Raw genomic sequence first — 71,819 nt, 5'->3', positions numbered from 1 at the left:
TTCGAGATATCTTAAATCCAGCACTAGCAATTGCATCAACTCTCAAGGATGCTTCAACAGTTTTGGATGTTTTAGTCCTATAGTTGGATAATGAAAATTCTCAAGTTGTATTAGGTCCCAAAAGATGAGATCGAAAGCCACAGTGAGAAAAACAGAACTGATAAAACAACGCAATTATCCCGAACCTTGAAGGCTCATACTCCAAAGCAAGCAACGGTATAGGTGTGCAAGTCACAGTCACATTACCAACCTAAACAAGCAAAGCTGTTTAGTGCCAAATTTCATTGGCTACAGTTTGGAATGACACTAAAAAAAGAAGCTTGATGGTAGCTTGAGATTTGAACTTGAATCTCATTAATAAGGGCAATATCGCTGAAATAACTTCACCAAAGATCTTTAACGACAAACTATGAAAACTATAAAATGAGATTTCAATGTATATAGGCTATAGACAGGAGATACGATTAAGAATGATATACCCAAGAAAAGGAAGTTTTCACCTTATCCATGGATGACACAACAAACTCAGTAAGTTCTGGAACAATAAGGACTTGGGCCCCTTTTTCACCCTGTATAATATAACAAAGCATATCAACCTCTTAGATTTGTTTTTTTTCCTTGGAATAATCGAACTTTCAAATATACAACCACCTAAAAATTGTAAAAGCGAAGTCATACACATTGACATTGTACCTGCACTAGAATATCTCCAACTTTCTCTCTAGCAATCCCTGTGCCAAGAATTGCACCAAGAAAGTCACCATGAGAGCAACCATCAAAATTGAAGTTCCCCGTGATGCTGGAGAATTTTTTTTTTTCAGCAAACATAAAATAGAGGATAAAAGCAACAAGAGAACATAGGTTAAAAAAACCTCAAGGCAGAGACAACATCTGGGTCAGTTTGCATGACATCTGGATGTCCAACTGAGAGGCGGCAACGTTCAGCCTAAATGAATCAAAAACAAAGTTTCAGATGAAATAGTAATTCTCTTCAGAATGTTTGAGCATCTTAAGTAGCTTACCTCAGGATAACCACCCTGAGCTACAGCTTTCACATCAGCCAGCTTCTCCAGTGCAAGAAGAGACTCCCTTAGAACGGGTGGAGTGAGAAAGTCTGTATGGATAACCTCTCTTCTTGTCAAGGAACGTCTTGCCTAGCCACCAAAATGATCAATTTCATCAAATGTATTGATTCCAAGAAGAACCGAGATTACAATTCTAATGCTAGGTGACCGTAACCCCATGATGCAAGTAGTAATTGGGGCCCGACATATGGCCCACTGAGCCCTATTGCCCACATAAATATAAGGGCACCTTTTCAACATCGCATCACTGATCTTGGCCCAAAGTGACATCAACCTTAAGACAAACAACAAGCTAATTGACATCACAACATGGACACATGGTAGCACCCAAAGGTGTGAATGCAAATCCCAAGGACCACAGGCGGAGCCAAATTAACAGCTACCCAGGCTATAGCCCGGGGGTCCAACGGCGGTGAGAAGGAGAATTAAGGTGGGAAAAAGTAAAAAAAGAGAGGGAAAGGGAGGTAGTACGGGGTGATGACATCGGTGTCAGCGTTCGTGGTCTATACAGCCTGAGTAGATGACCCGGGCTGGCTCTGCCATTGCCAAGGACTATAAATATGGCCCTAGAAGATAAAGCAAGGACCTTTTTCTTCTCTGTGTCAACAACAGTAGAGAGAAATTAAGATTAGCTCTCTAAAGTTGGACAGAAGACTAGCGAGTAACTGAAAGATATCCAAATTGTGAATCGAAGACAAGCAAAGAAAAGGGGTGAGGAAGGAATTTTTAGGCGAGAGGCCTAAATCAGGACGATGCCTATGACCAACTAACATTGACCAGACAACCAAAGCCATGAACGCTAAGCCCTGAGGATAGCAGTCAAAATGGAATTAGCCAACAAAGACCCATAAGCAACTCACCACCGAGAACCCATGCTAAAAGCATGCAACTCATGACATAGCCGACAAATAGCACTTGACAAATGTGGGGCTCAATAGTTCAAAACACGTAACAATGAATCAAAGAAAGGTAAAATATAAAAATTTGAACAATGAAGTAGCCATACTTCTTCTAGAACTCAAGAAATTTAGCCTTCTTCGTGGTGCGAGGTCTGAGATGCCATCAAAACGAATACTGGCCTTCAACTTATCACGACAAGTTAAAGGGATCACCTTTGTAAGCCCCTTGACTCCACGGATTTCGTGGCCTCAACCTTGATCACCTTAGTCTCGACAAGCAAAGGAGTGACAACTTTGTCTGCTTAGATAGGGAACGATGAAAAGACGTCGGGCCTAGAGGATCGTGATACTCACAAGAATTGCAACCACAAGCAAGTTAGTAGTCGCTAAAGGACCCAAGGCACTTGAGGTGACATTGATAATTGAGAGGTTGGCACTGCTCATGCAGTGCCTAGATCTGCACACCAAGGGCATGTCTTCCTCAATCTTCTCGGAGAGTGAGGCTTCAAAGATAGGTGTTGAAGATTGTACAACAACCTGTTCGTAAAAAAAGGCATCACCTAAGAACTAAGAGAATCCATACCTATAAAATAAGGAATTAACATGTCAACCACCTCATGTTTACAATAAAAAGGGAGGGCAGACCACATACCTATGGGGCCTTGAAAGACTAATTCCACTAGAGCCTCCTCAAACAAGTCCCTAAGAAGTTTGGATTTAATGATGGAGCGTTGAACTGTTTGTCTTTGCACTCTTAACAATGAGCTTTTCCAAGCTCATATCGTGAAACTTAACACCTAGCCTAGGATAAATGCCTCCATTAAATATTGACAAGAGAACCTAGAGCTCTTTGAGATCCAACTTTTACCTATTAAGTTTCATCAAACTTTAAGGGTTGTCTTAGTTAGAGGGGAAACCAACTTTTCATGTCTCAAAAGATGGGTTACTTGCAAACTCTGCATAGCTCATCAATTAAACTAGGGGCAAAGGGATCTCGTCCTTAGAATAGATCTACCAACAACGAGACCTCAGGAATCACCATGATGATGTTTTTCCCCTTTTTCAGTCGAGGGCAAGTCACATGACAAGGCTTGACAACTCAGGCCTCTTCAAACCTCTTGACTACTTGGATCTTGTGGCCTAAACCTCAAGCACCTTAGTCTCGACATGCAAAGGAGCACTAGCTTCGCCTGCCTAGCTAGGGACCAAGGAAGAGATGTCAGGCACCTAGGGGCTCACAAGGACCACTACTACAGGCAAGTCAATCATTCAAAAGGACCTAAGGCCCTTAAGGTGTCACTAACAACTAAGAGGCTAACATTGCTCATGAAATGCCTTGATTTGCACACTGGAGGCACACCTTCCTTGCTCCTCAAGGGAAGTGAGACTTTGAAGTTAAGAATTGAAGGCTGTGTCACTACGTGTTCACTAAAGAAGAAACCACCTAGGAAGTCCAAAAAATTGATACTTGTAAAATAAAGAATTACTATGTCAACTACCTCACCTTTACCATAAAAAGGTTAAACACACCTATGGGGCCTCAAAAGACAATACCACTAGAGCCTTCTTAGACAAATCTCTAAGAAGCTCAGATTCAATGATAGCAATTTGCAAATCAATGCCTCTTTCATCTTGCCTCTTTCGTCCTAACAAAAGGTGAATAGGGCCGGAGGGTTGGAACAAGTGACCTAGGGTAGGACACAAAAATGAATCCTCGCTTCTACCCTTTGTGACAAAGTCAGGCTTCCACCCAAATCAAGAAGACATGTAGTAGCTCACTTGGTCAAAGCACACCCGATTGGCCTCTTGAAAAAGTCACTCAATAGGTTCAATCCTTACCCAACGTGATTCAATTAGGAACATGGTCACATGCCTTCGTGATTTCAAAAAGAATTGCCCTTCATACAAATGAAGGGAATTTAGGTGTTAGATGAAGGGGGAATTTAAGAGTTAGATGAAGAAGGAGTTTAGGAGTAGGTAGCAAAGGCAAAAAATGGAAAATGAAGCTTGACTAGGAATTAATTAGTAGACAAGGTAAACATCCCATTCAGAGTTTCATCCCACTAGGAGGTCGAAATGTTCAGTCAAATTTCTGCAAAACCAAACAATAAAGTCGTTGGGCACGCCATAAGACCATTTGAGCTCAACAAGCTTAGTGGAGGGTAGCAAATGAGCATCCTCTCATTCACACCTATATTCCTTAGTCAAGGTACCATGCTCTAATGGGATGTCAATCGGGGTTGGCTAAGCAGAAAGAGGGTGGTGAGACATCAGGTGAAGAGTAAGGACAAGTCAAAATAGTGAGAAATTGGAAGCAATACTAGAATGGAGCAGAACTTGACAAAGGTCCTCAAGGAACGAATGACAGTCTCGAGAGAGAAAGTCTAGCAGCTAGAGAACTTACTGCCTTTTCAGCATGGCCACATTACTGATTAATGCCGCAAAATGGCATCAAACCTAAGACAAGCAACAACCTAGCAAGCTTCATAGTTTGCACATGCCCAAGGCCTATAAATATACAGGCCCTAGGAGGTGGAAAAATGGTCTTCAGCTTCTCTGTGAACAGTGGCAGTAGAGAGAAGCTCCAAGGTTGGCACACCCACCTTGACAATTCACCTCGGCCAATCTCCCATCTCAGCCCAACAACTATCCATCACAGCTTGCTTTGATCTTGGGCTTGCCTCTGGACAGAATTCCTACAATTTAACACTAAAAAATACTTGCTCTTGGAACTTGGAAGGTCTGAACTATCTGTTAACCCCGACCTTAATAGATTCTATAACAAATTTAGCGAAAGGCGAATTCTCAACGCAAAATGGATAGCTTTCACCATAAAAAACCTATTTTTCCAAATTAAGAGAACGCAAACAGTTGGGTACCTCTCATCAAGGCTAAAAGAGTGAAGGGATACCATTTCGAGAATGTTCTTAACGGCCTCAGCCGCATTCCTGTCGCCGATCCCTTTGAGGCCCGATTCCGCCCCCGCCGCCGGCTTCACGGCGAGCGCAACTTGGCACAGCCCTGCGTTTCGTTCAACTAATGTGTTAGCCAAATCGAGAAGACATCTGTCGGAGTTAAGCACAAGTGAAGGAGAAAGAGACCTCTGCGTGGGGATTGGAATTGAACGAGGGGAGGGAAGGGCGGGATGGGGAGGAGAGAACGAGAGCCTGAGAGTAGTCTCCGGAAAGCTGATGACGCAGAAAGACCAAGCTTCATGATGGGCGCAGATGCGGTCGAGAAACGCGCCGCCGACATATCCGTCGCCGGGTGGTGGCGAGACAGTGTGCTCGACGAATCGAGGGCAAGGCGAGCCCACGTCGGGTCGGATTGACGGATACGAATGTAACAGCTACAAATGTTAAAATCCACGACCGGACCGGGCCGGGCCGGTTCGGTCCGAGAGCACGGCCTGCTCCGGATCGTGTTGGATATGACATGTGACTTTAGACCGGGACATGACCCGTGACTCCGGTTCATCTACGCTCCAACCAACTCAAAACCCACTTTTTTTTTCTTTAAAAAAATAAAAATTAAAAACATTTTTTAATGTTTCTATATTTTATTATTTTAATATTTATGATTTCTTTAATGCTTTGATATTGTTTTTAATTTATATATTTAATTTTATGATTCATCCTGAAAATGATCATATGATTCAGTAAAAAATTCTTATCGATGTCACAAATGAATCTCAATGGATAGATGATTTAACATCATAAAATTTTCAAATTTCTGTATGCAATATGCTCTTTTGAGTAATATCATTGAGATGATGTGTATTATACCTAGTGACTTATAGGTAAGGATAGAGTCATTTTGGATGGATTAGTAGTTCGCACATGAAATATTGTCATAATGAAGTCTGAGATTTAAATCGAGGTAAAATTGAGGTAAATACCTACCTTATGTACTAGTCGCTATTCCAAAGGTTGGTAGTCGTCCGTGATTTACCTCTTCCATGTTGACTCTGAGATGGATTAACGGAGACGCTAGGATGAACGTATTCATTTTATTGCCACAATGGTAAGTAAGGAGGGAGGTATATATATATTATGTGTAATTTGTTTTGGATTTTCTTTAATTTTTTAGCTTTATATAATAATTCAAATTATAAATCCTAGATTATAAATCCCAACTCTTTCTCTCACACACACACACGTAAAAATCATACATAAAACATTTTAAACAAATTATTAAACTAGTATATTAAGTATATATAATCAACATATAGCATACCCTCACAGCATATATATAATCAACATATAACATACCCTCACAACATTCCTCATTAATACACACAAACAAGAGAGAAGGCCCCACGCATCTGAAACTACACGTGGCTCTTAACCGATGAACTGTAGCCGGTGAGATCGTCGTAGTACTTGGACCACAACATAATTCCTCCGTACTTCTTGGAGCCCTTAATCTCCGGCAACACCTGCGAAGTCAGATCGCCCGCCGGAATGAAGCCACTTCCGGCGGCCTCAGGGGCGGCCGGGAGGCCCAGGAAAACCTTGGTCGCTGGGATCGATACCCACTGCTTCCATGCGCCGGCGAGGTTGTTGGAGTCGCCGGGGCTGTATTGGCAAGGTGGATTATTGTAGAATTGAACCCACACATAGTCGAAGAGGCCGGTTTTGAGGGCGCCGCCGAGCCAGGAGTCGGGGAATGGACACTGAGGGGCGGCGCTCAGGTAGACTCGCTTCCCCTGCTTGCTATAGTTCTTGAGATATCTGCGATTTCGTTCGGAAACACGAATCAAGATTGGAATTTGATGTTGAAAATCGATCAAAGATTGAATTTTTATGAGAGATTTGATTTGGTACTTGGCGAGAAGACCCCAGTACTGGCTGCCGCCGCCCTCGATGTCGAAGTCGATGCCGTCCAGTGCCGCGTCTCCGAGCGGCCGGGAGGAGGAGGAGCCGCCCAGGAAGTTATCCCAGATGTAGGCGGCGACTTCCCTGGCGTCGTCGGCGGAGGAGAGGCCGTAGCTCCCAGCGCCGCCGCCGATGGAGAGGAGCACCTTGATCCCGAGGCGCTGGCACTTTCGGACGTCGGCGCTGAGGCCGGTGCAGCCGTCGGAAGCGGGGTCGCAGTGGCCGGCGAGGTTGAGGACGGGCGTCTGCCCGTTGCCGAAGGAGGAGAGGAACGCGAGGTTGACGAAGCGGTAGTTGCCGGAGGCGCAGGCGGCGGCGAGGGTGCCCTCGTTGCCGTTCTGGCCCCAGTAGACGGCGATGCTGCCGGCGTGCGACCCCGAGAGGGAGGCGAGGAAGAGGAAGAAGCAGAGGAATAAGAGGTGCGCTGCCATGGCTGTAATTGTTGTTGATCGAATTGAAGAAGGTGCATATATATAGAGATTCGGAGTGGCTGATGCCTTGCCGTGGAGAATAAATCGCATGACAAATTTGGTTAAACGGCGACGCCGTCGTAAACAAATTAACTTGATTTTGAGGAGCTAATGATAATCGCCAAGCATTCTCAAGGAGAAGAAATTCAGTAACATTTGGAATTAATAATTTAACAGTTCTATAGTTTAGGATTTAGAATTGATGATTCGATCGTTCAAAAAATTTTAATCCTTAATTACGAAAATCTATTATGATTCACAGTTTGAAACAGTAGTTATCCTTCCGTTGGCAATGGAGGGGCCCAAGAGAAAAGGATTAGAAAAGTCAAGGTCATATGGCGGTCAAAAGTCAAGAGGATGTGGCAGTCAATAGTCAAGACAACTTGGCGGTCAAATAGTCAAGCTGACGGGGCAGTCAGAGTTGAGCATAGGGGGTAGCCAAGGGCCAGACAGACTTGTTGATCGAAGGGGCAGAGCTGTAGGAGAACGAAGAGAGATGACAGGCGGAACACCAGGCACAGGTCAGGATCGACAGAGCTGTATAGAGGCAGCTCGGTCTGCAGGTCCACCATTCAAAGGCCCGGGAGTGCAAGTCACAAATCACAGGTCGGACGCGGCAGAGCTGTGTAGAGACGGTTCGGTCTGCAGGTCCACCATTCAAAGGCCCGGAAGTGCAAGTCACAAATCACAGGTCGAACGCGGCAGAGCTGTGTAGAGACGGCTTGGTCGGCAGGTCTGCGATTCAAAGGCCCGGGAGTGCAAGTCACAAATCACAGGTCGGACGCGGCAGAGCTGTGTAGAGACGGCTTGGTCGGCAGGTCTGCGATTCGAAGGATCGGAAGTGCAAGTCACGAATGGTCTGCAGGCCTGCGATTCAAAGGACTGGAAGTACAGGTCACGGGTCAGAAGCGGCAGAACTGATCAGAAATTGCTCGAGCTACAGACCTGCGGTTGAAGGCCAGGAAATACAAAGCGCAGAGGCAGGTCAGGCAGGTCGGGATCGGCAGAACCGGGCAGAGGCAGGTCGGGATCGGCAGAGCCAGTCAGAGTCAGCCCGTCTGTCAGGTGACACTTAGAGGCTAGAGCTGATCGGAAGAGGCGAGGCCGGTACAGGTCACAATGGATCGGATGAGCTAAGTAGTGCGGGTGCGGAGAATCTCAACGGTCCGTCGAGGATAATCATTACATACCAACGATGCGGGCGAAGGCGGTGGTTCCTAGAACGAAAAGATGCCTTCATTAACCAGTAGTAGCCTGCCAGCTGTCCCTCACTACAAGACAAAACCCATGTGCGAAGGCGGAGGTTCCTAAACAGAAAGATGCCTTCACGACAAATAGCAGCACGACAGGTATCCGGGACTAGACGACAAAGCCCAGCGTCTAACGTTTTCTGACAGGATGGCAAGTTCTAGGAAGGGACGACGCATAAAAGGGGAGAAATCCCTCGTACGCAGGTACGCGCACACACTCCCTCGTCACTTTTTCCACAACTGTTTCGTTAGCAGTCGTTTCTTCTTCTTCTCTCTGTTTTTTCTGGGGAAAAAGGACCTGACTTGAGCGTCGGAGGGCCTGATCCGGGGACTTTTTCCCTGGGTTCTGGTCTCTAACGTGAGGGGAGGGATTGTCTGAGTGTGCGCAGGGTCCTACAGCACTGTCAGCCACCCGTGGGAGCCGAATCACCTACGACTTCCCGTCAACGACCAGGCCACCGTGACCAGCCTCCGTCCGACTTAGCCTTCGGACGGGATCACTTCCAATTACAATTATGATTAAACTTTTATATTTTAATTTTTTTGAAAAAATATTTAAATGCAATTACACTATCAAACCTTTGCATTTCAGTCCCAAACCTTTGCAACTCTAAATGTATCCATCATTTGTAAGTTAAATTAAATGGTCAATATTGAATATATATATATATATATATATATATATATATATATATAGAGAGAGAGAGAGAGAAAATTGTTATGCTATGGATTTTATCCTACGGATTATTACATACCAACTGCCACGTCATATTATTTTATTTTTTTAATACAACATTTCCTCTTTTTTATTTTTTTTATTCTACTTCTTCGTTCTCGCCGCTCTCTACATACTCCCGAGTGACTTTCACGACTCCGGACACTCAGGGGTACTTGGAGTTATAAGAGTCGTCCAAAAATATACATCGAATAGGTGTGCAGGCTAACATTCTCCTCTCTCACTCTTTGATGACCCTCATTGTTGGGATCCTTCGTACTCGGCTAGAGAGGGGGGTGTGAATAGCCGCCCCAAATCGATCGCGTTTCTTCCTACAATTCGTTAGCGCAGCGGAAAAACAAACAAGGAAACGAAAACAAGAAGATCAAACCTCAACGCGTCGATGTAACGAGGTTCGGAGATGATACTCCTACTCCTCGGCGTGTCCGTAAGGTGGACGAAGCCTCTCAATCCGTCGGTGGATGAGTCCCCGGAGAACCGGCTAATAATATACTCCTTGTGGGTGGAGAAACCTCACCACAATCTTTTGCAACAGCAAACAAAGGAGTACAACAATAGAGACAACAAACAAGAACAATAGAAATTGTAAAACACTTGCTTGCCTCTTGTTGTCGACTGGAACCTTGATGAAGCGACTTCTCGGATCCAGCCTAGAACACCGGCAGAAACTCACGCGAGCTTGATGAGAGCTCAGAAAGCTCAAGAGCACACCGGCTCGGATGGTCAAGAGCGAAGCTCAAGAAGAAAGGAAGTCACCAGAAGCCCTCCCTTTATACTGCGAAGGAGAAATGAAGGAACTAGCGTTGCGTAGCAGCTAGAACTCCGATCGGTCACGGACCGATCGGGACTACGTCTGATCGGTCCCACCGATCGATCAGTGAGCATATAGTTCGATCGGTCGTGGACCGATCGGGAGGATCCTGATCGGTCTTTCTCAGCGACATCGTCTCTGATCGGTCCCCGCATCGATCAGACATCTGATCGGTGCGTGGACCGATCACCGCCTTCTTTCGCCTCTGTTGGCCGATCGGTCACCGATCGATACAACGAGAGCTTGACCGATATCCGATCGGTCATCGGACCGTCGAGAAAACAAGTATCATGGATCGGTCGGTGATCGATCCGAGCTTAATTTTGCCCAAACCAATTCCCAAGACTTCCAACCAATATCCGGTCAACCTTGACCTATTTGTACTTCATCCCTAGCATCCGGTCACTCCCTTGACTGCTAGAACTCCTGCCAAGTATCCGTCAATCCCTTTGACCTACTTGGACTTTCCAACACCAGTCCGATCATCCCCGATCCATCTGGATTTTCCTGGCCGACTTCACTCACCGGACTTTCACCGGCTTCACTCACCAGATTTCCACACCGCCTAACATCCGATTAGGACTTTCTCACCGCCTGGCTTCACTCACCAGGCACTGCCCGGCTTCACTCACGGGACTTTCCACCTGCCTAACATCCCGTTAGGACTTTCCCATTCACCTAGCTTCACTCACTAGGATTTTCACAGCTTACTCACCAGGATTTTCGAATGCTGGCTTCACTCACTGTGACTTTCACCTTCACCTAGCTTCACTCACTAGGATTTTCACCGGGATTCACTCACCAGGATTTGCCCGGCTTCACTCACGGGACTTTTCCCGTGCCAAACTCCTGTTTGGACTTTCCCGTGCCAAGTCTCCATACTTGGACTTTTCACGTGAAGCTCCCTTGGACTTTTCCAGCCAAGTCTCCATACTTGGACTTTTCCAAGCTCCCTGCTTGACTTTTCCGTGCCAAGTCTTCATACTTGGACTTTTCCCGATCAGTCAACCAGGTCAACCTTGACCTACGGTTGCACCAATAATCTCCTAAACATCTATTCTTGTCCCACATCAAGAATAGAACTCTCTCACGAGTGTCAAACATCAACATGCAACACAACTAGGTCAACCTTGACCTAAGGTTGCACCGACAATCTTCCCAAGTCAAACATCAAAATACAACTCGAGTCACGTCAACTCGAGTCGGGTCAACCAGGTCAACCTTGACCTAAGGTTGCACCAACAATCTCCCCCTTTTTGATGTTTGACAAAACCATAATCAAGTTAGGTTAACCCGATAACCTAACTTAGGTTTTCAATCATCTTTCAATGTCCAATGTTCTTTCCTTGAACATTCTCTGGACATTCTCCCCTTAGGTTAACCCGATAACCTAACTTGGGTTCTCCAATAATTCTCCCCCTTTTTGACATACATCAAAAAGAATTCCAATGTTCTTCCTCGAACATTCCTTGACATTCTTCCCCTAGCTTAGGTTAACCCGATAACCTAACTTGGGTTCTCCAATAATTCTCCAATGAACACTCTCCCCTTTTTGACACACATCAAAAAGAAAAAGGAGAGTATCAAGGTCAAGAATTTCTTCCTAATGAAAGTCCCATACCTTTCATTGAAACTCTTAATTTCCCCCTTGATACTAAACTCAACAATCAATTTAGTGATAATCCCATATCACTAATCCTCAAAAGTCTTAAGGAGTACAAACTCCCCCTAAAAGTCAACTCCTCTTGACAATTAGGTAAAACTCCCCCTAAAGGTCAACTCCCCCTTGACCATTGCACCAACAATGTCTTTGTGAGTTCCAAACCTTTAGAAATTCATAAAACCCAACTTCTAGCTGAACTTTCAGACAACAGATGAAATCAGGCAGTTGGCACGCCCTGATCGGTCACCGGACCGATCGGGACTCCTGGATCGGTCCAGTGACCGATCCAGCATCCCCTGGATCGATCCACAACCTCTGATTTCTGTTTCGAATTTCCTTCCGAAATTCAGAAACCTCTAGAAAATCACAGAAAATTTGAAAAATTGTGAAATTTTGAGGATACATTCCTCATAACATATACTATCATGGAAAAATAGTTTTCTATGAGAATAACTTCCATTTTCAAATCTTGATACAAAATTCAAAAACTTTGAAATAGTTCAAAGTTAACTCAACTTTGTATCACAATGTTCAATGATGAATGCTATCACTAGAAAAGCTTCATCAAGGTTTTTCAAATAAATTTTAAAACGCTTTTAAAACCATTTGAATTTAGGACCATAATCTTAGGGCTAGATGTACATGACTTGTACACAAGCTTTCCCTATGATCCTTAATTTCTTGAATTAGGGTCATCTAGGTACAAGAACTATGCACCTTGATCCTAACTCATGATCCTAATATCTCACACACATTTAAAGTGTATCAACACACATCCAAGTCAATTTTGATGTGAGATATGAGTTTAGGTATCTTAGACTAAGGTCTCATGCATTTTCTAAACACAAATTTGATCTCAATATCAAAGTGTGTTTTCCATCCTTAAATCAATTCAATTGATTACTAGTGCAAGAGATGATGACATGGCATAAAATGGTATCATCAATGAAAACATGTGCCAATGTCATGATGTCATGGCATAAAGTTTGAAACGAAACTAACACATGACATATAGATAACCTAAGCATTATCATGACATTTCAAATGATAATAAAATAAATATGATGTCATGGCATGGCATATGGCAACCAATCATGGCAAGTTAGCACAAATAAAATACCTAAATCCCTATCTAAGTATCCTTAGCCTTAGCTAACTTAAAATCTAACCCTAGATTGCCCATATATCCCTAAGAGAAAACCAAAATCCCAATTATGGTATTTCTCTAGGTTTTCCTCAAATTGTGCCACTTAAGATTAAAAATGATATTTCCACCATTAGGCACATTTAGCTATTCAAAGGAGTAAATGATAATTCCATTTCATTTTCAAAAGTTCTCAAAACCTTGAAAATGCTCCTTGAGTGTCAATTTCCTCAAAGTTGGGTTAACTACCCTTCTTATTGGAGTTGACACTCTCTAACCCATTTATGGGGTAGAGAAGATGCTCCTAGGAACCCAATACCTATTAGAGCTCATTGGGTTCACTAAATATTCACTAGGGATAACTTCCCTAGCAACCCTCCTAATGACCCTCTTAGGCTTTGAAGCCTTGGTCATTTGGGTCTCATCAAGGTCAACTATAGGGGTCCCCTTGTAACCTTGGTAATGGTCTTCCTAGCCCTAGGTTTTGTTCCATAATCAAATGGAACATTGTGGTAAGTGGGCTTGACCATTTGGGACTTAGGTTTGTGACCCAAACCTTTCTTGTCCTTGGACTTGGGTTTTTGACTCTTAAACCCTAGAGATGACTTCTCCAAGTTCTTAAGAGACTTTTCCAAAGTATCAAGTCTTGACCTCAAGACTTGATTCTCCTTCTCTAATACCTCAATTTTTGATTTGTCATTTTTCTTTGAGGCATTCCTAGGCATGTGTCTAGTTGATTTGGGATTCCTACCTAGGTTCTCCTTAACCTTAGATGAGGTAATTCTAGGGTTGGCTTTCCTAGTGTTATCCTTATCTAGGCTCACATGTTTGGCACCTAAGCATGTGTATCGATTTCTAATGTTATCATGCTTATCATTATTGACTAGTGCAATAAAATTTCTAGCATGCATCTTACTAGTATTGCACGAATGAGACTTAAATGATACCTTAGGGTTTGCCTTAGCTCCCCCTATCGATGTGCCCGGTCTCTTGCCCTTGTGAGGTTGCCTCCCCCTCGGACAATGACTCCTATAGTGTCCCCTTTGCTTGCATTGGAAGCACACGATGTGCTCCTTGCCCTTGCGTTTCGGGACTCCGGCTTCCTTGACCTTTGGCGCCGGTGGAGTCTTTCTTACCCTCTTTGGACACTTACTCTTGTAATGTCCAAATTCCCTACACTCGAAGCACATTATGTGTAATTTGCTAGAAATTAAAATGCTTGAGTTACCTAGGGTTGAGGATGGATGAACGCTCTCATCTTCATCCCTTCCGGAGGTAGAAGCTTCTTCTTCTTGCTCCGATCTTGAAGAGGAACTCTCCTCCTCTTCTTCTTTAGATGTTGAGTGGCCCTCAACTTCTAAATCTTCTCCTCCATGATGTGAGCTACTTGGCTCACTTAGCTCCTCTTCATGGCTTGAATTTGAGCTTCCCTCATGGAACTTGGCCAAGTTATCCCATAATTCCTTGGCATTGTTGTAACCTATCTTACACAAGATGTTAGTAGACAATGAAAATTCAATTATTCTCATTACCTCTTCGTTGATTTTGGATTTGTGAATTTGTTCTCTTGTCCACTCCTTCTTCTCAAGTGGTTTTCCTTCCTTATCCACCGGAGGAGTAAAACCTTCTTGTACACAAAACCAATTCATTATGTTAGTCATAAGAAAGTACTTCATCCTTACCTTCCAATACGAAGTCGCCGCATTCGTAGAAGGGTGGAATGGTGATGTCTTCTCCATAGAGATCCATTCTCTAGCTTTGCTCCCACGGTGTTGATCCGATGAAGAGCGACCGGCTCGATACCACTTGTTGGGATCCTTCATACTTGGCTAGAGAGGGGTGAATAGCCGCCCCAAATCGATCGTGTTTCTTCCTACAATTCGTTAGCGTGGAAAAACAAACAAGGAAACGAAAACAAGAAGATCAAACCTCAACGTCGATGTAACGAGGTTCGAGATGATACTCCTACTCCTCGGCGTGTCCGTAAGGTGAACGTCTCAATCCGTCGGTGGATGAGTCCCCGAGAACCGGCTAATAATATACTCCTTGTGGGTGGAGAAACCTCACCACAATCTTTGCAACAACAAACAAAGGAGTACAACAATAGAGACAACAAACAAGAACAATAGAAATTGTAAAACACTTGCTTGCCTCTTGTTGTCGACTGAACCTTGATGAAGCAGCAGCTTCTCGGATCCGAGCCTAGAACCAGCAGGAAACTCACGCAGAGCTTCGATGAGCTCAACAGAACTCAGCACAACTCAGTAGTCGAAGAGCGAAGCTCAAGAAGAAAGGAAGTCACCAGAAGCCCTCCCCTTTATACTGCGAAGGAGAACAATGAAGGAACTAGCCGCGTTGCGTCGAACGGCTAGAACTCGATCGGTCCACGGACCGATCAGACTGGCCGATCGGTCCCCGATCGATCTGCCTCATGCGTACTCGATCGGCGTGGACCGATCAGAACCGATCCTAACTCGGGCCGTGCTTCCGACATCGTCTCTGATCGGTCCCCGATCGACATCTTTGATCGATGCCGTGGACCGATCACCGCCTTTTCGCCTCTGTTAGCTGGCGATCGGTCACCGATCGACAGAATCGAAGAGCTTGATGTCGATCGGTCATCGACCGATCGAGAAAACAGGTATCACCGATCGGTCGGTGATCGATCCGAGCTTGGTTTTGCCCAAACCAATTCCCAAGACTTCAAACCAATATCCGGTCAACCTTGACCTATTGGTACTTCATCCCTAGCATCCGGTCACTCCCTCGACTGCTAGACTCCTCGCCAAGTATCCGGTCAATCCTTTGACCTACTTGGACTTTCCAACACCAAGTCCGATCATCCCCGATCCATCTGGATTTCCTTGCCCGGCTTCACTCACGGGACTTTCACCGCTTCACTCACGATTTCCATCCGCCTAACATCCCATTAGGACTTTCTCCTCGCTTCACTCACGGGACTTTCCCTGCCTGCTTCACTCACCGGACTTTCCACACCGCCTAACATCCCAGTTTAGGACTTTCCCATTCACCTAGCTTCACTCACTAGGATTTTCACCGGCTTCACTCACCAGATTTTCCAATGCCCGCTTCACTCACCGGGACTTTCACCTTCACCTAGCTTCACTCACTAGGATTTTCACCGATTCACTCACAGGATTTCCCCCGCCTGGCTTCACTCACGGGACTTTTCCCGTGCCAAACTCCCTGTTTGGACTTTCCCCGTGCCAAGTCTCCATACTTGGACTTTTCACGTGCCAAGCTCCCTGCTTGGACTTTTCCAGTGCCAAGTCTCCATACTTGGACTTTTCCAGTGCCAAGCTCCCTGCTTGGACTTTTCCGTGCCAAGTCTTCATACTTGGACTTTTCCCGAATCAGGTCAACCAGGTCAACCTTGACCTACGGTTGCACCAATAATCTCCCAAACATCTATTCTTGTCCCACATCAAGAATAGAACTCTCTCACGAGTGTCAAACATCAACATGCAACACAACTAGGTCAACCTTGACCTAAGGTTGCACCGACAATCTTCCCAAGTCAAACATCAAAATACAACTCGAGTCACGTCAACTCGAGTCGGGTCAACCAGGTCAACCTTGACCTAAGGTTGCACCAACACTCATAACTCCGGCGCTCGAGATGCCTGGAGTTGTAAGAGTCATATCCCGGAGTGTACACCGAACGGATGTGCAAATTAACATTCCTCTCTCTCTCTCTCTCTCTCTCTCTCTCTCTCTCTCTCTCTATATATATATATATATATATATATACGCACTCGGCGGATAGGATGGGATCCTCACCGAGAGTATCAAATCCCGAGATATATGGCGGTCAGACTCCCGAGAGATGTGGCAGTCAAATTCCCAAGGTGGTTAACAATTGAGCGGTCGAGTGCGATTCTTAGGAGCCTGTCCGAGCACTTGTAAGAAGCCACTCGGAGACCGCCGGGTTGGTTCTCCTAAGAGATTTCGAACGGACATTTCCCATGTATAGTTCTAAATGAACTGGCTTCGTTGGTTGGCTCAGGGGTTTGATATACTTGGCATCCCTCTTCAAGGTTCAACCAGACTTCATAATCAAGAAGATGGATTGAAGCAGCAAAGGTTAACCACCCAAATACTCAGCGCCCCTATGTATATCCGACCGGACCTACTCAGGGCGAAGGTCTAGTCGGATATCATTAAGACCGTCATACAGACACCACTAGGGTCCATCAAGGACTATAAACCCTGAAAGACCTATCATTATTGAATAATAAGCAATAACCTATGAACCTGATAATTCTTTTAACGCCATGTGTAACCATTATCAGGGAATTACTAGGAAAGACTCTGTGCAACCCGTACAGTAGAGGTTTGAATCCTCCAAGTGCAGAATCAATTGGTATAATTAGAAAAAAATGACAAACTATCAGTATAGTTGGTCTTATTTTAGTAACTTGTTTCATTAATTGTTATTCGTGCTAAAGGAACACAATACTACATATATTTGAGGTCTCCCACACTGGTAAACTCTTCCATCTCTCTCCACTATTTTTCATCATTGTGTTGGATCATAAGAGTATGAGAGAGGAGAGAGAAAGAGGGGGGGTGAATCTCATAGCTTTAAAAATTTTTCATTTCTTTCATAAAACTAGAAGATGCAGCGGAATAAATCAAAGAAAGAAAAATAAAGGACACGTCTCTTTTTTACTTTGTAAGGAGCACAACCGATTTCTACTCCGACACTCGTAATCTTTTCTCACTTTCATTGGATAATCCACTAAATGATGATTAGTATTACAATGGGTACAATATGCAAGTGAAATAAAGTATATCGACAATAAATGAAAACAAGATGAAGCGTAGGTTGTTGGAAGCCTCCTGACATCATAGTAGTCACAGCTTATAGAAACACTGAACGAACGTAGTAAAAAATTAGAAGACGAAAGTTCCATCTAGATGGTCGATTCTCTGTTCCTTCCTTGTTTGTCGTGATTCAATTAGTTCGATCATGAAAATCTCATTGTTCCGTCGATGTAACATAGTCTTTCCTTCAAATGAACTTTGCTTTTCCCTGTTTGCTCAAATCTAATATGCCCAATCCCTGAGATCACGTTGTTTCGTCGATTGATCAGACTTTATTTGTTGACTGAATAACTTTTTCCTTTTGTGCTCTGATTCGAATTTCACTGTTATGATATTTATCGATCTGTCGACTGAACATATTTGTTTCGTTGATGAAACCTCATTTTCTACAAAATAGTGTTAGTAATATAAACAATAATTACCCTGTAAAATAGAGTTAGAATATAAACACGCAGAGCAAGGTTAATGCAAATATGGTATGCATGAATGAGCAAGTAATAATTGCCTTAATATCAACTTAGAAATCCCATTTAGTCTCTTCAGTTGGATCAGTACTTAAGGATTGTCCCTACAGGGATATGACTGCACTTCCTCCAGGAGCCTACTTTACTCACCTGTCAAATATTTGGTCCTCCAAATCGGTTTGAACTTTTTCTACTCAATATCAGGTAGACTGATCCATTAAAATTTTTTCTGCAATACTAAGTTAGTACAACAAAAAATAATAGTAATGCAAAATAGTGTTAGTAAAACTATACATAAGTTTACTAAAATTTGCTGGTCTGGTTGACCATGCGTTCAGTCACATATGTTTAGAACCCATTCCTCCAAGGCTTCTCATTACCTAAGGTTACCTTTGTCTAAGATTTTCTATTGTTTGAATTCACTCACCGGGACTTTCATCACCTACCTTCACTCACTAGGACCTAGTTTCATTTACTAAGACTTTTACTTTGAGTTCACTCCTCAAAGACTTCTCATTACCTAGGGTTACCTCCCCCTAGGTACCTAGGGCTATCTCCCCTTAGATACCTAGGATTATCTTTCCTTAAGATTTTCTCTTGCAAATATCATGTCGCCTTGACCTGCTTGGACTTGCTAGTCATCATTCTGTAGACTACTCACCACTTGTCAGTCATCTAGTCAACATTAACCTACTAGACTTCACACTTGACTAGGTCAATCTTTACCAAGCTCCATTAAACATATTATCAAAAAAATATCAAAATCCTATAGGTCAATTACACTAGTACACTGTCTTGTATCATCACTGTTGAGCCTCCTTATTTGACTTGAGCGTCAAAGTGACTACGCTGGGGATCCCTACCTGGCTTTGTCTACTGACATTTTTCTCTTCCCTTGTCCTTGTTGGCGTGACAGGTTTGTTCACTGCTTCGAACTTCCTCCCGAGGTCTTCTTGCAATCTACAACAAGCCACCTCATTGATGATCAATCTTCACCGACCGCAGATAGGAACATATATATATTCAACTTATTGTCCTTATGTAACGAGTTGCTGTCCAGAGCAAAATACTCCTCTTGATTTACATACTTGTATTTTATCATGGAGCTAATATACTGGACCGTTTAAGGCGAGCGATATCATCTTTTGCTCCAATGTATTCAATTTATTAATGTTCATGAATAAAGATTGTGACATTGACACAATTGATATTTGTATGAATGGTTGCTCCAATAAACATTGGGGTCAATTTTCAACAGATGCAAAATATCTCACTGAGTGTATGACCTCTCCTATTTGTACTAGAGCAAATGCCCCTCGTGATATCCAATTCCAGAAAGTGTGAGGCCGCCCTGGAGGGACCGCTAGGGTGACGACTTTACCTTTGCTTCAATGAATAATGAATAAAGATTGTGAATTATTTGTGCATAATATTCATGAATAAAATTTGTGAATCCTATTCATCAATAAATATTGTTTTAAATCAACAAATAAACTTGTACTATCAAGCTCAATTGTTAATCAAATAAACTTAAAAATATAATTGTTTTAGTAATACAGGCATCTAACTTTTTAAACCAACTAATCCTAGAGGTAACTGGTTTGACCCCACAAAATTTTTCTACCGGCCATCAGAAAAAATCAAGAAGTGCTCGCAGTTCAACATCCAATAACCAATGTTCTTAGGTATGTCATCCAACTGTAGGAAAATCATTCCTGCAGTACGCCGTATTTGAGAATCAAACTTTAGATGTCTGGTTAGCCGTTGGAATGCCTTATAGCTACATCGTAATCCCAAGGGCAAAAATGTAAAAATTTTAAATAATCAAATAAAATTTAATTGAGAGGCTGATATAATCTAAATAAATCACATTTCAAGACAAACTTCAACTAAGTTTAAGTTCATAAAAAAATAAATTAAACTTAAATAACTATTTCAATAATTTAGTTCATTTTAAATTTAACTTACTTTGGTTTGATTATCTTATTAAATAAATTTGAACATCATAAAATTTAACCCGACTTGACACATTTGCAATCCTATTTGATTTCATGAATATTAATATTTGATGAATTAAATTAGTAAGCATTAAATATTTTCAAAGATTTTATTTTTTCTAATAATATAATCAACTTTTAGTTTACTATGAAATTTATTAGATTTTTTTTTAGTTTTAAATGATTATATATACACACACGATAAAGACTCGTAATCTTGTTGCAAAGAATCGCCCATTACAAGCTTAACCAACCCTGAAGGAAATTCACCATTCATCCACACAAAGGATGAAGGAGAAGAAAAAAATAAAACGTATCAAGTTATGAGTTACTGTATTAGCCAAGCTACACACATGAATAAACTCTAAAATAATAGGTGCCTGAATGCGCTTTTTGATTTTTACTGCGCATAATCCAATGTAGCCAAGATCCGCTTGCTTGGTTGTGACTACCTGCACTACTAACAAAGAATTCGATGTCACTTGCATATCTTGAAGACTTTTCTCATACAGAAGCTTGATCTCTCTCTGGATCACCAGAAGCTCACCATGCATTACCAAGATAGGTTGATTGATTTGTTTTCCAAATGTTAGCAATAAACAAACTTGAGAGTCTCAAACAACCCCACCAATGCTATATTGATGTTGGTCCTCAAACACAACTGCATCTATATTGAGCTTGAAGGCGCATGAACCTGGCGGCTTCCACATCTTCTCCAAATTGTCCTTCTTAGCCTAAGAAACAATTTTCTCTTTTATCTAGGCCTTTTTAAAATCATCAAGCATCGTAGAGCTCCAAAACATATTTTCTACCATCAATTTCCTCCTATCCCCATAGAGAAAGTTTTGTTTTTCTTTCTAGACGGCCCACATGTGGATTGCAAGACACTCAAACTCTTCTTTGGATATTTGTTCTTTCAGCTACATGCAAACCTCTAAAGTGCTAGTCTGTTTGACCCTCTTAAAAATATGTGCAAAAAAAGTGTTCTTCCATAGTTGTTTTATTGTAACACAGAAGAAAATAACATGCTAGGTTGAATCCATAGGATAACTATATAGATATCACGATTCACTAATCGGGACATGGTGTTGAAAAAGATTTTGATTAGTGGGGATACAATCATTAGAAATACTCCACCAGAATAATCGGACCTTAGGTGGAACAGAAAGACTCTATTTAAATGACCACTAAAATTTGATAGGATGTTTCGATTGGTGCTCATAAGGGAAAACAACCCACATTGGAGACGACATCCATCACACACCATATACTTACTCTTGGTTTGGAACCTCTAGAAAAGCGAATCACACACTCTTGCTTCTGAGATTCGAACCTTCAGGATTTCGCCAGCGATATATAGGTTAAAACTGGTTGAGATCAAATCTGCATCCCACGCTCCTTCCTTTATTAATGCACTCATAGTATCCTCATTTTCCCAAGGAACCATCAGCCTATCGATTTTTGATTGGAGGGTAGGAATCCAGTTGTCCTCAAATATTTTAATAGATTTTCCATCCCCAACTCGCCATAACAACCCACACACCAAGATTTCTTACTCCAAATGATTGATCTCCATATATAAGAAGGATTACTCTCCAATCCAACATCCAAGATTGACCCGTGTTTGAAGTATTTTCCTTTGAGCACTCAGGCAGTTAATGAATCTAGGAAGTAGATGAGGCACTATAACTGTTTGGTTAACAAGGCTCGATTGAATTCAGTCAATTTTTTTAAACCCAAGCTGCCTTGATCCTTTGGCTGACATAGAAAATCCCAAGATCTCTCATTCATTTTTTGCTTATCCTTATTTGGTTCTCACAAGAAGTTCATACATTCTTTTTCAATATCCACACACACTAGGGTAGGTAGTTTGAAGCATGACATTGCAAATATGGGGATTGCTTGTACGACTAACTTGATCAACACCTCTTTTTCTCCTATTGATAACCACTTATAACTCCATCCCTAGATTTGTTCACCATTCTTTAAACTAGATATTTAAACTAAAGTTTTTTTACTTCCCAATGACACCATAGGTAAGTACATCATGCTGATGTACTACATGAATAGTCAAGACAGTCTTAATCGTGTCCATAAGAGTTGGGCTAGAATTATAACTGAGTTCCTCGGATACCCTCTCATATAGTGAGAGACATTCCTTGACCTATGCTCCTTCCTCCATAAGCTCCTTGAAAAACACCAGTCTATCATTTGCAAAGAATAGGTGAGACACTGATGAACACGAAGTCACAATCTTAGCACCCCTAAATAATCCCCTTGCTTCATACGCCTCTAAAATAGTAGAAATGTCACGTGCATGGAGTATGAATAAATATAGAGAAAACGAATCCCCTTTGCGCACCCTCTACTGGGTTTAATAGGGTTAACCACATCCTGATTGATTCTAAAAGAGTACGAAATCGAAGACCGAAGTAACACATTTCATCACCCTTGTAAGTTAACAACTATCAAAATCCAATCATCCTATCATCTGCTTTAGGAAATCTCATTCAGCCCAATCATACGCTTACTCATATCCAATTTTAGGGCAGCATAACCATTGCGACCAGACTTTTTGCTCCTCATCCAGTGTAAAATCTTGAATCCCATGATGATGTTATAAATAATTAGATATCCCGGGATAAAAGCATTCTGGGAATTTTCAATAAGTCTTGAGAGAATATGCCTAAGCCGATTGGTGAGAGATCAAGAAACAATTTTATAGTAGATATTGTGTGTTAGGACCAAAAGTAGCTAGAGGGGGGGTGAATAGCTCGTCGCGTTCGCTCGTTGCTTCGGCGTTGCTTGTTCCTTCAAAGATGTGCAGCGGAAAATACAGAAACAAACACACAACGCTAACACGGTTGGTTTTACTTGGTATCCACCTCACAAGAGGTGACTAATCCAAGGATCCACACCAACACACACACCCTCCACTAAATAAAACTCTCCTTTATGATAACTACCAAGGGCGGAGAAGCCCTACAAGACTCAATACAAGAAGAGAGGGAAAGGATACAAGAAATACAAGCTTACAAGCTTACAATGAGTATAAACCCTAACCCTAGCTTCTCTTCTTGGCTTTGATCCGCCTCTTGACTTGGAAAACTTCCAAGATCCTAAAGAACTGGCGATCTGAGCTTTGTGAGTGCTGTGGAGGAGCTGGTGAGAAATCTGGAGTGAATCGGAGAAGCGATACCGCAGCCATCGAACGCCTGCAGCTATAAGCGATGTCAACGGTCGGATCCCGATCGATTCGAATATTCCCAATCGATCGGGGAGGCTTTGGATCGATCCACGGATCGATCCAGAGCGCCTCTGTGCTCTGGAAAAACGCCTGGATCGATCCACGGATCGATCCAGCGCTTATCGCGCTAAGCAGCCGCGTCCCAATCGATCCACTGATCGATCCAGCGCTTATCGCGCGAAGCAGCCGCGTCCCAATCGATCCACTGATCGATTGGGACCTCTGGATCGATCAACGGATCGATCCAGAGGCTCTCTGTTCGCTGGGGCAGGTCTGGATCGATCCACTGATCGATCCAGCACTTGATTTTTGTCCAAAACCAAGTCCCAAACCTCCCAAACCAACATCCGGTCAACCTTGACCTGTTGGTATGTCATGCCTAGCATCTAGTCACTCCCTTGACCTGCTAGGACTCCCTTACCAAGTGTCCGGTCAATCCCTTTGACCCACTTGGACTTTTCTCTGTGCCAAGTATCCGGTCAATCCCTTTGACCTACTTGGACTTTTCTTTCATGCCAAGTATCCAGTCAATCCTTTGACCTACTTGGACTTCCCAGCACCAGATGTCCGATCATCCTTGATCCATCTGGATTTTCCCTTGCCTGGCTTCACTCACCAGGACTTTCACCTAGCTTCACTCACTAGGATTTTCCATCTGCCTAGCTTCACTCACTAGGACTTTCACCTGGCTTCACTCACCAGGATTTCCATCTGCCTAGCTTCACTCACTAGGACTTCCATCTGCCTAGCTTCACTCACTAGGACTTTCATACTGCCTAGCTTCACTCACTAGGTCTTTCATTTTGCCTAACATCCCAGTTAGGACTTCCCAGTCAAGTATCCAGTCAACCTTGACCTACTTGACTCTTCTTCAATCAATATCTTATTGTCAAACATCTAAACCCAAACCAAGACTCAGCTTGGTTACCCAGGTCAACCTTGACCTGAGGGATATTGCACCAACAATCTCCCCTTTTTTGATGTTTGACAATATCACAATAACACTTACAATCCCATATGTAAGTTAGGCTAATTCCATAGCCTCCTTCTTCATATCACTAGGTAATGAAAGCATAAATTAAGCTCTTCATTCTCCCCCTAAGAGGGCAAACTCCCTCTAGGTAATGAAAGCCTAACTTACTCCCTTTCATGAGTCCTTTCATTCTCCCCCTATGACCTTCCCATAGGTAATGAAGGACTAAACTTAACCATACATTCTCCCCCTATTGGCACACATCAACCCATCGTTGGACACACATCAACCTATGCTCCAATTCTGGGCACACTTCAACAAATCCATTTGTTGAAGACTCTCCCCCTGAAGAGTTGCTCATCGTTGTTCACAACATCACTCGTTGTGATCAACACGATAATGAAGGTCCCATACCCTTCATTTATCCTTAACTTCTCCCTCAATGTAGACAACTACCCAACCTTGAGCATTATCTACCACTTGAGTGTCTACTTGAAATAATGAGGATATCCACTCCCCATTTCTCCCCATTTCAAGTTTAAATGCTCAACCTTGAGCAAGTTCACAACAGAAGGTTAACCACCTTCCAAGGTTCATGAAAAATAATTTTCATGTCTTTAAAGAGTCCCTCCCCCTAAAGACATGGTGGTAACTTCTGTCATTGCACCAACAATGACTTGGAATCCCTAAAACATTTGGAAACCCAAATTTAGAAGTTTTGAGGTTCAAATATTCAAAATTTGAAACAACCTCAACCTAAACTTCTACTTAGTCTTCGTTAACCAATCCATCCTTGTTTTCAACATGAAAACACCCTTTGTATGTATACAAATATATTTAAGGGGTTTGGAATGGTTACCTAGACTCAAAGAGGTTCAAAGATGCTGAAATCAGGCCTTCCCAGCCAAAACCAGATCCAATCGATTGAAGTTGGGTTCAATCGATTGAATCTCCGAATCGATCCACCGATCGATTCGGACTACCGGATCGATCGGCTGATCGATCCAGCGAGCTCGCTGGAATTGCCGTTTGAATCGATCCATGGATCGATTCAGAACTCAATCGATCCATGGATCGATCGAAGCTCGATAGTTGCTGAAATTCTATTTCAGAAACCCCTAGAAAATTCTACAAAAATCCAAAAATTATGAAATTTCGTGTAGACATTATTTAGGGCGTTTACTATCACGGAAAAATAGTTTTCTATGAAAATACTTCATATTTTCAAAGATTGACACAAACTTGAAAACTTGTAAAAACTTTAGTGTTTTCTTCAAGTTTGTGTCTAACTATTCAATGGTGATTACTATCAAAAGATAGCCTTCACCAAGGTTTTCCAAAAACATTTTAAAAACATTTTCAAAACTAATATCCCATCACATTCCTTGGGCTTAATGCACATGACTTGTACATTAGCTTTCCCAATGATGGGAAAACACATAACTATGTGTTTTGATGAACCTAAAACTCAAAAGAATGCACTACATCAACATCTTGAGTTTTGTTCATCTTCCTAACATCTCACTTGTATCTATTGTGGACAAAACACATAGAAGTCATCTTAGAGGTCTTTGTGAGATGTAAAATTTGGTTTTGCCCTATGCTAGGGATCATGCATATCTATCTAGGCATTTTAGAGATATTAGACATCCACCCAGGATGTCACTTGTCAATAAGTGTCGTTAAATGCCATTCGTCCTTAGTTACAAGGAATTAAACTTAATGCATGATTATGTTATGGCATACATCAAAATAAAATAACTTTCAAAAGAAAGATTCCTATAATTACATGATGTATGAATGTCATGACATGGTATTTTTGGATTTTTCATAATAAAACATGAATGCAAAAATAGACATGATGTCATGGCATATTATGGGCAAACAATCATGGCAAGATTTAGCATAAATAAAATATACCTAGATTAACTATCTAAGTATCCTTAAAATCTTAGCTAAACTTACAACTTAAACCTAGATTGCCCTAAAGTGCTACAAGAGAATGCCAAAGCCTAAATTTGGCATTTCTAATTTCCTTGATTTAATGTATGCCAATTGAAAATAAACATGTCCTCAAATGTTGGCATATTCCATTTTTCCTTAAGAGTAGCACTTTCAAATTTAAGGTCCGGATTGCCTTAAATTGCCTAAGAACATACCAAAATCCCAAACTGATAGTTCTTATAAATTTCCCAATATGTGCCATTTAAGATTAAAATCAATTCTTCCACCATTAGGCACATTTTACTCTTTCAAGGAGTAAATAATAATTCCATTTCATTTTCAAAGGTTAACAAAAACCTTGAAAATGCTCCTTGAGTGTCAATTTCCTCAAAGTTGGGTTAACTACCCTTCTAATCGGAGTTGACACTCTCTAACCCATCTATGGGGTAGAGAAGATGCTCCTAGGAACCCAACACCTATTGGTGCTCCTTGGATGCTCTAGGTACTCACTAGGGATAACTTCCCTAGATACCTTCCTAGTGACCTTGTTGGGCTTCTTAGAAGCCTTGGTCACATTTTCTAGGTCAATTCTAGGGATAGCCTCCCTTGTAACCTTGTTCGTGACTTTCTTAGACTTCTTAGAAGTCTTAGTCACTTTGGTTGCAAAGATACTTCTAGGGATATCTTCCCTTGTATCCTTGACTTGACTTCTAGACTTAGGGTTCGTTCCATAACTATATGGAACCCTATGATAACTAGGCACATCCTTCTTAGCTTTTGGTTTGTATCCCAAACCTTTATGGCCATTGGATGGCTTTGATTTTCCTAAACCTAAGTTATGCTCATTTTGCCCTAATAGGATATTTTCCATCCTTTTTAGGGTCTTTTCCATTTTATCAAGTCTTGACCTCAAGACTTGATTTTCTATCACTAGGTCCTTAGTATTTGATCCATGAGCATTTTTGTTTCTAGGCTTGTATCTTAAATCCTTAGAGTTATCGCCTAGGTTTTTACCTACATTCCTAGCCTTAGGGATTGTAGTTTTGGCATGTAGGGCCACATGCTTTTCCTTAAAGCCCTCATGTTTCCTATTCTTATGGTAAATCGCATTAAAATGATAAAAATTTGACCTAGCATGCTTTTTACCATTTTGCAAGGGAATAGGCTCAATGAAAGTTACCTTCATTTTTACCTTGGAGGCTCCCCCTTGACTAGTGCCTCCTTGAGCCTTGACCATCTTCTTCCCCTTGGGGCATTGACTTCGGTAATACCCTTTTTGTTGACACAAGAAGCACACAATGTGCTCCTTGCTCTTCTTTGTCTTGGAGGTGGTCTTCTTGAGCTTCTCCTTGCCCTTTTGTGCCATTTGACCCTTTTTCTTGGCCAATTTAGGGCACTTGCTCTTGTAGTGCCCATGTTCCCTACATTCAAAGCATATAATATGATTTTTATTATTAATTGAAATATTCATACCTTTGCTTGTAGGGGTGGCATCTTTTTCTTTGGATCCAGAGGTAGAAACTTCCTTTTGATAGGACCTTGATTCTCCTCCATTTGATTTTTCTTGACTTGTGGAGGTAGAAGCTTCTTCCTCCTCTTCTTCTCTTGACCCGGATGTAGAAGCTTCTCCTTCTTCTTGATCTGGTGTCACCAAGGATTGCTCCCCCTCAATCCTAGAGGTGGAGGCTTCATCATCTTGAACATGAAACAAGGAGTATGCTCCCTCCTTGTTCCCTTCGTTGCATTCCCTTGAGGATGAAGCTTCTTGGATTTCCTCTTCTTCGGAGGTTGAGCATCTCTCAACCTCGGATTCCTCCTCTTGGTCTTGCTCCAAAGAGTCACCCTCTCTGGATTCTTCATGATCTTGTACAGTGGAGGGGATCTCTTCATGAAGCTTAGCCAATTTTCTCCAAAGTTCCTTTGCATCTTCAAATTCTCCAATTTTGCAAAGAATGGTGCTTGGCAATAAATTGACCAAAAGCTTGGTCACTTTGTCATTTGCCTCGCACCTTTGGACTTGTTCCGGGCTCCATTTGCTTTTCTTTAGAAATTTTCCCTTTGAATTTCTTGGAGCCTTGAAGCCTTCCATTAGAGCAAACCATTGCTCTATCTCCATCATAAGAAAATTTTCGATTCTTGATTTCCAATAATCGAAACTCGTAGAAGTGTATGGTGGAGCCACCCTTGTGTCAAATCCAAGCCCATCTTGGAATTGCATCTTGAAGTTGAGCTTGATAAAATCTTGAACTTGAAGAATTTGCTTCAACTTCTTCACCCTCTAGCTTTTCTTGTTATGCTTGACCCTTCCGGCGATGATTCCGGTGAAGAGCAACCTCGCTCTGATACCACTTGTTAGGACCAAAAGTAGTTAGAGGGGGGGGGGTGAATAGCTCGTCGCATTCGCTCGTTGCTTCGGCGTTGCTTGTTCCTTCAAAGATGTGCAGCGGAAAATACAGAAACAAACACACAACGCTAACACGGTTGGTTTTACTTGGTATCCACCTCACAAGAGGTGACTAATCCAAGGATCCACACCAACACACACACCCTCCACTAAATAAAACTCTCCTTTATGGTAACTACCAAGGGCGGAGAAGCCCTACAAGACTCAATACAAGAAGAGAGGGAAAGGATACAAGAAATACAAGCTTACAAGCTTACAATGAGTATAAACCCTAACCCTAGCTTCTCTTCTTGGCTTTGATCCGCCTCTTGACTTGGAAAACTTCCAAGATCCTTCAAGAACTGGCGATCTGAGCTTTGTGAGTGCTGTGGAGGAGCTGGTGAGAAATCTGGAGTGAATCGGAGAAGCGATGCCGCAGCCATCGCACGCCTGCAGCTATAAACGACGCCAACGGTCGGATCCCGATCGATTCGAATGTTCCCAATCGATCGGGGAGACTTTGGATCGATCCATGGATTGATCCAGAGCGCCTCTGTGCTCTGGGAAAACGCCTGGATCGATCCAGCGCTTATCGCGCGAAGCAGTCGCGTCCCAATCGATCCACTGATCGATTGGGACCTCTGGATCGATCCACGGATCGATCCAGAGGCTCTCTGTTCGCTGGGACAGGTCTGGATCGATCCACTGATCGATCCAGCACTTGATTTTTGTCCAAAACCAAGTCCCAAACCTCCCAAACCAACATCCGGTCAACCTTGACCTGTTGGTATGTCATGCCTAGCATCTAGTCACTCCCTTGACCTGCTAGGACTCCCTTACCAAGTGTCCGGTCAATCCCTTTGACCCACTTGGACTTTTCTCTGTGCCAAGTATCCGGTCAATCCCTTTGACCTACTTGGACTTTTCTTTCATGCCAAGTATCCAGTCAATCCTTTGACCTACTTGGACTTCCCAGCACCAGATGTCCGATCATCCTTGATCCATCTGGATTTTCCCTTGCCTGGCTTCACTCACCAGGACTTTCACCTAGCTTCACTCACTAGGGTTTTCCATCTGCCTAGCTTCACTCACTAGGACTTTCACCTGGCTTCACTCACCAGGATTTCCATCTGCCTAGCTTCACTCACTAGGACTTTCATACTGCCTAGCTTCACTCACTAGGTCTTTCATTTTGCCTAACATCCCAGTTAGGACTTCCCAGTCAAGTATCCAGTCAACGTTGACCTACTTGACTCTTCTTCAATCAATATCTTATTGTCAAACATCTAAACCCAAACCAAGACTCAGCTTGGTTACCCAGGTCAACCTTGACCTGAGGGATATTGCACCAACATTATGGAGGCTAATCGACCAAAAATCTTTCATGAGCAATGATTTTTTTTTTTTGGTACAAGAGTGACAATGTCTCATTCCAAGCTCTATGGATGCATCCTCATTAAGTAACTCATTTGAAACATCCTGACCTACAACATCCTAATACTTCTGAAAGAATAATCTAGATAATCCATCTGGACCAAGGGCTTTATCAGGGGTGTATATCAAGAAGAGCTCGTCTAATCTTCGTTTCTATAAAAGGAGCACACACAATCTACTTCATTTGATTATCCACTTTCTGGACACCTGTTTCAATAAAACGTCTAATATCATTTTTAGAAGAGTTAATGGAGCCCTCAGGGTGTAGCGCAGACGGTGGGTGCATGGTATCTCTGGCGTAATGGCCAGAGGTCGATTCTCAGGAACTGACGACCTGGGGTTTATCCCGCCATGCGCTTATGGCCTGTGTACCTGCATGAACCTCCCTCCATATTCATCGGGGCGATACTAAGGGGGCCGCTAAGGTAGCGGATCTATCAATTTTTTTTTTTTTTTTAGAAGAGTTAATGGATGAGAAAAGATTTTTTAAAAAATCCATCATAATCTTTGACATCTCACTATCCTCAGTGCATCAGTCATCGTGGCGCGAAAACAAGCCAATAATGTTATTTTGACTTCTACAAAAGGAGGCTTGGGAACTGTGTATTACGATCTCCATCCTTAAGCCAAGATGCTCTACTTCTTTTTCTCCAATACAATCCCTCCTTAGCAGCAAGATCCTCTACTTCTGTTTCTAGTTCTTTAATCTGCGTTGTATGACAACTCTACTGAGAATTTGTCTTGAGATCATTCAATTTCTCTCTCTATGCTCTAAGTCGCCTAGGAATCTTACGGAACTTGTTGTTATCCCATCGGATCAGAGCACTTTTTCAAGACTCCATGCGCTCCACTAGAGAAGAGTAGGGGTCCTAGAACCTCAATCTTGCTCAATTACCTCTCTACAATCATCCTCTAAAAGTCAACTCTTTTCAAATTGAAATCTAAACTTATTGAGCCCACGACTTGCTCGGTTATTAATTTGGTCCCCTTGTAACTTCATATAGATAGGTCTGTGATTGGAATGAAAAAACTCCAAAGAAATCGTCAAGCCATAGGAAAAAGTATGCGCCACTTCAAATCCCTCATAAGTCGGTCCAAATGCTCAAATATAACACTGTTAGACTCCTTTGTATTCACCTATATAAAGAATTTCCCACTATAATGAAGATCCTTAAGCTCACATAAATCAAGTACTTCTTGAAAAACTTTCATTGGGTCGGAGCCCGCCTATTTCCTCCCAATTTTTCACTATCAAAGCATATTTCATTAAAATTCCTTTTGGCTAGCCCTGATATCTCCTTGAGCTCCGAGATATCCCTAAATTGATTCAATAATTCCCATGAGAAATGGTGAAGAGAAACTTTTGGATGTTTATAGAAATCGGTGAAATGTCACACCATATCTGCTTCATACACCAGATAATCTATATGCCTATAAAAATAAAATTTAATCAAAATATGAATCGATTCTTTTTAAAATAATACTAGTTCACCACTCCTTTCCCTACCATCCATCATAAAATATCCTGTGAATCCCACCTTATATTTCTATCCTCTGTAAGAAATCTCTCTCATTTTGGTTTCACTCAAAAATAAGAGAGTGAATTTCTTTTCGATGATAAGTTGCCCCAATTCCTAGAATGCCCGTGGATTCTCAAGCCCCGGGTATTCAATATTATAATATTCATTATTATGGATGGGGTTGCAGAGCAACTATCACCGCAATATCCATAGACTCCAAGGTATTCGTCCCATTTTCCCCCCTTTTCTTAAAGGGGCTTGTATACTCTTGTGCAAAGGTATCAGAATTCACCTGTGCACTTCTTTTAACTCCTAAAGTAAATTGGGACTCCGATATCTCCCTGCTCTTCCTCCTAGCCTTCTCTTCCACTGTTACATTCCAGATTCATTTTCTTTTCCCAACTTTAACCCATCATTAACAAGCACAACTTCCTTCGGTTCCAATACTAGCATTATAGGCCAAGACTGATTAGGGGATTTCTCAGTAACAGAGGATAGTAAAGCAGCTTGAGTAATCTAATCCGCCTCACATGTAGAACCCTTGCTCAGAGCAGGACTCTTTATTGTCATATTCTCTTCCTCCTCAGAATCTTCATTTGTCACAATAGATTTTCCTTCCAATGCCATGTCACTTAAAAATTAATTACCTAGTTGCTTCAAGACATCATATGCATTCGACTCATGACCAATATTTTCTGTTCTTACCCCACTCCCCTTGGTCCCCCGACTTCCAGCCATGTGAGTTGAGGCCCATAACCAAACATCATATGCAAGATTTACTTTGTTTGCCATAAGGTCATCCCATTCCCGACAAGAGTGACCAATCTTCCACATGCATAGCAAAAATCAGGAATTCTTTCATAGACTAGTAATATAATTATATTCTCGTTATCTTTCATCGCATTAATACGAATACACTTTCTTAGCAGTATCTGTGTGATATCGATGTGTATTCGCATTTTGATGAATTATCCCAGGAAAGCACCATTCCCTCCCCTATCCATCTCCACAACGCGCCCTATTTACCGCCCTAGTTTAAGTAATAGATCTTCATGTATACATACGAGAGGAATATTATGGAGTTGGACCCCAAATGTCTGTCTCATCAAAACTCATTGTACAAGGAGTGTGCTATCCAATTGGTTCCTTAAAAATTAGAAGATTTCTTACAAAATTTCATGGTCCTTTTGTTAATGCCCTATGCCAATAATGTTGGGAATTGAATTCAAAGACAAAAGTATTGTCACTTGTAACTTCAATATCAATCCTCCTTTCAGCCTATAAAGTTTAGGGCATTTGTTGTCTAATAATTCCCTAGTTATAGCCTTTGGCGAGAGACTTTTACCACTAGAGATTTTGTAAGCCGTTCCTCTCCTATTCATCTTTTTGAGAGTGAATAATTTTTTTACATATAATTCTTTATATTTAGATTCATATTTCACCCTAGGTGATTCTATTGTAATTTATTATTATTATTATTGTTTTCTAAAAATATGTTCCTAGTAAGTTTATGTTTTGAAAATAATTTATAAATAAATTTGTATACATGTTGCAATCGTTATCCACACTACCTGTTTAGAACGGTATAAATTTAGAAAAAAATCTTAGCTTTTAAAACCACTTTAATTAAATAATTATTAACGTTTTTAGTGCTCAAAATCTTTAAAAAATATAGACAAATGAAGAATGTCACCATAAGTGCTACAATTTCAATTTAACATGAATTTAAAAAATTTAAAACAATCAAATATATATTTTTATTATTATAGTGATGATGGCTTAGTTTGGTTGGTTCTATTTAGGAAAAATAGAGTATTTGCACTAATGGCTAGTAGTCATCCGTAATTTACTTTCTTCGTATTGGTCTAGGGACGGGTTGGCAGGGGCGTTGGGACGAACGAATAGCCTTTTGTCACATTTAGGAAAAATATTATATTTTGATGGACAAATATATCATTTAATAATTATTAAAATTGATTGCTTATTTTAACTAATTTAGTAAATTCTAGTACCGATAAAAGGTGTTATCGTACTCTCCCTCAGATGCGTACCTCTCTTTCATTGGTGACTGTTTCCGGGCCCACTTGATTGTGGGAAAGGTAAGCATATATTATAATAATTGTTTAAAATATTCAATTTTTAATATTAAAAATTTATCGTCCGCGAAGCAAGTTTTACCCAACGATTCCAATACGGTTTTAATTTTTAATGTTCTGATTGATTTTTACTCTTGTTAGTTTTTCTTTTTCCTACAAAAATCAGAGCTGCAAGGTCTCGGATCGACGATCGATCGGATGCCCGATTTCACGACCGCATCACGGGAATACCAACTCCGAAGCGACAAGATCTCTGTGAAGTAATGCCGACGGAGATCGATCTGCAAGAAATTTGAATTCTCTCTCTCTCTCTCTCTTTTGGGGAAAAAGTTATAGTGTTCTAGATTTAGATTTGTGGCAGAAGGAACATTCTCTCGGATCGGCACAGATGCGGTCGCTCGAAGTTGGATATATGCCGGCGTTGTTGGAGAATTGAGTTGTGTTCGGCTGTAGCATCTTGATCTTCTTGTGTTTGGTGCTTTGACGCATTGTTCGTTGCGAGAGTGCGGATTTGAAGTTCTCGATTCGCCGAATCGGCGGTGGTTTGGATGATCGTAGGTTGGATGAGAGGGCTTTTTGAAGAGCGAAGGAGATGAAAGGGCGGCCTGTGCGTTGGGGGGGACAATGACTGGAGCGTCATTGGGTCTACGATCTCTGAGTTATGGATCATTGCAGCAACAGCTGCAGAACGGCTCTCTTTTGCCGACTCAGTCGCCGCCGGTCACAGTCCGCAAGCCAGCAAAAATGTCCCTTTCTGGATCCAGAGAAAAGGAGAGGATCTTGGTTCGGGTATGCAAGTTTGCAGGGAGGAGAAAGGTTGGGATGTTGCTCTTGCTCATCGCCTCCGTTGCTGTGCTCTCCTCTAATTCTGTCTTATGGAAAGGTTTTCCCTCTTCCTTTCTTTGTCTTTGTGCAAATCTTCAGTCACCCATTGAATTAGCAGGCACATGAACTTATTTGAGCTTGGATGCCATCAATATTTACTTATTTCCACGGAGATCAACCATCTTAAGTCCTGATTATCTAACTGTTTTCAGGACATCCATTGCTGTAGTTTCCCATGCATTTCCAATAGGATGATACTTGCCTAAAGTAAATGTAGGTTTATAAGACACTTATTTAACCATACTTGAATTTTTCACAAGGACACAGTGCAAACGTGAGCTTTGTTATGCTCCACCTAGAAAGTATCTAAAAAGTTATTTATTCAATCAATTGTATTTGATTTGGACATATGGCTAATGCCAATAATCAACACTGAGTGTTGAGCAATATCTATTTTTTTATCTGTTGACAACTGAAAATTCTTAGCTATGGTTTCTGCTAGTCATGAGATAGACTATAAGTAACACAAGCTACCTAGTCCAATTAGTTATTACTGGTGAATTCATATTGTTGTTCCTTGCGACTTGTTCACTGTCTAGCAAGGCAATCATAGAATGCAGTTATAATCTTTGTTCCTTTGGCAAAAGGATATTTGAATGGTTAAACCTATGATTACTGAATATTTGAACTCTATTTTGTTATTAACTGGTTCTATTGTTTATTGGCATATCATATGACAATTTTATGGTGGAGATTTCAGATGAAAATGGATCAGCAAGCCCCGACTCTGGCATGGGTTTCACAGACCAAGTATTGAGTTTTGTAAATCCTGGTAGGTTAACGTTAGATAACGTCAGGCAGCCCTTTATTCTAGAAACAGATACCGAGTTTGATACAACTAGGAGATCAGTCCATGAATCCGGAAACCTTGACTTTAGCAAGGAGTTCACAGATCCTATCCAGAATTTTGTAAATTCTGATAGGTTATCCATTAATAATGACAAGGATCCTGATCTTCCAGCAAAAGAACCAAAGCCTGATAACAATACCAGTTCTATGCAAAAATCTGTAACTACCAACAATGTAACTGGGCTTTCTGCTCCCATGCTTCCTTCAACACCACATCCTTGTGAAAGTTTTTCATTTCCTCCACCGCTAGCAGATAAAAAGCGCACTGGTCCACGACGTATGTCTTGTGATCTCATCATTTGTAAAAGAACACTGATAATTAGGTGTATTTATAGACTAACTCAAACATTCTCTCTTTGCAGCCTGTCCTGTTTGTTATGTACCTGTAGAGCATGCTGTGCTCCTTATGCCACCTTCACCTTCACCTTCCCCTCTCCTTAAGAGTTTAAGTTACATTTCAGAAGTTAACTTGATTGCCAATGAGTCGAATGGAGGCTCTGTCTTCGGAGGACATCCATCATTTCAGGAGAGGATTGAATCTTTCAATATAAAGGAATCGATGACTGTGCACTGTGGGTATGCTTTGCTCCTTAACAGTCCATTTCTCTGATTAGAGGGAGTGGATATGTTTTATAATTTGAAACATCTATTTATGATGCCTTATTTTACTTTTTTCAATGAATCTTCTTAATTAGATCTATTGATTTTTCAAATGCTATTCTTGTCTAAGCCAATGTTAACTGTTGTTTCAAGATTTGCCAAGGGAATGAAACCTGGTCAAGGGACTGGGTTTGACATAGATGAGACTGATCTTCTTGAGATGGAGGAATGTCATGATGTTGTTGTAGCTTCTGCTATTTTTGGTATAGTAATTCTACTATCCATTTTGTCGTGGTTGTTATTTTGCACTGTTTGATGCGCTCATAGATTCACTTATGTCTTCTGGTTGATCAGGAAATTATGATATAATGCAACAACCAAAGAATGTCAGTGACTATGCAAAGAGGCATGCATGCTTTTACATGTTTGTTGACGAAGAAACTGAAACATACATAAAAAATTCTAGTGGCTCAGTCAATACCAAAAGAGTTGGTTTGTGGAGAGTGGTGGTGGTTCGGAACCTTCCTTATGTAGATGCCAGGCGTAATGGAAAGGTACTTTTTATATCTCTAATCATATGTTAGTTTTAATTGTGGTAACTACCAGTTAGCATATTTGAAGATTACTGCTTAAATTGTAGTTAGTGACTATATTGTCCTAATATTGTTGATTCCTTCATTAGTTTATCTTTGTTACAGTTCAGGATTCCTTGATCATGCTTGAGTTGCAGGCATACTAGGGCACTTGATAAGTTCCTTATTTTTTGCAGTTTTAGTGATAATATATCTTCTGATATATACTGCTTCTAGACTATAAAACTGTTAAAGCATGCAGCCTTTTAAGCTAATGATCAATTATCATACATACTGAAAGGACATGACCCGTCAAAGATTTGACTCAAACAACATTCCATAAATTGCTTTCCAGTAAGGATTTTGAGTGATCTAATGTTTGAAATCTCTAGTCGTGTGGGTTTGACTAGGTTAATACTAATTATAGTGCATAACTAGAATGATACAATTTTAGCACCTTATTATGCCAACATTCGGTATGCTTCTAGAAGAATTTAGATAACATGTTTCGACATGTGTTAAAGCATGCTAAGTTTTAAATGAATTTTACTTTTTAATCAACCTTCACTTACATTTTTTTTTTACTTTAATAAGACTATATCAATAATAATTTGAATTAAGAATAATATTATTATTACTTTAATGTGTATTGGGATAAACTCATATAAGTTTTACACCAATAATCTTCTTCCTCTTATCTTAATTTATTTGCTTATACAAATAAAACAGAATTAGATAATTAATTGAATTAGAATTTTAGAGGATTAAACTATAAACCCATAACAAATATTATTTAAATTCATCTCAATGTATGTCGTAGTGTGCCAAAGTGTGTTTGATGTCAGCGTGACACAATTCTCATCATCACAATCGCTACAGGAGACACAAGAGGGATTATTCATGCTGATCAATTTTAGTTTTTGGTGATGTATCAAAATACATGTCTTGACTATACCACTCAAAATGGTACCGGATTTCAAACCATGGAGAGATCTAAAATTATATGTGTCTAGAAGTTGAAGCTTTCTTTTCTAGGATCATTTCACCTATCTCGTCCAGGAAAATTTAATAGCAATCTCGACCAAATAACAAGAAGTATCAACAAAGAGCTAGATGTCTAAAAGATCAAATTTGGTGAAAAGTTCAAAATAATGAGCAATTGTCTAATATTAAATAACATTCAGTAGCAACTTAATTTTTCAACTAGCTACAAGTGTTTTACCTGAAGGGGTATGTTTAAGGTTTTAGTGGTAAGGAACATATGGCGACATGTAAATTTCCCAATCTGGTTTAGATCTACCTTATGCTACATGGAGTAAAATTCTGGCTTGGAGTAAAATTCTGGCATTTGTTGCAAAGAAAATATGTCAATTACTAACTTGTGAAGTTCATCAAATTCTGGCTTGATTTCTTTTTCTAGAACTTATTAAATAAGAAGTGTGTCTCAGGCTAGAGGAAATTACTTGTAGAATAAAGTGGAGTAAATGGAGAAACCTTAATGTATATTATAGGCGTCGAAGCTAGGAGAGTTTGTGCCCATTGGTCTCACATGTACAAGTGCGGTGGTCCGTCATAAAGGGGTATCCCCGTGCATGAAACTTCCACTAATGTGGTGGTCCATCATATAAAATATAAATATAAATATAAATATAAATTACTATGTTTTTTTAACAACTCTAGCTTTTGTGACACATGATTGGCCATTCAACTTTAACATGGTGGTGTTTAAATATTACCTATGTTAAGCATGGTGGTTCATTACAAATATAAATTGTTCTCTTTTCTAACTGCCTAAGTTTTTGGAATAAATTGTTAGCTTATCAAATTCACTATAGTATCCTAATCTGGTTTGAATTGTAATTGTGTGATAAGAAAGGTTCATACCTCTGACTCATGATGGATGAGAGGAGGCATGTTGAATCTAGGAGGCTTCACACCCATTGATCTCAGATGGTTAAGTATGGTGGTCTATTAAATAAAGTATAAATATAAATTGGTTCCTTTCCTAATGGCTTTCACACCCATTGATCTTTTTGGAATAAGTGTGTTAGCCAATCAAATTCAACAATAGCAAACAAAAAGATGCCTTAACTGTTTACATCTTAATACTAGTGGAATGAGTATTTTGCAAGCATTATTTGAAACTGATTCATTTAATGTGTACCTTTCTTATGGAATAGGATCTACTATGGTAAATCATTTAAAGAACCATCAACCAATATGTATTTTTTGGTTAAGTACATCATTGACAATGTTTTAGAACTTGCTGTCTGTTCTTGGTTCAAATAATAGTCTATTATTGAGAATAAACAAATAATTCTGCTTGAGCCAAATCAGAATGACACATCACAAAAGAGAATGATAAATCACATGGAGATCTAATACCATTTGAGGTGACATAGGGATAAAAAATCTCGCACACATAAATAATGATCTCACATAGAAAATGAAAAGTCTAATAAAGAAGTATTGTTATGCAAAAATGATAATTAACATGGGAAAATTTGAATTTATTTTAAACATTGCAGTCCAAATAAAATTACAAATAAATAAAAAAAATACCTAAAACAACTTATCCTTTAAAAATTAAAATTTTAATTTGCAATGTTCTCTCCTACTAAGGAGAACCTAATTGTAGGTGACTTGTCAATATTTTTCTTAGATAATCATTTTAAAGCATAAGGAACAATTGCATCACCAACTTTGCCACCATGTTCATTATATCTCATTGATCATCCCTTCTATTTAGTCAATTAGTGAGGAGTCGGCGTAGTCTATTTCTCTAACTTCTTGAGGAATTAAGGCTTAATTTATTTTCTTCTTCTTTTGGTTGTCACTTCCTGTGAATAAGAAAACTTCTCAAGTGATCATAGACCAAGGATAATGTTTACATCTCCTTAGTAATCATTGGCAGTAGAAATGATAATGCTGAGAATGGATCTACTGGGTAAAGAAGCATGACTTATGATAAAGTTAACATACTAGGATGGTGCCTCGATGCTTCCTAGTAAATTAATAAATCATCAAACATGAAAGTTAAACTAATGATTAAATGGGTAAGTTAAATAAACTTGAATTATAATTATTTTTTCTCAAAAACAATTATATATTGGACAATAACAATCCTAGTGTATTTTTGTAATAGACAATTTGAGTTAATGAATGCAAGAGGATAATTTACCATATCACTAAATATACTAATCATTATTCAATATAATTGTAATCTTGAGATCAACTTTCATCTCTTGTATTAGCTTAATAAGACTCTTGTATGGTGCAAGTAATAAATAGGGAAACAAAGTCGCCAGACTTACGTGTTTGGGGTCATAAGTAACTGTAAAAGGACATGTATCAATTAAATCATAATTGTTTTGTTATCATCTTGAATTCTTATTTCTTGCTGTTTGTTTCATTTAATATTCACTTTCGATCTTTCAAAGTAACATGAATGAATGAGATATAATTTGTAAGTCTAAGTTCTGATTAAGAGTAGGTAAAGTTCTTTATAAAGGTTGAGTGAATAGGAGATTCTTTAAGATTTATGCCATCAGGGGACTTTTCTAAGAAGAAATTAGGGATCTTCTAAGTCACTAGAGGCTGTAGAGCATCTTCTAAGACTAAACCATAGGCAGATCTTCTAGAATTGTCATCAAGAATTTTTTTAAGGTCAATACTTGTGGCATAGTCATTTTCTCTTTAATATCTATTGAAAGTTACTTGGTTAAATAACAAGGTTGGCAGTCTTACGGGCAGAAGAAACCAATTAATTATAAAATCCCTTGAGTTTTGCCACATGAATTAATTAAAGGTACATTGATTTTAGATAGGTATGGGGCGTTAGGTAGTGTTTTCAGAGTATGTGTCACTTTTTTATAATTTCTTTTCTTTTCAACTTTAGGTAGTTGTCAGTTATCTAGTCACACTTAGCACAAGTTGTTGATTGTTGAAAAAATGTGCACTAACAGTTCTGTAGTGTTTTTTTTCCCTCAATGAAAATACAGGCGAAATCAAGCCCTGTATACAGAGCACATTGCAATTTAACAATGATGTATAGACAGCAGCTATAGGTGGATCTTGGCAAAACGTGAGGATGCACATTCTTTTAGTAATTAGTTATTGAATTTTATAGATATTGTTAGTGTGGAACTTAGGCAGAAAATTGAATTGATTTCATACTGCGTGTAAGAGTTTATTATGATATTTTGTTACCTTCCTCAATTGGTTATGTCCAGAAATGACTTTGTAAGGTGAGACTATGTTTCATGTTCCATTGGTTTTTTATCGTCTCTGAAGTAATAAATTTTTGAATGTTGTTCATGATCAAGATATGCCACACATGATTCTGACTAACGTCTATATCTATCAGGTTCCAAAGCTCTTGCTACATAGACTTTTCCCAAATGCCCGATTCTCTCTTTGGATTGATGGAAAACTTGAGCTTGCTGTGGACCCTTATCAAGTTCTTGAGAGGTATACTTAATCAATGAGCATGCTTTTTATTCAATATTTCACTCAAATACATAAATAACTATATGATATCTCAATTAGGCTTTCAGATATTGGTTTAACTTTATGTAACATTATGCTGCAACTGAATTAGTTTTCTGATTTAACTTCCATCTTGGAAAAGTATTATACTTATTAGATTAGTGATTAATGTAGGTCACATGATTTGTAGTTGAATGATAGCAGTTTTTTTTTTTGGGAAAAAAATTTAAACGGAAGTAATTGGGTTTACCACCCAGATTGACCAGCCTAGTAAAGTCACAAGGTGATAGAAAATTGTGGTTGCCCAGTGTCTTCATTTCATCAAGTGATGATCTATTATGCTTTTTGTTTGTCCAAGAAAGAAACTAATGTTACTATTTTCTGTGTCATGGTTCTGCACTAATGTATACCAAAATATTCTCTGTATGTCTGAATCCAAAAAATAAAAATTAAAAAGACCTGTCAAAGGTTCCTCAGTGCTAGCTTGAATACTTCATTTTGTGCAAAGGACAAATATGACTTGTCTGCAAATAGTATGAAAAAGAAAAAGACTGTTATTCTAGCCTTTTTCCCCCTCCTTTTTGGTATTTTGGTCCCCCATAATTTGATAGGGTTTATGAGTATGTAGATTTTTCAAAATTCTCCCTTTTCTCATCCAAACAAAATTTGGAAATTTGGAATACCTTACAATACCATCACTGCTTTGATTGGATTTCAGATTCTTGTGGCGGAAGAACTACACTTTTGCTATCTCTCGGCACTACAAGCGCTTTGATGTTTTTGAGGAAGCAGAGGCTAACAAGGCTGCTGGAAAGTATGATAATGCGTCTATAGATTTTCAAATAGAATTTTATAAGAAAGAGGGTCTAACACATTATTCTCCATCCAAGCTTCCCATTACAAGTGGTCAGTAATCTATCCTCTTGCTATGGATTGCTTGAAAGGTTTTAGAAAGGTTTTATAGTTCTATGTTGCCAGTTTTCTAAAGATTTTTTATTATAAAAACTACAGATGTTCCTGAGGGATGTGTGATCATCAAGGAACACATACCTATTACCAATCTATTCACATGTTTGTGGTTCAACGAAGTTGACCGTTTTACCTCTAGGGATCAAATCAGTTTCAGTACTGTCAGGGATAAGCTAATGTCTAGAGTGAATTGGACAATTAACATGTTCATGGACTGTGAAAGGCGCAACTTTGTTGTTCAGGTAACGACCTATGCAAGCTTAGAAAACAAAGAATTCCTGGCTCAAACTTACCTACTTCTTTGTGCCAATCGTTCTGTTTCTCGTATGCACTAAATGCTATGATTTGTTTGAGTGCCTAGAGCATCACAACTTTGTCATCCAAGTAGTCATAGGATACAATCAATGTGCTCTGAAAAATAGTCTCGTCTTGTCTTTGGTATGCAGGCATACCACAGAGACTTGTTGGAACAACGGAAAGTCCTTACTGCCTCCATTTTTCCACCACCTTCAGAAGCAACTAACGAGCCACCTAGAAAAACAGTTCCAGATACAAGAGCTCCTCCGTCAAGGAAGCTGCCCCCCAAGATTCCCGCAAGGCGTGGGAGGGACAAAAGGTCCGGTTCGAGGCGCCATCATCCTAGATCTGCCATGGGAAAAGAAAGCAATTGAATTTGAAGTTTTTGCATGATTCTTTGTTCAGGTCTGCATGAAACTTGCTGTGCTCCATTCTTTAGTGTCATGCTCTACCAATTTTGTGAGAAACTGTTGATAGCAATTCTTTTTGTTTCCTTATGAATAACCAATACAAGAAAAACCAATAAGTAGAATGGACATATCGAAGAAGTCATTGCCTACGCATCAGTCTTATTATTTTTGTTACGGCTATACCATCTCGACATTAAGTCATTGAACTCTTGTAACATACAGATTTGCTAATGGAAAAGCTATTCTTAGTACTATTTCTGCCTTAGCATTTAACATAAATTCTCCTTTCGCTCCTGTGTGTGTCTTCCTACGATACGGCATAGAGAAAAAGGCTACCATTGCAATGATTCATTGAAATTCAATCCTAGAGTTTCAATGATAGCTCTTAACGATCCTCCTGTCAGCATGATTCTTGAATCACCACTATGCTCTACATCTTGCTATCGGCCCAAAAACCAAACACCGAGTGTTCGACTAAAAGGACACAAAATGTCATTTTTTTTCTATGACGCAATATGATGGTAAAAAATGAATACATTCGTCCTAAATCACGGACAGTTATTAGTCTTTGAATAGTAACTAGTATATAAGGAAAATATTTATCTTGATTTTATCAAAATTTAAATCTCAGACCTCATTCTATGACATAATAGATTGATGAGGAGCTACTTTTAAAGTGTCTCATCTTCCTCACCAAGTTTGTTATCTTTGCAAAGCTATTTACTACTTGAAATAAGTTCTTTGTGCATTCCCGGCAAAATTCGACATAGTTATGGTCGCTCTTTGACTTCGACATGGTCCTTACAACACAATTCTATTTATTTTTAAAGTTTCTACTTATTCTCCTTTTCTTAAATGTTAATGGCGTAGTTATTATAGAAAATGATTCCACCAGAATTTTATAAAAAAACTTAAAGAAAAATTCTTTATTACAACATATGAGATGAAGGACCTAAGAGATTTTAAGTACTTTGAAGCAGGATGTGCTCACGCCTTTCCTAGATAAAACTAAATTTTACCTAACTTTTATAATATCTAAAGTATGTACAACATCCCCAAAATATCCTTCCTTTTAAAAAAGATCTTATTTTAATAATTTTTTTCTCTAAAATATCCTTATATAATTTCATAAATCCTCATCTTATCCTCCATAAATTTTTATAAGTTTAATATATTTTTATCTCCGCCGACTTTTCTTCCAACATTGTGTCATCTTCTCGGCCAATGCTTCTTTCTAATTTTCTCTCCCCCGGTATAAAAATTCGCCCAAAATCCTCTATTAATAAAAAATCTCAAAACCCTCTATTAATAGCATTATACCCTTTTTGGTAATTTTATTAATAAAAAAATCTTATAATATCAAACACATCAATACTTTTAAGTTGATTGTAATAAGTTCACCCAAACACTTTAACAACTTATTCTTAAAATAAGATCTAACAACTTATAGGCTCCTAAAACAACTTATAAGTTGTACGAGCTTATAAGTTATTTTTAATAAGTTTAGTCAAACACCCTAAAATGTCGCAGGTAAAACGAAGCTGCGTTGGGGCGTCCCAAAGATCTCTGACCGACACGTGCCTCCTCCCCGCTTCTTTAACCTGACGCCGCGTAATCGTCGCTAAAAAAACAAAAACAAAAACAAATAAATAAACGTGCTATTTATAGCCTGTAAATTACAGCCAATTATCTCGATTAATTAAAAGCCTAATCCCGCGCCAAGCAACAAACCTCCACCGCGTCGGATCCTCGCGCGACACAAGAAGGGGAATCTGGGGCCGCCATTGACGCGAGGAAACGGGTTTCCCGAATAAGGGAAACGGGGAATAACAGTAGCATCCGGCTGAGAACTTGGACGGCAATGCACGAGTCGCATTTACAACCAGCGATGGCTCGACTCCGCATGAAGAGCTGCGGAATTAGAAATTTCTAGAAAAAGTATATTTATATATTTTAAAAAGTTGTTTTTAGTGCCTTTTTTTTTTAAAAAATTCAAATCTTTTTTCGGAAGAGAATTTCCATTAATTAACACGAAATTAATAAACCTGGGCGCTTTATTAAGCGTGGGAATTAGCTTAATTCCGAAAGTGCCCTTCTTTACGGTGGCTTTGTGGAAGGTATAGCGAGTGAAGACGAGGAGGGCATTTTGGGTAAAAGAGGGCACTCGCACGATCGTATGAGTATTTAAGGCTTCATTTCACCTCAGTCTCGTCCCCCTGCGGCGAGCAAACCCGGAGATTCCTCTTTTTGGTTTCCGATCTCGATCTCTCTGGAAACCCTAGCTCGGAGCGGGGGATGGAGGCGCCGGATCTCTTCCACCCTGGTTTCTGCCGCGCTGGGGCCGCGCATTGCGGGCCGGAGAAGGTTGGAGGTGGAGGGGAGCAGTTCGTGGTCGAGGATCTGCTGGATTTCTCCAATGAGGAGGAGGCCGCGGGGTGGGGCGCCGCTGCCGAAGAAGAAGGCGGCGAAGGCGGATCCGATGGCGCCGCTGAAAATTTGACTGGTTCCTCCACCGTCACGGCCACGGACAGCTGTTGCAACTCCTTGTCCGCTTGTGACCGCGAGGCCGTCTTCCGTCGGAGCATGGCCGACGCCGGCCTCCCAGACGACTTCTGTGAACCGGTAAATTGAACCTTATTTGTTTCTCCTCATGAATGTGTACTAATTTATTGTTGTATAGGAAGCGGATTGTGTTGATCTGAACGCGTTTATCACTGTGGCAATTGAACGTTGGATTTTCGAATTTTCTAAACGTCTGTTTCAAGGTTGAAATGAGAGATACAGAGTAATTTTATGCTTCTTCTTTCTATTTTTCCTGTTTTTTTCTGATGAATTTGTTACAGAGGTTGCAAAAGAAATAATCCATATCCGGCAGATCCCTCTTTCAATTTGGAGTTAATTTTAGTTCAGTTTTCACTTTGGAGTTTAGGGCAGCCAAAACTGAAACGATGTAAGAAGAAACGATCCTACTCGTTGTAATTTGTTTAGTTCATCGAACCAACTACTGGATTCATACTCTGCAACAAAATTCTGCTCTCAAAGTGGGTATCGTTGAGATGGAATGGAAAATGTTTTTGGTTAATTTAATTTCCTATCCCGAATGCAGCAGTACGATGCAATGGCGGAGCTGACGAAGCTCGAATTCGAGTGGGCGATGTCCGATGTCTCAGAGGATTCTTTCTCCAGCAAAGACCTGCACAAGCTTCATCTCATCAGCGGTGTCAATTCCACCGCCTCCTCTTCCTCGTCGTGCACCGCCACGGCCACAGCTTTGGCAGCTGCCTGCCAGGCCGACCAAGTGTCCACCTTCCGTCCCGGGCAAGGCGCGGAGCAAGCGCTCCCGGGGCGCCCCTGGCAATTGGTCCTCCCGGTTGCTTGTCCTGTCCCACTCGGCCGCTGCGGCTGGGCCGTCACAGGACTCGGAGCTCATCGCGCCACCCGCCGCCGTTGCCTCCAAGAAGCCCCAGAAGAAGGAGTCGGCGGGGGTGGTCACCACTGCCAATAACGGGCGCCGGTGCCTCCACTGCCAGACTAACAAGACGCCGCAGTGGCGGACGGGGCCGATGGGCCCCAAAACACTATGCAACGCCTGCGGCGTCCGCTTCAAGTCTGGCCGCCTCGTCCCGGAGTACCGCCCAGCCGCCAGCCCCAACTTCGTCGTCTCCCAGCACTCCAACTCCCACCGCAAGGTCCTCGAGCTCCGCAGCCAGAAGGAACTCCAGCAGCAACTTGCCGCCCCCACTAGCGCCCTCTACGACCCCCCTCCGGCTTCCCTCCCCGGCGGCTTCTTGATCCACGACCCCGACATCCGGTACCTCATCTAATTAATTACTGCAGGACAAATTTAACCATTAGGGAATTTAATCTTCTTTGCACCAACTCATTCTAATTTTCCCTCAATATGCTCTTTTTCCCCTGACCTTCAAAGATCAAATTTTGATCAATTTTGATTCATAACGGATAGAATTTGTATTTTTTTTTCTGGGTAAATTAAGAGAAGTACAAGAAGAATGGGAACTAGAATTACTACCATTACAAATTGCAACCATTTTATCATTAAACATTTTCTATAATAATGCATGTGGATTCAGTTTGTGTTCTTGGTGTTTCACTATAAGAAAGAAGCCTCATGTTTTTGTTGGAAGTGTAACCCGCGTTGCTAAGAGTCAATAAGTGGCCTCCATGTTTCACTATAAGAGATTAATGCTCTACTATTCTTTATCATCATTTCTTTGGATATTTTTTGAACATACAAGGAATATTTTGTTCTTTGTGCTCTCAGGTGCCAAACATTTCTAAGAATTTGGATTCATCAAAGTTTCAAACTCTCGCAAGTTCTTGTGGTAAACCCTATTATCTTCATTGTGCTTATTTACATTTGAATTTAGATGGTTTGTTCCTACCGTTTTAGGAGTCGTTTCTTAAATTCTAAAGAGTATTTTTGTTCTTGTCTTGTTATTAGGGTTTTGCTTCGTTAGCATTCTTCGATTTTGTTCTCGTATGTATTATACTTCTTCAGCTATCTCACTTAAGATATTGTCACACAAATTCACTTAGACTAATCATTGAGTTTAGCGTTAGTTTTGTGAGAAATTTTAGTCCTCTACTCGCTCTAGCTATTGGAAGCAAAGGATTGAGTTCTATCTAATGGAGGAATTTGTAATTGGTTGGCCATGGAGAAAGGGTTTGAAGCTCTAGTGGAAGAACACAAAGACTTAATTGATTCCAATAGGTGAAGCCAAATATAAGCAAGAAAAATGTAAAGATGCTTTTTGAGAATTCCAAAAAGAGTAATGACAAGGAGAAGATGAAAGATATGAAGAAAGAAAATGATTAAGTCAGAGGCAAATGTCACTTGCTTCGGATGCTAAAAGAAGTGATATTACAAGAACGAGCGACTAAACCTAAAGTAAGAATACAAGAAGAGCAAGAAGAAGAGATTGAAGGCTACTTGGGATGCCGTCTCAATCGATTCATTTCAAGATGAGGCATTAGTGCAAGGCCTACGAAGAACCATGCCTTCGTTACCACTTGGGATGCATTTCCAAGGTCTTCTTGTTACATTGCGTTGATGCTCATTGATGATTTGGGGGAGAGCTCAAGCGATGAAGATGAAAACGTCTCTAATGGAAAGAAAGCATCCACAAGTGATTCTAAGCTCCTCTCAAGTAGATGAATTATTTGAAAGAATTAGTATTGTTGGTCACTCACTTAATAATGTTAAGTAATCATCTTTATGGATGTTCGCACACCCTTTTTGTATCGGTTTACCCTTTTGAATGAGAGAATTTAAGGCCTAGGCAAGGGTAAATTCTCTCCTTTTAAAGACGAAAATACGACGACCTTCAATTCGATTTAAAGTAAAAGCATTTTAAATTTCAAGTTATAATCCAATGCACGAAACTCTTGCCAATGAAAAATCTCGCGAAAAAAAATCTATTACATGCAATATTATCTACATTGCAAGATGTTATTGTTGCAATAAACACATGACAACTAAATTATATGACTGCAACTTTATCATTGTGTAGGCTTCCCTTCGCTTTCAATATTACAAGTGGATAAATAAATAAATCAAAACCCAACTCAATATGATCTCATTTTTCTAGATAGCAGAACCATAATGAATTAAAACTAATTTATTGTCCACAAAATTAAAAAAAAAACACACACACACAAATTACAAAGAAAATAATGAGTTTATCCTGAAGAACAACCTATTCTTATCTACCTCTCATTGCTCAACAATCTGAGTCTGCTTCTGTCTTCCTCTACCTCAACTAAACAAAATCTTACATCACGATGGAGGGAAGAAGCGATTGAGGTTGAAGGGGAGGGTGTAGAACTCCTCATTCCTAGTGTCTCCATTAAATGTTCGAAACCTCGCCCACCATGGCATTCCTCGATCATGGCCCGTGTTCTTGTAGTCGAGCGTGTTGTCCAGGAGAATTGCCACCATTAATGCCACAGTAGGTGGCGATGTGAAGATCGTGTTTATGTAGTCGTTGAACTGCAATTGCACAAGTTGAAACTGAATCAGAAAATATTCTAGTTGAGCTGGACCGTGTTGAGCACCGGCAAGTGTTACAAACAGACCCATTGTGCCCTGGTGTGAGCTGGACCATGTTGAGCACCGGCAGCATAGCGGAAGAAGTACTCGGGAATTGATAGGCCGAGGAAGATGGAGACGCCGACGATGAAGAGGTTGCGCATGGAGTTCATGTTTGTGAACTGCAAGAAGGAGAGCCCAACCGCAGCTGAAAGACAGAATTAGAAGCAAAAAAATCAGCCATTGCAGAGAATCCAAACGGATGGATGCTAAACTTTTATGTAAGCAAGAGGACGAACATACCGACAATCCCAAAGAGAACACAATAAACCGCAGCAAAGATTGAGAAGGGAATGGAAGCAAACAATGCTCCAAATTTACCTGTCAATAGAGTTTCCCGGTTAAAACTATCAATCAAAGTTTCAAGTGACTGCTTAAGTCTTATTAGTAGTGCTTGACTCACCCAAGATGGAGAAAAATATCATGAAACCAGCCGAGATCTGGATAACCCTACGACTTCCGACTCTGGTTGATCCAAGAAGCCCCACATTCTCACTGAAGAATAAAATTTCTTCGGTTAACTTTCAAGGTTTCGTATTCCAAAGTAAGAAATGAGAAACACGCGAACAAGTAACTTACACAGATACAGTGGAACCGGTTGCTGTGCCAAATAATCCGTCAAGTAGAATTCCTATTCCCTATTAAGTTTTTGAAGTACAAAAATTTACAACAATCCTGATTACATGTAGAAGTCGATGCCCTAAATCGGAAACTCACCTGCCATCCGATGCCACGGCTTAGAACATGAGCTGGAGGAGGTGTTGCACTGGCAAGGCGAGCTGCTGCTTTGAATCCTCCGGTCGACTACAGATGACAAGATATCTATTCATGTTACTTCGATCGAGGATAACTAACTTAGTGTAACTTCTCACCTCGACTAAAGATACAAACACAGCAGCCATCATTCCAAAGGAATGTCCAGCATCAAAAGTCGGTGCACCCCATTGCAAGGGATATGGAATCTTTATCCTTTTAAAAAAGGAATCCTTTATATGTTAGTAAAATATCGGTGCACTATAATTCAGAACAAGAAGGAAACCAGTTAGACGTGTACCAAGGAGAAGAAGAGATGAGGTTGGCACGGTCCGTGCGACAATGGAATTGTGTACGGTCAGGCCGGTGTCTATATGCGCCGCCAACAGTGAGCAAGTGGGCGTAGATCCATATGATTGTAATGGTTATCAGAAGAGAGAACCTCTCGAGTACAGGCAACCGCCGAATATAAACATGCTTCAAGTACTAAAGATATTGTCGATGTTCAAATTAGAAGGCAAGCTTAAAGAGTACATGAAAGTAGAGACTTAGAAAAGTTGGTACGATCAGTTTTAGTCGGGCTGAATCAGTAATATCAAGTAAGAAGGTAAATACCTGGGATGCAGCCACGAAGAGTATAATCATTGGAACACCAATCTCCACACATCTCCCAACCTAACGACCAAACAAGCTTAGCTTTGACTATCGTAATCACAATTAGGTAAGAACAGCATGCAAGTAGAGCTACTAAAGGAAAAAAAGAGACATCGAAGAAGAGTACCACGGGGAATCCTCTGTCGAACAAGCCAAATCCGACCAATGAAACCACTGGAACCATTCCAAGAGGGCTGAAAAATCTGTGTCAAAGACAAGAATAAGCCAAACACTAATTGGTGGATCCTTCAATTCAATAAACTATAGCAAACGAATTCAGACGATATGGTTCGACAATGCAACTAGAGGACACACCATAAAGAAGAAGAAGAAGATACATCTAGCTATACCTGGAGAAGATCCCCCACAACTGGCTGTAACCCAGTATAATCTGAATACTGGATGAGACAATTAGAGCTCCCTGTATAGCTCTCATGGTTTGCAGGAACCTCTGCAGACACAGAGAATTAGTCTAACAAGGATTGATTCACTGTCTAGATCATGCAGCTTGACACTAATCGACTTACTTCATGGTCATCGGTTATCCGTGTCAGGGATGAGTCGTGGATTATCGAGATGATGGGAACTACAAATGCATATGAACCACCGATGACTGTAGGAAGACGAGTTCCAAATAGGGTTTGGATGAGAGTGTTTATTCCAGTTACGAAGAGCAATGTCTGGACAACTCTAGCTTTATCGTCCTGCAAAAATGGATCGAAGAGGGAAGAGATGAGGAGAATCGATTGCAAAAAGGTAGGGTTTTGGTGAGGGAGATGAGGACTTACATCGGTGCCGCCCATCAGGGGTACCAGTAGTGTCGGGATCATGACCGCCGTGCCCAGGGAGAGTACGTAGTGCTGAAACCCTAGAACCGCCGCCTCTCCTGCGACCCAATGCGTCAGGCACAAATCGGAACAAAAAAAAAACGAAGGGGGAGGGAGGAGAAATCGAGAAGCGTGGACGAACCCCAAGAAGGATTCGAGTCGATGCAGTACTCGAATCCCTGAAGCTGATCCATGGGAGGGTGCGCCGCGATCTCCTCCGGCTTCACCTCCGCCATCTCCAGGAGAGGCCGAGCACCTAAACCAGCCAAAAAGGTCCGATCTTTTCCGGGGGGTCACCGGCACAGAACAGAAGCAAGCCGGGATTTTGACGGCGATTCGAGGATGAGGAATCAAGAAGGAAAAGGGGGAAAGACGTCGGCGATTGGAAAAAGGAGCGGCTTTTGCTGTTGCTGCTGCCCTTGTGCGGTGGCTTGCATTTATATCGTCTCCAAACTGCTTCCTGCAGCGTCGCGTGTCTGGTCCGCTGCTGAATTCGCCCGTTGGGAGTTCGATGACCGGAATGCCCATCGCATGCAGAATCCGCCAAACCAGCGACAGTAAAAAGAGGTCGTGGCGCTGCGCACTGTGCTGCTTCTGCATCGTGCTCAGCGAAATTTCCACATGAAAATATTTGGTTGGCATGAGATATCCGATTTACAGACTAATCGTCTGATCATCGTTCTGCTCCTATGAAAATATTTGAAGTTCGAACACCATAGGATAAAATGGAAAAAAAAAAGTATGTTATTTGGCAAATCTGAAAATTTAGTGTGTCTTTTTGATAATCTTGTAATTTTAAATGTGTTTTTTAATCTATTGCCGAAATATTTATCAAATTCATAAAAAAATAGGTGTATAATATTTTTATAAATAAAAATGTTTTTATTGATACTGGGATTCAAAGAAAAAGAAATGCAGCTTTGTCTAGTGGATCGAAAAGAAATAAAGAAGACAAAAAAGGGACAAAACCACTTACTTTTTTTTTCTATCTTAAAGATGAGTCAGAATGTCAGAATGAGGGTGTTGGTCTGAGTCAGCATCCTCGTGGAGGAATCCTCAGCTGCCTGAAGATCTAAAGACAAATGGGCATGCATGGCCACTGAAGCCACAATGAGGGAGTAGACAGTAGTAGATGGTGATTGAAGTTCTAGAGGATGATGGGGGCATGCTCCTTGACCATGGAATGGTTCAAAAATTTTGTTCCAGTAAAAATTGAAAGGGTGTTTTTTTTGCCCCCAGCAGAATGGTGTACAGTGGGGTAAGGTATTTTTAAAATTTTTCAGATATTTAAAGGTGGGATCCTATTTTTGATGAATTAAAAGATAAATTTCTTTTAATAAATAGTTCATCATTTTTTTAATTTATTCTGATGGCCAATGAAAAATTTTTTTAGGATCAAACTTATCATTCCAAAATTAATTGACGGAAAATGGATATCTAATGCTAACTATTTTTTTTTAAATGTTTTTTCTTATTGAAATCATCGAAAAGAATGTTTATTTTTTATTTCATATTAAAACAGTGCTTTATTCAGTCTTACTTGATTTTTATTTAAAAATATTCTTATTTTTAATATTATTATAGTAATTATGAGATTATAGTTGCTACATACCATAGAAAAAACAAGCATTAAAAGTGTAATAGAAAAAAGAAATCCACAAGGATCCATGTAGATTCTAATTATATAATTGGTGTAAAAATATTATCTTTTGATGTGTAAAATCTTTTTGTGAATCTAGAGAGTAAAGTCTATCTGAGTACGATCAATATATTCGTGACTCTATGGTATCCACATGAGCAGAGTCGTCGTCCGTCTCACAAACACAATTGGAGAATCACGATTTTGCGCATATAATGCTAGCTAGCTAACATGCGTATATATAAGTTGAGATCAAATCCTAACTTTTAGGGTTATCATGATCTTATCAAATAAGACACGTTCTTGACTTGTGCAATCATCAAGTCTTATTTAATAAGATTTGCATAACGTGTCTAAGTCTTATCTAATAAGACATTATCTTTTAATAACATGAGCTTCATTCGTTTAGGCTTATTTGAAGAACACAATAAATATTGGATTAATCATTAATCCAATAAATTTAAGATCTAATTAGATTAACTCTGTAATCCAATAAAAATCTATTAGATTAACCCGTTAATCTAACAAATTTAAGATCCGAAAATAATTTCAGACTTAAAACTTAGGTTCATTTTATTTTAGTCATATTAAAATAAAATAAACTCTAAAATTGATGCGCCCTTTGTGTGTGACCTAATATGTTCTCGTAACGTTGACAATGACTTTGAAATCACATTTTAAAGACACAAGTAATTAATGACATCTAACAATACATCATAACTACTTAAGTGACGAGAATGTTGTAGATCTGACCTAACATGTCTATCACTATTTTATTATATAACTTAGTCATTTTGTCCATGATATCTAGATTGATTTACGAGACATAGATTGCATCATCCTCTCATCAATTTATGTGTTTCTTGATCTCTAAGTAGACTTAATCAAATAAACTCAATATCTCATATTGACTTATTTGAGTATGGTCTTGTATTTTAGTTGTCATACTTAATTAAGGAGCTCACAAATATCACTTTCATTATATGAAAGAGATAAATTTCATCTATATCACTCACATCTCTCTACATAACTCATTGTATACCTAGTGAATGACTTTATAATCAATTTTGTTATAGGTGACGTTTGTCGATACTAAAGCACATAACTCCTTACATAGGGAACTATAGTGACTTCAAGTCAAAAGACTATTTATACTAATAATTATTATGAAAATATTTGACACTCATATAATAATCCTAAAACATTCTTATGATAAGTCAATTCAGTACATATTCTCTAATATATACTCATGTGTTAACTTAAGTCATCCGTTAACCTACATGCTAGTCTAATCCATTAATATTTGCCTTATATATTAATACTTGACTAAAAATAATTAAGAGCAATGTTTTGTATATTTATAGTCTCTGACAATCAATTCAATTAATTGATATACTATAGAACAGAGGTATTATTATATTTATTCAAATTTGCACAAATTTAAAGCAAATATAATAAATACATGTTTTCTTTCATTAAAATATGATACAAAAGTCACATATCAATCATCTCATGATTGACTCTTAGGACTGATACTAACAATAATTATATCCCATGTCTACTATAACTATATAGTTGTAGTAGTCACGGACAAATATTAAATATTGTGGCAAAAGATTATGCACTCACCCCAAGTGCCCCTCCACGCTCACTCCAAGGCATTTGGAAGGGAGATAAATCACAGTGATCGAGTAACGTTTCTCTAGTTAGTTATGAACTAATATTGGAACAAAAGGTGATATTGCTTATGTCAAGCAGCCCAATATCGTTGACCCTATGATAAGATACGGACAGGTAAATTATGGGGGGAAGGTATGTTACCCTATTACAGTGACCCTTTGTATGAGGGAGTTTAAACATCCAACAAGATATTTTGTATCCGCTGAAAATTGACTTCAAGACCTATTAGAGAAAATATCCATATAAATATTAACTATGTCAACCTATAATGTTATCAAATTTAAAGTGTCTATATTGTTAGAGCTATGAATCATAGATGCTATAATAATGTTGAAGAAGGATATTTTTGAGAAAAAAATAGACTGAGATAAAATGAGATATTATTTTAATAATAAATAAAAAAACACCCTCTTGATTTTGTTCCATTTTATTTCTACGTTTGCAATTCACATCATGTATAGTGCAACATGCCCTATAGAAATCTAAATAAAAAATTATTGATCTAGAGTGCTCTTGTAAAGTTGAGGAAATATCTAGTAGCTCTAGATCTACTCAAATATAGCTTGCGAGCTCTCTTCAAATGATTTAAATGGAGTGCAAGAGAGAATAGAACCTTAGTCTCACCATAAATATAAAATAAACACTAGACGATCGAGGATATCAAAATAGAGCTTGTTGCAAGATTCAAAACTTTGAAAGCATGAATAGAGATTTTCCTCCCTCCCTTCTCTCCCTTTTATAGAGTATGAGGTATATATCAAGTGGCCCTCACGTAGGAGGAATGCTAGGTTGAATATGTGCAACAAGTCTCACGAGTGGTATCACTAGGTAATTTGACATGTCTATTGCATCAATAAGGGGGGGAAGACGGGAATCAGGGCTACTTCGCATCACCAGCCGCATAATTTTTGACCGGTCACAGTCAGGGCAAGTCCCCAAATCTGAGACATAAGATAAACTTGGACTAGTTCCTGGCCTGCCCCTGACTGATCAAATTTCCCCATCTCAGGCTTTATAGATAGTCCTGGTATTTTTACTAAGACAATTCTCAACCGGCTCTTCAGCGGTCAAATCATGAAAGATGGGTCCCTCACCACAGTCTCAGATAAAACCCAATCGGTCCAACACAGCTTGTCCTTTTTATCAAGGCTCAATCCTGGTTGTACTTCTGAACGATCATCCCGAGCTGTCTGTAGTTGAACCTGGCAGGACAAAAGGCATTAAGCAACAATAATGTTAGAGAATCGTAACCTCCGGTCATAGAATAACTACCATACGCTAGGAAATATTTCAGTGGTCTGTCACTCTTTGAGAGTGGAACCTTCCTTCCATCAATAGGAGGTTGTCGTAGATCCTCTCTCACTCGACAGACTCTGACACTTAACATTCTCTGACAGCAATTAGACTCTAAAGGTATGCAGAGTCATATAAAAAGGGAGATCCTCTTCCTTGGCCGGGTACGTGCACACTTACATGCATCTTCAACAGTTCTTTTTTCCTTCCTTCGTTCGTACACTACTTTCTCGAGGAAAAAGGACCCTACTTGAGCGTCAAAGGGCCTGCGCCGGTGACTTTTTCCTTGGTTTCTGGTCTCTAGCGCTCTGTGTGCTTGTCTGAGTGTGTGTAGAGCTCAAGTACTATAGACCTTGAGTATCACGTGGGGGTTAGTTTTCCTGACGCACCTACGTAGGGCACGTCAAAGTCGCCTTTTCGTCAACACTGATGTCACCTTCATCGGCCTCTATCTGACTCAGATTTCGAATAAGATCACTGATCATACAAAAAAATTGAATACAACCATGAATGAAGTTGTGAATCTAAGGGGCTAGGGCAACCCTAAACTGGGCTCAATCGGAAGTTATGTAAAGGAGACTTAGTGGTTATGATCAGCAATGGTGATGATGATCATGAGCTGTTGCTGGAAGATGAAATCCATAAGGAAGGAAATCCTCTTAACCCTAGTGGATGCGCAATGAAGTCAATTACCACCAATAGAAGTTGGTAATCGGCGATGGTTGGCGTCGGGATGTAGATGAAGAGATGGCGAAGCTTCTATGGTGGCACGTTGTCGAAGTAGGGAATCCCCTAGACTTCTTCGATTGTAGATGATATTTTATATACGAGGAAGAAGAACCCCTTGACCTTGATGGACGACGGTGGCTGAAGCTCCGGTAGGTGGTGGATTGTGGAAGAAAATTCCTCGGTGGTTTGCGTCAATGGCGGTAAGGTGAATAGGGGATTGGCTGATTGCCAGAGGATGAAAATCCCCTCAACCTCACATTGATCGACGTTGGTGGAGGAGTTGAGTGCAGTTGGCCTGTGGTGAAGGATAAAGAAGAAGCTCTGTTCCATGCCTCTACCTTTAAATCACAATCTTGGAACACTATAGTATTCTCCATCCTTCGATCCAAATTTCAATCAACAAATGAGAACTCTTCATATCTTGATCTAGGGTTGCGATCAGATCAATTCTTAATCTAAGGCTTTAGATCTTGATCAATGACTGTAATTTAATCTTCTTTAACTTAGATGGATCGATTAGATTTTTGATGAATGAGTTAGATCATTCTTTATCTTGAATAAATAGTTTAGATTGATTCTCCTCATTTAAGCCTAGTTTTAAGATTGAATTTGTTTGATCTGACTCAATCCGTGGCTTGATTTGAACTCCTACAAAATTATTTAAATCTTTAGATAAAATACCATCACTATGAGATAAATTACATTAAAGTTCATAGATGAATTTAACTCTCGTAATATAATATATATATATATATATATGTTAATTTAATTCAATATAATAAAAATGTTAATTTAATCCAACAAGATGATTAAAATTATGAACTAACAATGCAAACACACCAGCTTTTTACATAGTTTAGAATATTCAATTTCTACTCCACAACGTGTGACTAGTAAATAAATCACTCTCCACAATCCATTATCTTTTTTTCCTTCCCTAGTTCCCTTCTAGGGAGGTGGAGAAAGCTCTCACGTCCTTTTTATTACCAGATGAAAATTAAGCTTAAGAAAAGATTACACAAAAGAATGAAAATTAATGTTAAATTTAGACAATACCTATTACATTCAACACACAATACATTTGAACTCCCTATTGCACTACTAATATTAATGTTAAATAACATGCACATACACCCACAGATTTAACCCACAATATCAATAATTATCTAACTTCCCACAAGATCAATAATTATCTAACTTAAACTTTTATTGAAATATCAAAAAACTTTTATGGGATCATATCGGAAGACGATTAGCTTAGCTAAGGATGTGACTCTTCAGTTGATCATGTAAAAATTCTATTTCATTCTATAAGACAAAGAATATTATTACTGAGTCGGGAAAGGGGTCTCTGGCATTAGTCCTCCGATGCTCAAGTCAATCATTGAAATAGTAGAAAGACAGTAAAAAAATATAACAACATTAAGAGCTCAAGCACAAATAACGCATATCCCGTCGGTACATAGGCTCCCTTTATATAGTGCTCTGATAGTAAACGTGCACGTTTTTCAAAGTGTGTGCATATTTTTCCAACTATCCTATAAAAAAATGTCAAAAAAATGTCTCTGACATCATTTCTTAACACAACATATAAATCTCTGACACGATAGTAGAAACTTCTGTCGTACAATTTGCCTGTTGATCATGCCCCCTTATCAATGACACTGATTCATAGAAGGATATGATGAGCTACGCAAAGGGTTTCACTATTTAGCTAAGTGGAGGAGTCGCTCGGCCAGGATTCCACGCCCGATCACTCAAGGCTATTCTTCTCTATGGTTGCTCGACTCAGTAGATTATCCCTCACCCGATCGGATAGACGGTCCGGTCAAAGTAGTCTTCATTTGGCCACAATTGTAAGCATTTGATGCCCTTTTTATAATCGTCCCGATCAAATGTGCGATCTGCTCAGATGAATCTTTGGGTTGATTATACCCTTAATTCATACCTACCTAACTTGCCACCACCCACTCGACAAACTTCGATGATTGAATAATTTTATGTTTGACCATTTTAATTTTAACCTCTGTTTCGACTATTATTCCCATCTTTGACGATGAGCTCCGTTTTTACCGCTGCATCATATAGTATAAACTCGTCGAAAAACTTTCATTTTGACTTTATTTGTTCTTTTCATCTTTAAGATTTAAGCTTTGTTGTTTTTTTTTTTTTATGTTTATTCCTTTTATAATTTTTTATTCAACTATAATAGTTTGTGTTCTTATTTGTATTTTGACAATAAAATATTTCTATTGCCCAAATAACAATTTTGAATGAATTCAAAGATATCTACAGAAGAATAAACACATTTTAAATATATTTATATAAAAAAAGTGTGGAGAAGATTAAAAGCTAATTATTTATTATTAAGCTGAGTGAGTGAGATTAATTAACGACATGCCGATCCGAAACTAGCGATCGCCAGCGCCGGCGATCCCCTCGGCGATGCATGCGAGCGAGCGGAGGTTGCAGCGGACGATGGTGTCGACGAAGGCAATCGTGTCCTCCTCCGTGTTCCCCGGCGGCACGTCCACCACGTACGACTCCACCACGACGGTCCCGGCCTTCCCGTCGGCGGCGCAGTGGAGCGACGTGGTCGCCCGGTAGTTCCTGAGCCGGTGGTCCCCTCCGACGATCGAGAAGCTCATCACGTGCCGCTCGTCGTCCAGGGCGTCGAGCCGCTCCGTGCTGCTGCTCGCCGGAAGGCCCGACGCCACCTCCACCTCGCGGACGCTGCCCACGCCGCCGTCGCCCTCCCGCAGCGCGCACCCCCGCACGAACTGCTTGTACTCCTGCGGCCGGTCGAAGCGCCGCACCAGCGACCACACCACCGACACAGGCGCCGCCACGAACTGAACGTTCACCGACCGGCACTGCCCTGGACCCTTCCTCCGGCTGTGGTGCCGTCCCACCGCTTCCCGCGCCACCTCGATCGTCGCCACCACCGAACTCAAAGCCATACCATGCATGCACCCCACCTCGCCTTAACTATTTATAGAATAACTACTTAAAATGGTAAGAAACTCAGTGGATCGTGGCGTTCTATCGAAGAATCCACGTCATCGTCGGTTTCCTTTTTTTGCATCCCCCGCTACAAATTACCAAAAAAAGATAAAGCGGATCCAGCGGAGCGAGACAAGTTTTGTCTTCGGAACATCAAACTCAATTAAGTCGATTCTTTATAATAATTTAAGCAATTTTTTTTTAAAAAAAAACAAACCGCAATTGACAAAGGAGGCATTCAAATTATGAAAGTGTTAAAAGACGCAACTAATTTTTAAATTTCTCACCGAACGGATTTCAAAGAACAATATTTAATTTCAAAGATGTTAAATTAAAAAAAAAATTGATGCACTACATAACATCTTGGGCGATGCATAATTTAAAATTTTTTTTGATGATAATCTTAATTAATCTTATTGATTATTGATCTTATGATAAATTTTTATTGGCTATCAAGGTAAATTGAAAAGTGCACACAATGACTATCCAGAAGCTCAGCATTTTTTCATTGTGCCTTCCATTTGAAGAAAAAATTCATATAAATACATCATTGTTGGGATTCAAACTACGAGTATCCTATCGTGGCATCATAGTCCTGAGGACAAAAACATTATTTAAATAAATTTTTTATAATGACTAATCCCACACCAAAACGATCCTATATGGATAAAAGATTCCTCTATCGAGACAATATCTCAGTCAATAAAACCCAAACCCCTAAAGGGAATTTTTCTCTATACTTACCACTTGATATAAGTCAGTTGGACATTTTTATTTTGATCCATAACTTTAAACACTTAATTCTAATAAATTAAATTGTGTTATAGTAATTATAATTCATAACTATTATAATATAAATATTTCAACTCTAATTAATACTAATAAATTTTATCGTAACAGCAAGTTTATTTCACATATCAAAATATTATATTATAACAATACTAATAATACTATATTGTACGGATATTTCATCTCTAGTCAATACTAATCACTATTTGAAGGGATTTGACTAAGCTTATAAGCTCTCTAAAATAATTTATAAACTATTTTGTAGCTTATAATCTTTTCAAATTTGTTTGATAAATTTTTTTTTCCAAACACCTTATAAGCTATCAAAATAAATTATTTTGGAGCTTATAAGTTGTTTTTAAAAAAGTATGGAAGACCCTACTTTTTAAAAAAAATATCTTATTTTAATAATTTATTTCTCTAAAATATCCTTATATAATTTCATAAATCCTCATCTTATCCTCCATAAATTTTTATAAGCCTAATATCTTTTTATCTCCGCCGACTTTTCTTCCAACATTATGTCATCTTCTCCGCCAACGCCTCTTTCTAATTTTCTCTCCCTTGGTGCATAAATTCGCCCAAAACCCTCTATTAATAAAAATCTCAAAACCCTCTATTAATAATATTATATCATTTTTTATAATTTTATTAATAAAAAGATCTTATAATACCAAACACATCAATATCTTTAAGTTGATTGTAATAAATTCACTCAAACACTTTAACAACTTATTTTTAAAATAAGACCTAACAACTTATAAGCTCCTCTTAGTCAACACCAGTAGTACTAGTTCTAGGCCATTATGATCTATACCGCTTAATAAAATTAGGACCCCAAATTTTTTTTTATTTTAGTATATATATATATATAATTTAAAAAATATCAATTATTAATTATAAAATATTCTACTTTTATTTAATTTTTATTTTTTTCAATTGTATATCTTAATTTTTTTAAAACCTAATCGATTTCCATTTCGATTTTTAAAAAAGCATACACTCTAATAATTATCAATAATCTCCTACCCTTTTATTTTCTCATTAGTGTTCTTGTGTTTTTTTCCTCTCACTCGGTAATCTCGTATCTTTATTCTCTCTCATCAATGGTACTTTCAAAAGACGTTATTTTTCTTCTTCATTGATGATTTACTTTTCGTGTTCTTTACCTTTCAGATAAAAACATAAAGTAAGAGATAACAACGTTAAGTAAGATTTTTTATACATTTGATTTGTCCCCAGGATGTAATACAGCTGGGGGCACATGATTTTATGGTCGAAAGGTCCAGGATTCGATACTCGGGGTGTCATTATTTGGGATTAGCGTCCTGACTATGCGCTTTCAGCTGTGTACCTGTATTTACCTCCCTTCATATCCGTGGGACTAGTTCTAGCGGGGTTGCTGATGTGACGGTTCCAATTTTTTTATACATTTGATTTGATGTAAAATAGTATATTAGTTTTTTAAAATATTAAATTAATTCCGAATATTAAAAACACATTATTCAATAAAAAATGTGAATTATATATATTTATTATTAATATTAAATCAATCGAAAATTTAAATAAAAAATACTTAAAATTTTATTCGAAGATAATACTTTAGAAAAATTAGAAATAATAAATCAAAATTAAAATCAATAATTGAGATATTAAAAAATATTTTTTTAATACACGAATAAGTTATAGAATACTACTAATAATATTTGTTAATATAATGTTATATAACAAATACTTCAACATTAAAATCAATAAAGGTTTATTTATCTTCAATAATATCTTATAAAAATTAAATAATTTAATAATTTTATCTATTGAAAAAAATTATTATCAAGCTTAAATATAAAATTTTAATTAATTTTTTCATTAAAAAAATAAATTTTACATAAAATAAATTAATAACATATTTTTAAAAATAATAGTAAAAATTTGACTAGGGGCTCGAACCCCATTGAGATGGCCTTGGTCAACACATATCAACATCATATTATGCCAGCTATGAATCATAGATGCTACAATTGTATAATTACGGAGCCAACTGAGTGGGATGCCTAGAGTCAGTGTATGACTTTTTTTCTGCAAAAATACAATGTAAATAATTTATTATAATAACTATGTGATCATAGCTACTGCAACCGCATAGTGGTAATAATTATGAAATTATAACTATGATAATTATGTTGCAATTACAAGATTGTAGCTATTAAATTACATAAAGATTATAATTTTATAACTGCTACCATAACGATTCCAATAAAAAATAATTGGAAAGCAAAATGTTAGTTGTAATACCCCGGTTCTGAGATTCTGGTTAAGTATGACTTAAAAGGTTAGATGGTACTATCCATATCACCAAGGTGCACCTTCCTTTTCGGAAGCTCAAACTTAAGAACTCCAAAGTTAAGCGTGCTTGGCTTGGAGAAATCTGATGATGGGTGACCTCCTGGGAAGTTTTCCAGGGTGCGTGCAAGTGAGGACAAAGCACGCTGAAAGGACCTCCGGTGGTCTGTGGAGCTAGTCATCAAACCGATAGGTAATTCTGGTGCCATTCCTGGTTCGGTCCGGGTGGGGCCCGCCCCGGGTGGGGGCGTTACAGATGGTATCAGAGCGACCTTGCGACCGTGAGTGCGCCTGTGGTAGGAGCACCCAGGGCAACACCTAGCGAGAGAGATTCTGGGATTTGTTTGTGGTATGATTTATGGTTACACAACGAGGACGTTGTGTCTTTAAGTGGGGGTGATTGTAATACCCCGGTTCTGAGATTCTGGTTAAGTATGACTTAAAAGGTTAGATGGTACTATCCATATCACCAAGGTGCACCTTCCTTTTCGGAAGCCCAAACTTAAGAACTCCAAAGTTAAGCGTGCTTGGCTTGGAGAAATCTGAGGATGGGTGACCTCCTGGGAAGTTTTCCAGGGTGCGTGCGAGTGAGGACAAAGCACGCTGAAAGGACCTCCGGTGGTCTGTGGAGCTAGTCATCAAACCGATAGGTAATTCTGGTGTCGTTCCTGGTTCGGTCCGAGTGGGGCCCGCCCGGGCCGGGGCGTTACATTAGTAATAGAATGGAGCCATGTTTACAAAATCACGATCCTGGATCATAGGATCACACAATCCTACAATCCGAAACACCGAATTGATATTAGATCAAGCAGGATCAATGGAGCTTTTTTGCATGGGATTCAGGATCAGTGGGACCTATAGAATCTAAGTAGGATAAGTAGAATTATAGCAGAATCGATAGAAGCTTTGAAAGATTATAATTTTTTATTCGGATTGAATTATAGGAGATATGATATTTGAAATCAAAGTCTATTCAAAGGTCTACAGTTGATTATTGGGTTAAACTTGTAAATGTCCAATTTCAAATAAAAAAATATTATTTAAAATCTTTTCAAAGGTCCGGAAGATTTTGTATTTTATTTTTATTATTTTTTGGACTATTTTATCATTTAAGTTATTTTCTTTCTATTTTTTTTTAGAGTTAAGTTAGGGTTCCGAGACTATTTAAACATCCATCTAGCTACTTTGAACTAGTTTTAAATCAATAATATTCTGTCATTTTTATAAAAAAAAATTAAATTTTTGGATGCTTATTGTATGATATTTTATAGAATCAACATGTCTTTAGAAAATAATTTCCAAGGTTGATATTCGAATCAAAGATTTCAACTATCTTAGCTACTTTATTAGTCTTTAAATTGAGCTATGAGGTTAGATGCAATTATTATTATTAGTGTGTTAATAGAAATTTTATATTTTTTGTGTGATATAAAAATATAATTATTGTTGTGATAGAATGGTAATTAAATTATAAGTTAATTTAATTTTATATATAAAATAATGTCATATCAATAATTATATTGTATATGTAAAATTATTCATCTATTTATATGTAAATAAATTTTTAAATTTTTTTTTCTGAATATTAATCGTGTACCGTACCATAGAATTATAAGTTTTTGATACTATCATACACTTTTACAATTCGATACTGATCAATCTGATTCGGATCCCAAAAAGACTCTCAAGGATGGAATGTTTTTTTAATAATAAATCAAAAAGACACTCATTTGACAATTTTAATAAAAAGTACTCCTTTAAAATTTTTCTCTATTTTTTTAAAAATTTAATATTAATTAAAATATAGTTTATTATTATTTTAATATATATAGAAATGATACATTACTTATATTATTTTATACACCCACTGAATATTTAGTGTACTTTTTTATTTCTTAATTGTTAAATATTATATCCTAAATCTTAATGTTTAAATCCTAAACTTAAAAAAAAGAATAAACCATGTGTACGGATGATGAGCCGGTATTCTGGCATTTAATGAAAATATGAGTCGAGTGGAAAATATATTATAAAATAGTTTTAAAAGGGATAGATAAGTAGATAACAATGGAATGAAGGGGGATAGCCCACGCGTGAGGAGTGATGTGGCGTCCGGTGGGGGCAGCGAATCTATCACCGATCGTAGGCTGCACGTGTAAGGGCGGCGGGGCGCCAGCCTCCGCACGCGCGCCGCTCCGCTTGGTGGCGCTCGTGAGCGAGAAATAGATCATGTCGTGCGCCACGTGCCGCTGTCTCTCTCTCTTTCACGTGGGCTGATACGGCGGGCGATCAATGAATTATTATTACATAAAACCAATCAACATCATGAGAATAAAAATCCCAAAGCTAAGAGCATCTACAGTTGTTGGACCTCTTGAAAAATTCTTTTTTATCATATCCGTATCATATAAAAAGTAAAAATCCTTACCTATCTTTTTATTATAAAAAAATCATTCAATAACTTTTTCATAAGTTCATATTTTTTTAAATCTCCACACCATATATATATATATATATATATATATATATATATATATATATATATATATTCTAATTAAAAAAATATTTCTAATATTATATTTAAATTAAAAAAATATTTCTAATATTATATTTAAATTAAAAAACTTATTTTAATTTTTTAAAAAAAAAAAGGTGAAAGAGTATGGAATCGCTCCTTCTCAAATAGGAAAAAAGCTACTGCCACATATGCAGTGGGAACTCTGACACTGTGGATATCCTAATTTCTGTGTTACTTAAAAATCCAAATACTAATCCAATTCCATTGATTTGATATTCTACTTTTTTTTCATCGTTCCTTTTGATGGCCACTCCAAAATATTCACAGCATATTCACAAAATATTAGCCCAAGTATCTACTTTTTTTCTAAAAAAAGAAATTAAACCCCAAGTATCACTAAGATATTTGGGTACAATGCAAATAAAATTTTAAAAATCATTGTCTTAATCTCACAAACAACCTACTCCAATGATGTATGATGACCTTAGAAAGTAGCTAGATTTTGTCTTCAAATCTGGTATACCATGCATGCAAAGCCAATACGCTTGGATCGAGTTACACGTGAGAAAAATGAATCATGCTATTTTTAAAAAATTATCTTTTTCATTTTTAAAATAAAATACGCAGCGAAAAAGAAATAGATAAAAATAAAAAAAAATATGAACATAGGAATTTTACTTGGTTCAGAATATTCGGTGACTCCTATTCCAAAACCTAGATCTCGCAGATCTATCGATGGATAATCCACTAAAATATCTGTTCCTGTCTAGAAGCTGAGAAAACGAACCTGCCGGTGTGACGTGTCTGGAAGGTTGACCGCATCCCCATGACCCGGTCGATGAGCTGTCCTCGACGTTGACCAGATCGTCAGAAGTCCTCCTCCGGTCAACTGTACCTGTCTCCAGCGACCGGGTCGCCCCGGCCTCTGGTACCTCGGTGCTCGAGGCGAATCCCACAGATATATAAGTAACCGCATAATAACATAATAGTGGTAAAATAAACAGATACCGAGTACGAGAACGTACCCTGGCCCAGGAGGGCGCCCTCGGATGGGTGGATGAGCTGACTGCGTCGTCGCGACCCCGAATAATGGACAAATGTCCGCTAGGCGAATAGCTAGCCATGATGACTTGAAGCCGGGCGCGATATAGGTCCGCAAGGCAACACGCGGTCCGACTATAACCTAGGTTCGCAAGCCGACATACAACTGCGGCACGAAGGCCGAATACACTCTCGGCTCGCAGGCCGGCATATAGACATAGTACGATACCTGAGCCCTCGGCAGGCGACTGCTCGGAGGGTAACGGTGCTGCCCGGAGTTGTCGGTGGCTGTGACGGGCTGTCGGAGGTGACGGCGCTGGACGCCGGAGGCGCTGTCCGCTGGGGGCCTCGGCAGTGGCATCCGTAGCCGTCGGAAGCGGCGTGAGGCAGCGGTGATGGCCGCCGGGGGCGGCAGCACCCGCCGGAGGTAGTAGCGCCTGCCGGAGGCAGCGGCAGTGGCTGCGGGAGAAGGTGGCAGCGGGCGGGAAAGGAGGCGGCGACGATCGTAGGAGGAGGCGAACTGCCGGAGGCGGTGTCCACTAAGGGCGGCGCTGGTTGTGCTCCGAGGCGCTGTCGGCGGCGGCTGTGGCCGCGGGGGAAGGCAGCGGTGGCTGCCGGCGACGATGGTCGCAAGAGATGATGGCGGAGCCCGCTGGGAGCGGCGGCGCACGCTAGCGGCAGCGGTGGCGGTGCTCCTCGTCGCCGTCCACCGGGTCTGTCGGGTGATGCCGTGAGGAGAAAGGAGGGTGGTGGTCGGATTCGCTAGGAGGAGAGGAAGGCAGTGGTGGCCGACACCGGCGAGAAGCGAGAAGGGGAGAAAATGCTTCTGTCCTTGCTCCGTTTGGCGGCGGCGGCTCTCTCCCATGAACCCAGCCCGCTTCTCCCCATGAACCGTGATCTCCCTTTCAAGCCCAAAACCTAATTTGATCCCAAATGTCTAAAATGCCCTTCACTTTCCTCCTAATTCCTTCTCTGCCCCTTACACAACCGGATCAATATCTTTTCCGGAACCTCCGGAATAAGGAATCAAGTACAAAGAATATTGGAACAAGTGCAACACACTGCACTTGTCCTTTTGTAATAATTAAGTATATAAATGAAAGTTTACCAAACATTCTTTTGAAGATGGTCGACTTGAGCTCGATGTTCTGGACGTAGCAATGTCGTTACAGAGTTGTAGCAGGAAGCTGGAGCGTTCAAAAGTCCAATCAGAAGCGCAGATGTTTATATGAGTAAGTTGATTCATTGCTTGGGCGAGCACTCCCTTTATTGAGCATGGAAGGTACCTTTAAAGGCCTTGAAGACACCTCTAATGTGGCAAGTTTGATCCTGAACAATCTGATCCTTATCTTTGACGAAATCTTAACTTTATCACGCAGGCGTTCCATACATTGAAAATGCCTCCTATGAATAGTCCTAAGGCGCCTTCCAATGTTTGAAGGCACCTTGGGCACTGTTCACCCGAGGTTTTTCATGCTCTTCTTGCCCTGTAAATAGGGATGTAAATGAACCAAACGGTTTGCGAGCTATTCGGAGTTCGATTCGGTAAAAAGCTCGTTCAAGTTCGTTCGTTTATCTTATCGAGCCGAGCTCAAGCTCGATTTCGAGCTCGACAGTTTTATCAAGTTGAGTTTGAGGTTAAGGATATTCGGCTCGTGAGCTCGCGAACATGTTCGTTTATAGGCTCGCGAGCCAAAAAAACGAACCTTAAACCGAGCCAAAAACGAGCAAAAAAAACGAGCCTTAAAATGAGCAAAAAAAACAAGCTCTAAAACGAGCAAAAAAAACAAGCTCTAAAACGAGCCTTAAAATGAGGGAAAAAAACAAGCTCTAAAACGAGTAAAAAACGAGCTCTAAATGAGCCCGAAAACGAGCCCGAGCTCGCTTAACGAGTTAGGCTTGTTAACTTTGATAATCGAGCTAATAACGAGTCGAGCTCGAACTATTCGCGAGCTTGATAATTCTAAAATGAGCTGAGCTCAAGCCTTGTGATAAAAGCTCGATTCGAGCTCGAGCCGAGCTCGAGCCTAATACTGTTCGGCTCGGTTCGACTCGTTTACACCCCTACCTGTAAAGCATGTTAGTCTGATAAACCAAATAATAATCTGCAAGACAAGTGTTAACACAATAATATTGAGTAGTAATTAAATCTTGTCTCTTAGCTACCAGAATCTAGTAAATGTCTCAATTTAGGGATCCAAATGAACTTAAATTGGACCGACGCCTACTATCTCTTATCCGGGACGCATTCTCACCGAGTCACTCTTCTCTAGTGACTTACCTTCACTTATCAACTTGTCATCGGTTGACTAGCCTCTTAACCTACTAGGTATTCACGCTAGTTGTCGGGTCTGCAAACTCAACTAGACTTCTGTCTGTCGTCAGGTCCCGCAGACCCGACTGGACTTCCCACTAGATATCAGGTCGACCCGTTGACCTATCTGGACTTTACACCAGCTATCCAGTCCCGCTGACCTAGCTGAATTTCAGCCTGGTATCAAGTCCTCCAGATCCATCAACTTCTGCACATAGGGTTAAGCAATTAGATCACAATAATACCTAACTTAACTCACTTGTCATTCATCAAAATTTGAGTTAGACCGTCTGTGCAAACTACACCAAGAAATACTTTTAGCTTGATTCTACCCTAAATGGATCCATGAATTAATGTATGTAGTCTTATCCTACTTTACACGAGACTATTTTCGAAATTTGAAATCGTGACCTCTAGATTACGTTATAGTAACTTTACTCTTATGTCAAGTATCACTTCATATTATTATAAAAAATATAATAAATTATATATATAATAAAAAAATCATTGCATTGTACATTATATTTTTCAACAAACTAACTGTAAGGAAGAAACAAAACGAAAACAAAAGTCTTAGTTTTTTTTTACCGTCTCAACTAGCTCTGACAATAAGAAAATGTAAATAAGAGCTGCTCTTGATGGAAAGGAAGAAAGACTAGGGTTGCTATTAGTCGATTGAAAAATAATAAAAAGAAGGGAAGAAAGTGAGTTGTTGCTCTTGAGAAGGAAAAATAAAAGCTGTTGGAGAAAGAGAAAAGAAAAATAATTAAGCTAAAAAAAATTAGGGAGAAGGAAAGAAAAGATAAGAAGAAGAAGATGACACATGGAGACTTAGCGACGTATCTACATGAAAAAGAATAAAATAATAAAGGAGAAATTAGGTTTTTTCAAAAGTTTTCTAACTTATTTTTAATCGATTGAACCGATTTAATTTAATTAAATTTGGTTCAATAATTTGATCAAATTAAAACCAAATTAACCTCGATTTAGGTTAATATATTTCTTATCTTCATCCATATATAGATAAATTTTGTTCTACCACTTTCACTTCGTGTTGGTTGATTTAATTTGTTTATTTATTTATATTGAATACAATACTTAATATAGATAATAATAATTAAAAAATTAGGATAGGCTATAGCCCATGATGGGAATAATGTGGCGATGTATGTATCTGGATTCTACCAAAAGGTCCCACGAGCTTTGTACATTCACTTGCAATCACAAAATGTAATTTTACTCATCCCAAATAGTTTAATATCATCGTTGGTCTCATGGTAAAATACCAATAGATAAATCATGATACACAGTAGCCTATTAAGTGGGAAGGCATAACTCAAGATGATGAAATCTTAAGAATCTACCTGTACCCAATTTAACAAGTTTACTATCCAGGTAGCAACTATGCTACACTCATGGGAACAAACTTGCAAGTTGCAACCGAGTAGTATAGTTATACTCCTTGTAATTCCTCATCATGACCTTGGTATATATGCTCATATATATTCTACTGTTGTAGTTGCAAGTGAAAAACAAAAAAGATCATTCATATTGCCATAAATTTAAGTACTTATTCATTAAAAAGGAAGGATGAAAAAGATGCATCCAAGTTTTTCAAATTCATACCATCATTTTCCAACTCCAAAAAAAAAAAAATTTGAGTCTTAGTTTTTTTATATTATAAGTTTATAACTCTTACCATCTGACTAATTTAAAAAAAAATCGATTCAATCTTATAATTGTTTTTTATCAACTACTATCATGAATTCGGAAAGTACAAATAGACCACAGACGAGACCTAAAGTCACTAGTGATTCAAACTTCACGGACGTTCAAAAATACCAGTATGAAATTCAACCTTACTAATTCACTGCAGTGTCAAATTAACATCACAAATTTAACCTCATCGAGTCACAGGTTCTAGTTAGTAAGCTTTATTATATGTTATTAAATCCTTGCAAACTTCACACATATAATAGTAATACTAACAAAATCTAAGTTAAAATTCTTTACGAAATATATCAAAATATACAAAAACAGGACTATATTAATAATTTATCAACAAAGTTATTGACTTCTTGGTGTTGGTGCTAAGAAAGCGACTCGAATTGCTAAAGGAAAGGAGTGAATAACGACCTATATATTTAAAATGATCTTTCTCTTACTAAGGATTTAGTAAGAACCCACATTAATAAAATAAATAAAGCATCAAAGAAAGAGGCTCAAAGTTTTCTTATTTACAACCCACAAGTTGCTAGTCCAATAGCTATAAAAGTATGTTTACTAAGTTTTTATCTTAGGAAACAATTTAGAGACGGAGAAGTCTCTTACAGTAATTGAGCACAAGAGTAATAAAACAGAATTGAAAGATAATGAATTCAAGTGTGTTATCTTTTCCTCTTCGAGCTCCATTCTCTCTTATAGATTCCATCTCAATTTGATTGTTGGACGACTAATGTGGCACCTTTTAGTCGCTCGGAAGCCTTTCGATCACCTGGAGACTCTTGGTCGCCTGTATGCTGCTAACGTGGCCTTTCTAATATTTTTCAACAACAGTTCTAAATGACTTAGTGGTTGGTTTCCGATCGCCTAGATTGCTTTCGATTACCTAGAATATGGTCAACCTTTATACGTGGCCATTTGATGAGCTCACCTTCCAATCACCTTGGTGATACTTCAATCACTCAAACATGTAGTTGTCTGTGTAGGATCGAAAGAGTGAGATAGAGGGAGGGGGGATGAATATCGTGTTTTTAAAAACTTTTCTTTTAATTGTTTAAATCAAAGTCGTGCAGTGAAAAGTACAAAACAGGTTCAACTACTTGGTTCGGAGCCTAGGTCGACTCCTATTCCAAGGTGCAATCAAGGGCAATCCACTAAGACTTTTCTTTCCGAAAATCTTGGAAAGAAGCAGTGCGTACAATATGCAAAAATATAAGATAGTAACAACCTACTATCTTATGTGAGTTTAAGTACAATGCAAGCTTTGTAAAATAAAAGTATACCGACACTAATATGGAAGATGATACTCGGTCGGCGCATGAACGAGGTAGTTACTTGCGTGAGTTGTAGAGCAGTAGCACGAGCAACAATAGTTAGCATAGAGATGAACTTCGAACTAAACAAATTTTCTTACTGTCTCGGACCTTGAGCTCACTTTTATAAGAGTCGTCGACGTTCGGTCGACCGAACCAACTTCCTTCCATCTTCGCTGAGATC

The 71,819-nt window shown here is 39.4% G+C and overlaps 5 protein-coding genes and 1 pseudogene across 5 annotated transcripts in view; 2 read left to right on the top strand and 4 right to left on the bottom strand.

Moving 5' to 3' along the window:
• Positions 1-5,307, bottom strand: part of LOC122002798 (putative RNA-binding protein YlmH) — an 8,988-nt gene extending 3,681 nt beyond the window's left edge. The window contains exons 1-8 of the mRNA XM_042558135.1: positions 5,086-5,307; positions 4,896-5,005; positions 1,023-1,154; positions 873-946; positions 694-799; positions 501-569; positions 186-250; positions 1-77 (exon numbers count right to left, since the gene is read on the bottom strand). The exon at positions 1-77 is cut by the window's left edge and continues 22 nt beyond it. Of these exons, the coding sequence (XP_042414069.1) occupies positions 1-77; positions 186-250; positions 501-569; positions 694-799; positions 873-946; positions 1,023-1,154; positions 4,896-5,005; positions 5,086-5,239 (787 nt within the window). The 5' untranslated portion in view covers positions 5,240-5,307. The remainder of the gene's footprint in view (positions 78-185; positions 251-500; positions 570-693; positions 800-872; positions 947-1,022; positions 1,155-4,895; positions 5,006-5,085) is intronic.
• Positions 5,308-6,211: 904 nt separating this feature from the next.
• LOC122000549 (acidic endochitinase-like) lies at positions 6,212-7,292 on the bottom strand. The gene is made up of 2 exons (XM_042554922.1): positions 6,811-7,292; positions 6,212-6,717 (listed from the first exon to the last, which is right to left on the bottom strand). Exons 1-2 carry the CDS (start codon positions 7,290-7,292, stop codon positions 6,315-6,317), a joined length of 885 nt encoding a protein of 294 aa, XP_042410856.1. The 3' UTR covers positions 6,212-6,314.
• Positions 7,293-33,955: 26,663 nt separating this feature from the next.
• LOC122002797 (probable hexosyltransferase MUCI70) lies at positions 33,956-43,165 on the top strand. Its single transcript, XM_042558134.1, has 9 exons — positions 33,956-34,724; positions 35,427-35,852; positions 35,938-36,151; positions 36,329-36,438; positions 36,530-36,729; positions 41,114-41,217; positions 41,954-42,141; positions 42,247-42,446; positions 42,651-43,165. The coding sequence occupies exons 1-9, from the start codon at positions 34,466-34,468 to the stop codon at positions 42,873-42,875; spliced, it is 1,926 nt and encodes a 641-aa protein (XP_042414068.1). The 5' UTR covers positions 33,956-34,465; the 3' UTR covers positions 42,876-43,165.
• Positions 43,166-45,149: 1,984 nt separating this feature from the next.
• On the top strand, positions 45,150-46,900 carry LOC122000548 (annotated as a pseudogene).
• A 1,621-nt stretch (positions 46,901-48,521) lies between these two features.
• Positions 48,522-51,886, bottom strand: LOC122002796 (nucleobase-ascorbate transporter 2-like). Its single transcript, XM_042558133.1, has 14 exons — positions 51,397-51,886; positions 51,216-51,313; positions 50,955-51,131; positions 50,778-50,878; positions 50,555-50,630; positions 50,389-50,448; positions 50,075-50,259; positions 49,893-49,989; positions 49,738-49,824; positions 49,600-49,658; positions 49,424-49,515; positions 49,264-49,341; positions 49,008-49,168; positions 48,522-48,921 (listed from the first exon to the last, which is right to left on the bottom strand). The coding sequence occupies exons 1-14, from the start codon at positions 51,488-51,490 to the stop codon at positions 48,709-48,711; spliced, it is 1,578 nt and encodes a 525-aa protein (XP_042414067.1). The 5' UTR covers positions 51,491-51,886; the 3' UTR covers positions 48,522-48,708.
• Positions 51,887-59,006: 7,120 nt separating this feature from the next.
• LOC121999762 (abscisic acid receptor PYL11-like) lies at positions 59,007-59,564 on the bottom strand. The gene has a single exon (XM_042554400.1). It carries the CDS (start codon positions 59,562-59,564, stop codon positions 59,007-59,009), a length of 558 nt encoding a protein of 185 aa, XP_042410334.1.
• Between the last annotated feature and the right edge of the window lie 12,255 nt (positions 59,565-71,819).

Source organism: Zingiber officinale, chromosome 7A, assembly GCF_018446385.1.
Source record: "Zingiber officinale cultivar Zhangliang chromosome 7A, Zo_v1.1, whole genome shotgun sequence".
Taxonomy (NCBI): domain Eukaryota; kingdom Viridiplantae; phylum Streptophyta; class Magnoliopsida; order Zingiberales; family Zingiberaceae; genus Zingiber; species Zingiber officinale.
Note: the sequence above shows the minus strand (reverse complement) of the source record. Positions and strands in the feature narration are given on the sequence as shown.

What these genes read in the sequence shown, in the direction of transcription:
- LOC122000549 (XM_042554922.1), bottom strand. Translation starts at nt 7,292, where the DNA reads ATGGCAGCGCACCTCTTATTCCTCTGCTTCTTCCTCTTCCTCGCCTCC. An exon ending in TACTGGGGTCTTCTCGCCAA is followed by an intron (nt 6,718 to 6,810) that starts GTACCAAATCAA and finishes ACGAAATCGCAG; the next exon opens with ATATCTCAAGAACTATAGCA.
- LOC122002796 (XM_042558133.1), bottom strand. Translation starts at nt 51,490, where the DNA reads ATGGCGGAGGTGAAGCCGGAGGAGATCGCGGCGCACCCTCCCATGGAT. An exon ending in CCCTGATGGGCGGCACCGAT is followed by an intron (nt 51,132 to 51,215) that starts GTAAGTCCTCAT and finishes CCATTTTTGCAG; the next exon opens with GACGATAAAGCTAGAGTTGT. An exon ending in ACCGGTTCCACTGTATCTGT is followed by an intron (nt 49,516 to 49,599) that starts GTAAGTTACTTG and finishes TTTATTCTTCAG; the next exon opens with TGAGAATGTGGGGCTTCTTG.
- LOC121999762 (XM_042554400.1), bottom strand. Translation starts at nt 59,564, where the DNA reads ATGCATGGTATGGCTTTGAGTTCGGTGGTGGCGACGATCGAGGTGGCG.
- LOC122002797 (XM_042558134.1), top strand. Translation starts at nt 34,466, where the DNA reads ATGACTGGAGCGTCATTGGGTCTACGATCTCTGAGTTATGGATCATTG. An exon ending in TGTAGCTTCTGCTATTTTTG is followed by an intron (nt 36,439 to 36,529) that starts GTATAGTAATTC and finishes CTGGTTGATCAG; the next exon opens with GAAATTATGATATAATGCAA. An exon ending in CAAGCTTCCCATTACAAGTG is followed by an intron (nt 42,142 to 42,246) that starts GTCAGTAATCTA and finishes TAAAAACTACAG; the next exon opens with ATGTTCCTGAGGGATGTGTG.